Source organism: Trichosurus vulpecula, chromosome 6, assembly GCF_011100635.1.
Source record: "Trichosurus vulpecula isolate mTriVul1 chromosome 6, mTriVul1.pri, whole genome shotgun sequence".
In the NCBI taxonomy this organism is placed as follows: domain Eukaryota; kingdom Metazoa; phylum Chordata; class Mammalia; order Diprotodontia; family Phalangeridae; genus Trichosurus; species Trichosurus vulpecula.
The window spans coordinates 64,211,188-64,272,518 of NC_050578.1; the positions used below are offsets into that span (position 1 = coordinate 64,211,188).

The window sequence follows — 61,331 nt, forward strand, 5'->3', positions numbered from 1 at the left end:
ACCCAAATTAACTACAAAGGCCATATGAAGGAAGATGCTATCTGCATTCAGAGAAAGAACTGATGAATAGAAGCATGTGTAGAATAATTTTACATATTTGTGTCTAATTGTAGCCATCTCTAGAGTGGGATGGGGGAAGGAAAGGAAAAAAGGAAAAAAAGAAATTTACATGATAATTTTATTATATATTGAAAAGGAATAGCAAGCTGTACATAATAGATTTGTAATTTCATGTGCAATCTTTTTTATTATACTATGTTATAAAATGCTTGTTTTATTCCATAAATTAAATTTTAAAAATAATAGCTTATCATAGATGAAAAATAATTTTAAGTAGCTCAAAATTGGTTAAACTCTAAAATCCCATGTTGGGTCTCTGCTCATCTCTATTCTAAGATAATATCTTTTTGTGTCTTTTTTTCCCTACAAAAATTCTTTCTTAAAAAATTCCGGTTTTTTTTCTCTACCTAAAATATGTAATCAGGGTTTAAATAGCTTTATATAGCAATAATAAGACAGAAGAGAAAGAAAACAGCTAGTGTTGGACCTGAAATACCTAGGGTCAAGTTCTATCTTTGATACTTACTAGCTATGTGATTGTGGGCATGTCACTCAGCCTTGGTTTCTTCATCTGGAAAATGGAGATGATATTAGTACCTCCCTTGTTGACCTAGGGCTTAACTAATGAGCTTTGGTAGATTCATTTGAATAACAGAAGTTAAATCCCCAAAGATAAATGGGACTAGGGATTAGACTCATACAGGTCTATGGGGTTTCTTTAGAAGATTTCCCTTAAAAGGAGTCTAAGGGCACAAGATCCTTAGTAGATGATTAAGCAGGAAACCAAGTAAACATTCTAGTCTTAAACTAAAAAAAGATTTCTGTCTGAGATACAGGCCTGGATGACCAGGAAACACAGTTACAAAAATAGAATTAAGCCCGAATGTACCAAAGAAATAATGCCTGGGACAAAGAATTTAGCTCCACTGCTAAAAGAAAGAGAGAGGGAGGGAGGGAGGGAGGAAAGAAGGAAGGAAGGAAGGAAGGAAGGAAGGAAGGAAGGAAGGAAGGAAGGAAGGAAGGAAGGAAGGAAGGAAGGAAGAGAAATGATGTTTCATGACTTCCTCAGCAGGAATAATCAATAGCACCACACACTCAGGCTGTTAGAGTCCATAAGCCTAGGTTTCTGAAGTCAGGAAATTATTTTAATGCAAACTTGGTATAATCCAGTTTAGAAGTCAAGGCTTGCCCAGTGCAGGAAGTCTTACTTAAAGCTTTTCTTCCTTCTGGATCCCTTTGTGATCTCACCTAAGTTTAGTCCAGCCTAGTCCAGGTACTCTCTGCTTGGCTCTCTATCTCCACTTTTCTGCTTCTACCTTGCTCCTACTTGTACTCCCCAATACAATCCTTTCTCATTCCCTCTACTACTGAGCACTTCTTGATTTTATTCTCTTATTTTCGTCCTAATTCAAGCAGAATAATCTCTAGACCCTTGTTTCCCCAAATGTCTGATCCTGGTTCCTTGTCCTGCTAAGTTACCACTTCGCTTCTCCATTATGCTCTTACCACATTCTCTCATTCCCCTCTAACTCTATTCTGCTTTCATTATTTATCATTCCCCCTAAATCCTGGGACTAAAATTTGTTTTTTATTAATCTCAATGGCAAACCTCTTGAAGTCAGGGATTGTGTCTCATACCTCTTTGCATTCCCAGTGTTCAATCAGAATTCCTAGCATTCTTTCTTTCTTATCCTTCCTTCTTTCTTCCCTCCTTTCTTTCCTTCTCTTTCTTTTTTTCTTCCTTCCTTCCTTTTTCTTCCTTCCTTCCTTTCTTTCTTTTTTCTTTCTTTCTTCTCTCTTCTTTTCTCTTTTCTTCCTTTCTTTCTTTCTTCCTTCTTTCCTTCCTTCCTTCCTTTCTTTCATTCTCTTTCTTTCTTTCTTTCTTCCTTCCTTCCTTCCTTCCTTCCTTCCTTCCTTCCTTCCTTCCTTTCTTTCTCTCTTTCTTTCTTCCTCCCCTCTCCCTGGCACAGTGCCCTATACACAGTATGAACTCACAAGATCTATTTGAGTCCTTTCGTAAGGTTATATTTCCTCTCTGGGTCTCGGTTTCCCCATCTCTAAGAGGAGAGAGTTGGATTAGATGACCCCCAAGGTCTATCTGCTTCAGTTTTAACATTCTATGACCCTATGAAATATTGCTGCTAATAATGGTGGCAGATCTTCTGGGTAGAGAGTATAAATGGGGAGGGGGGTGAGGATGCTATTTGTCACTCCTCAATCAACAATCTCTCCACTTGTCTTCCATGAACTCACTAAGGATAATGGAGTGACTGCCATCTGTTCAAGAGTATGGATATATTGTGCTCACCCATCAGGTCCTTCCCAGGCCATTTCTGGGGATTATCTTTAGGGAAGAGCCAGTAGGCCAAGAAGACCACTGAACACCATTCTGTTTATCTATCGCATTCTGTGTCTCAAGTGGCATTGGCTTCTAAGAATGTCAAGTAAAGAGGTTCTAAGTGTCCTCCCAAAGAATGTTAGCTTGTTGCTAAGGTATCCTTTCAACTACAGAGCCAAACGGGCTCTATGGAGTGAGAGCCGTGAGGGTAAATTGGAAGGAACAGTTCATTTAGAGTGACCTATATTTCTTTGGAAGCAGCAGCCTCTGGGCTATCTCTGCCATTTAAAGGGCCTTGGCTCTGAAAAGCACAAAGATTTAAGAATCTCAGTCTATTTTCACAGAGTGACCAGAAGAACAGCTCAAGCTGGGATTCCCACCTGCTTTCAGGATTATCCTCAGGTATTTTTTGAAACTTCTTTGCCATTAAAACTGTTTTGGAAATTGTTTAGATGCAATTCAGTGGCTGACCCAGAGGGACGGATTTTATTTCAGCAGCAGAGGGGGAAAAATGAAATAATTTCATCATAAGAGGGTGAAAGGTGGCATCCATAAAAATCCACCTTTAGAAAGAACGTACTTTACTGGAAAGTGATTACATTTGGGGGAAAGAGAATTCATTCTGTGGGAAGAATATTTCATACCCATTTCCTGTACAAGCAGGACTTTTTTTTTACATTCCTAAGGATTCCCAACATCATCCACTTATCTTTTTAAACTATATAGAATTACATTATACATAAGTGGGAAAAAATAATGCAGGAAGTCCCCACTGCACATACTTTTGGTTGTGGTCCAAAAGGCCATTTGAGAGTGAGTTGTTTGGAATATAGAATGCATTTTCCTATAAAAAGAATCTTATAAATAATGATTAGGCTCCCAAGTCAAGTCACAAAATATTTTTGCCCATAAGAAATTTGAAACAGAGAACTATTTAAAGTACAATTAACCACCATTTCTGACATTTCTATGGGGAGATGAATTTGAAGTTCCATCACAACCTTCTCTCTCCACACCCATATACACACACTTGTCCCATTTACAATGGTAGCAGGTATGCTTTTGGCCTGGCAGAGATGAAATATACTTTGATCAGGGGAGAGGAAAAGGTAGTATGGGTACTTTTGGGCACCAATAACCTATTAAACTCTCCATGTTTGCATAAGAGAATATTCTTCTAGGTCAATCACTCCCTAAGCATTATGAATTGAGAATCAATATGCAGCTGCAGGTGGAGACAAGAACTAGGGAAAGTGATGAGAAATTGAAGGTTGCCTTTCCTGTCCCATCTTCATATATACGGGCTTTCATAAGGTGGGGACTACAGCTACTACCTTCCAATACCTTCCATTTAATGGCTAGTCTTCATAAAATATCAAGTTAAAAGAGAGATATTAGACATTACAGATGTATCACCACACCCCTTTGGGCTCACTTCCCCCAATCCACATTTGTATTGATAAGTTGGACGCCCATATTTGTGACTGTTACTTCAGGTTCTCAGGATGACTTCTTTTTTTTTTAATTTTTAATTTAAATTTATTTATTTAACATATTTGGTTTTCAGCATTGATTTTCACAACAGTTTGAATTACAAATTTTCTCCCCATTTCTACCCTCCCCCCCACTCCAAGATGGCTTATATTCTGGTTGCCCTGTTCCCCAGTCAGCCCTCCCCTATATCACCCCCCTCCCCTCTCCTCCCCTTTTCCCTTTCTTTCTTGTAGGGCAAGATAAATTTCTATGCCCCATTACCTGTGTATCTTATTTTTTAGTTGCATGCAAAAACTTTTTTTGTTTTTGAACATCTGATTTTAAAACTTTGAGTTCCAAATTCTCTCCCCTCTTCCCTTCCCACCCACCCTCCCTAAGAAGTCAAGCAATTCAACCTAGGCCACAGATGTATCATTATGTATAACCCTTCCACAATACTCATGTTGTGAAAGGCTAACTACATTTTGCTCCTTCCCAACCCATCCTGCTTTATTGAATTTTCTCCCTTGACCCTGTCCCCTTTCCAAAGTGTTTGCTTTGATTACCTCCACCCCCATCTGCCCTCCCCTCCATCATCCCCCCCCTTTTATTTTTTTTTATCTTCCTCCCTCTTCTTTCCTGTGTGGTAAGATACCCAACTGAGTATGTATGGTATTCCCCCTCACGCCAAATCTGATGAGAGCAAGGTTCACTCATTCCCCCCTCACCTGCCCTCTCCCCTCCTCCCACAGAACTGCTTCCTCTTGCCACCTTTATGTGAGATAATCCACCCCATTCTATCTCTCCCTATCTCCCTCTCTCAGTATGTTCCTCTCTCATCCCTTAATTTCATTTTATTTCTTTTAGATATCTTCCCTTCATCTTCAACTCACCCTGTGTCTGCCCTCTCTCTTTTACATATACACACATACATACATATACACATAGATATATACATACATACACATTCACTTGTATATATACATAAACATATACATATATATATGCATATTCCCTTCAACTACCCTAATACTGAGGTCTCATGAATCATACACATCATCTTTCCATGTAGGAATGTAAACAAAACAGTTCAACTTTAGTAAGTCCCTTGCAATTTCCATTTCTTGATTACCTTTTCATGCTTCTCTTGATTCTTGTGTTTGAAAGTCAAATTTTCTATTCAGTTCTGGTCTTTTCACTGAGAAAGCTTGAAAGTCCTCTATTTTATTGAAAGTCCATATTTTGCCTTGGAACATGATACTCAGTTTTGCTGGGTAGGTGATTCTAGGTTTTAATCCTAGCTCCATTGACCTCCGGAATATAGCATTCCAAGCCTCTTCGATCTCTTAATGTAGAAGCTGCCAGATCTTGGATTATTCTGATTAGGGTTTCCACAATACTCAAATTGTTTCTTTCTGGCTGCTTGCAGTATTTTCTCCTTGATCTGGGAGCTCTGGAATTTGGCGACAATATTCCTAGGAGATTTATTTTTGGGATCTATTTGAGGAGGCGATCGATGGATTCTTTCAATTTCTATTTTGCCCTGTGGCTCTAGAATATCAGGGCAGTTCTCCTTGATAATTTCTTGAAAGATGGTATCTAGGCTCTTTTTTTGATCATGGCTTTCAGGTAGTCCAATCATTTTTAAATTATCTCTCCTGGATCTATTTTCCAGGTCAGTGGTTTTTCCAAGGAGATATTTCACATTGTCTTCCATTTTTTCATTCCTTTGGTTCTATTTTATAATATCCTGATTTCTCTTAAAGTCACTAGCTTCCACTTGCTCCAATCTAATTTTTAAAGTAGTATTTTCTTCAGTGGTCTTTTGGCCCTCCTTTTCCATTTGGCTAATTCTGCCTTTCAAGGCATTCTTCTCCTCATTGGCTTTTTGGAGCTCTTTTGCCATTTGATTTAGTCTGTTTTTTAAGGTGTTGTTTTCTTCAGTGTATTTTTCAGTATTTTTTTGGGTCTCCTTTAGCAAGTCATTGACTTGTTTTTCATGGTTTTCTCACATCCTTCTCATTTCTCTTCCCAATTTTTCCTCTACTTCTCTAACTTGCTTTTCCAAATCCTTTTTGAGTTCTTCTATGGCCTGGGGCCAGTCCATGTTTTTCTTGGAGGCTTTGGTTGTAGGCTCTATGACTTTGTTGTCTTCTTTAGGCTGTATGTTTTGGTCTTCTTTGTCACCAAAGAAAGAATCCAAAGTCTGAGACTGAATCTGGGCACGTTTTCGCTGCCTGGCCATATTCCCAACCAACTAACTTGACCCTTGAGTTTTTCAGTGGGGTATGACTGCTTGTAGACTAACGAGTTCTATGTTCCACGTTTGGGGGGGAGGTGCCAGCTCTGTCAGACCCGCACTCCTCCTTCCCCAAGAACCCCCAGTCCAGACTGGGCTTAGATCTTCAGCAGGCTGTTGCACTCCTGCTCTGCTTAATTCCTCCCACCAGGTGGGCCTGGAGCAGGAAGTAACAACAGCTGTAGCTGCCCCACCTCCGCTGCCCCCGGGGCTGGAAGCCGAACCGCGAACTCCTTCCACTCCTGCAGCTTTTCCCACTAACCTTCTCCGCAGTCTTTGGTGTTTGTGGGTCGAGGGGTCTGGTAACTGCCGCAGCTCACATATTCAGGGCGCTAGGGCCCCCTTCACCCGGCTTCTGGTCTGGATGGTCCACGCCGCTCAGGCTGGGCTCTGCTCCACTCCGTTCCCAGCTCCCAGCTCCCAGCTCCGAGCTCCGTGTGGGATAGACCTCACCCAGAGACCATCCAGGCTGTCCTGGGCTGGAGCCCTGCTTCCCTCTGCTGTTCTGTGGGTTCTGCCGTTCTAGAATTGGTTCAGAGCCATTTTTTATAGGTTTTTGGAGGGACTCGGGTATGGAGCTCACCCTAGTCCCTGCTTACCAGCTGCCATCTTGGCTCCACCCCCTATTATTCCTCAGGATGACTTCTAATGCTATGGCTCATAAGCTCCTGCCAATGGGTGTCCCATTAACTCTCCTGCAAAAACACAAGAGTTGGTGGAAGTCAGGGAGTTCCTCTCAGATATTCCATTTAAGGAGGTGGCCATCTCTTCATTTCCTACTCAGTTAAACACTTCTGCACTTAATCATGCTCGCTGGAGCTTCGTTATCTTGCAAGACAAAGTCAACTCATGCCTCCCGGGTACCCCCTATTCCCAGTCCACCTGCCTCCCTCTTATTGGAGAAGGTAGACAGTTATGAACTCCTCCCAGATCCTCCATTGAAGAAGAGGACCCAAGATAACCAGCTCTTCATTCCTAACTGGCATCATTCCTCTAAGCTTCATCACACCCCCAGAGGGTGCCTATTCCCAGCCATCACCCTTACTTTTCAGTTTCTTATTACATGCTGCCTTCCCCCATAACACTGTGAGCTTTTCAAGGGCAGGGACTATCTTTTGCAGTTGTATGTCCAGCACTTAGTGCCTAGCACATAGTAGGCTCTTAATAAATATTCATCGACTGACTGAGGGGAGAGTGGACCCAAATAAAGTACAGTTGTAGGGAGGTGCATGTGGCCAAAGCAACTTATAACTCTGGAAATTCAGGATCTCTTCTTTCCCCAGGAGAAGATCTGGCTACGTGAGTAACCCCCTGTTTCTTCCGATGCATTATGTATTGGGTCGTTGGTCAAATGGTTCCGGTGCTTCTACCAAGCCCTCCTGAGTTTGTGAATAGGTGATTATTAACAGCCTATTGCACCAATTCTGAGCTTGTAGATGGCCCAGGCTGGCTGTCATAGTCTCCCACAGGAGGGAATAGTGTCTATTCCTTAGGAGGCACTACAATGAGATTATCAGATAGAAAGTGTTGCCTCTGGGTTTGGTCCTCTCTCATCATCTGCAGAGAAGCTCCCCTGTGACTGGGATACACTTGAGTTTCCTGATCCTTTGCTGGGTACCAATATCCAGCCCTCCCTCACTTAAATCCAATTCACTTGCCTGTCACAGCATCACCTCCCTGATGTCATTGTCCTCTTTGAGAACAAAGGACAAACAGTAACCAATATCCAACTCTATTCTTATTACAAATAGTATCTCCTGGATTATTTTTATTCCTGCCTAGGCAGCTAAGTGACACTGGACCTTGAGTCAGGAAGATCTGAACTCAAATCCTGACTCAGATACTTACTAGCTGTGTGACCTGGGAAAGTCACTTAACCTTGTTTGCCTCAGTTTCCTTGGCTGTAAAATTGGGATAATACTAGCACCCACTGTTCAGTATTGTTGTGAGGACTAAATGAAATATTTGTAAAGTACTTAGTACAGTACCTTGCACATAGTAGGACCTTAATAAATGCTTGTTTCCTTTCTACCTACCTCTGTCAGTCCCTCTGCAACAGATAAGAAGGTTCGTTTTCTCAGTCTTATTACCTGATTCTCTAACTTTGCCTTTCACTTTCTCATCAAGAAGCTAACTCCCCAAGTCAATAGATGGTTCCAGTGTGTTATATTTTTGTAGGGAGGGTCATAATCATTTTCTGAGTCTACTTGGTAAATGAAAAGTTGCTCAGTCTCTGTCTCTCTCTGTCTCTCTCTGTCTCCGTGTCTCTGTGTGTGTCTCTGTCTCTCTCTGTCTCTGTCTCTCTGTTTCTCTGTCTCTTTCTCTCTGTCTCTCAGTCTCTGTCTCTTTCTCTCTGTCTCTGTCTGTCTCTCTGTCTCTCTCTCTGCAATTGGGGTTAAGTGACTTGCCCAGGGTCACACAGTCAATAAGTGTCTGAGGTCAAATTTGAACTTAGGTCCTCCTGACTCTTACTCTATCCGCTGTGCCACCTAGCTGCCCCAAAGTTGCCCAGTTTCACAACAATTTTTTGGCTTTTTATTGGTCTGCTCTCAGTGTCTACTGAACCCTGACATTTCTTGGCAGAATTTTATCACTCGTATACCTGTACATGTCTTTGATGATTGACTTGGGTATTGTATAATCACATTTTTCTATTAGAGCTTTTAGAAGCTAAACAATAAGCCTACTTCAGCCTAGTTTTAACTGAGACATATACTAGCTTTGAGTCTCTGTCGTCTCCACTTTCTTCAACTTCAAAACACAAGGCAATAGGCAAATGTGGCTGTCTCCTAAATATCAGTGTGGTATAGATTTCTTGCATTGGGAAGAGAGTTTAAAAACAACAAAAAACCAAGCTACTAATTGATATGACGAGAAAAGAGCAAGACAATACAAAGACTGGAATACTGAGATTTCAGAAAAGATAATTTTTGTTCAATTTTTCATTCAAGGCTATAACAATACCATTATCAAAAAGACCATAAGATTGGGGCATCTTCATTAGAATGTAAAACATCCAACCAATCAGAGAAGTTTCTGGAACTTGCTCAGGATGCAGTTATGGGGGAGGGACCCCTCCCCCACCCTGAGGGACCCCTCATATCCACCCTGGATATGAGACTGGGACTGGGCAATGGGAGACAGAGCCACCAGATGGCCCTGGGAATGATCACCTGCCCTGGTGCTTCCTCCTTGTCATCTCAATTCCTTTTCTGCCCCTCTGTGCCAGAATGTCTCCCATCCCTACTCCACTCTCATTAGCTCTCCTAATAAGAATTTAGTCTTGTGCATTTTCTAGGTTGTTGTAGAGGGTGTGGGTGAACTAGGCAAATTGCCATCATGACTCCACTCCAGTCTCATAGCGCTTGGAAAAGTTTTAAAAGAAAAGCCATGACTTCACATTGAAATCATGGGGAAAGGACTGAAGACAGCAGAATCTTTCGAATTACAAATCTGTCAGGTTCATTTGGATCTCAAAGGTCTATGCTGATAGACCATCCATAGTTTATGGGTAAAGATGTTTTTTGTTAATAAAATTTCAATACTACAAATAGCAAGTTTAGGGAGCAGCTTAAAGGAAATTATTGCACCCTTCAATCAGAGGTAGTTTTAAAAACCTACTTGTTTAACTTTCTTACAATCTCAATATATTATATTCACACCTTCATTCCTCTCCTGGTTCCACTCTTGACTCTCTGGATTTCTTCTTTATGTCCCAGCAGCCTTCTCACCCAGGAAGATCCCTCATCCCTGCAGTACCATCTTCTGATTGGCGAGTTTCCCCTTGAAACTCCATTTTGAGGAAATGTTGAATGCTATGCTCCTTCCTTCCCCTCCTGGTTTCACTCCTGACTCTTCAGACTTCTCTATACCTTCTCTATGTAGGTACCTTATCTTCCTCATTGAAAGCATTTGACAACATGGCTGAAAACATCATGCGAAAAAGCATGGGAGAAAGCACTCAGCCTTGTTTCACTTCATCGGTGACTGGAAAGGCACGAGATCATTGTCCATTATCTAAAACCTGGGCAAGCGCACTGTCATGAAATTGATGTACAATGCTAATGAACTTCTCCAGGCAACCAAATTTTGACATAATTTTCCATAAGCCCTCATGACTAACAGTATCAAAGGCCTTAGTCAGATCTACAAAAGTTGTATACAGACCTTCATCAAACTCTGCTTCAGAGAGTGCAACTCTGATGGGCTAGCCATATTGTTTGAATGCAAAACATATGCTTGCCAAAAAGCCTATTTTGTGGAGAATTCACACAGGGCAAGTGTTCCCATGGTCAGAAGAAGTGATACAAGGACACTCTCAAGATCTTTCTCAAGAACTTTGGAGTTGATTGTATGACATGGGAGACACTGGCACAGGACCACCCAGCATGGCATTCCCACATCAGAGAAGGTGCTGTGCTCTGTGAGCAAAACAGAATTGAAACAGCTCAAAGGAAACACAGGATGCACAAGTTTGGAGTATCCACCCCAAATGTTCACATGGACTATTTGTGCCCGACCTGTGGTAGAGCATTCCGAGCTCATATTGATCTGATCTGCCACAGTTGGACACATTGAATCTTGACTTAAGCATAGTGATGTCATTTTGGTCCTCTTCAAGAATGGACAACAGTCAACCAACCAACCTTATCTCCCACCTCCTCACCCCTGCCATTTTTCAGTTTCCTCTTTATATATTGTTTTTTCTCATTAGAATGTAAACTTCTTGAGGTCAGGAACTATCTTTGAAGAGTCAAAGAATCTCAGTCTTCATAGAATCAGGGGTCACCCAGGGGACATTGAAATGGATACACCAATAGGATGCTCTTTGGATAGGATGAGAGACTGGTGAATCAATTTCTGTAAATTTATCCAAACTTAGAGGACTAGGATTAGAGCCAGGGGTAGGGAACCAGCAGCCTCAAGGCCACATGTGGCCTTCTAGGTCCTCAAGTGAGGCCCTTTGACTGAATCCAAACTTCACAGAACAAATCCATCATTAGTCATTAGACAAAGAGCAAGTCAGGGGAAGAATTTAGACCTCCCGATTTGCCATCAGCTGTTTCCAGCATCTTTGAGCTTAGAAATGAGGAATCTATCACCCTTTTTGCTCTCAGACCCCATGGGGAGTAAGAACAAGCTTGAAGGTTTTAGGGTTAGGAGGAAGTTGGAACCAGCTTTCTACTGGCCCTGTAGACTTCAGCTCCACGAAGGAACTGAAAGACAGTGCTTCATTACTGCAAGGTAAAAGTTTTAATTTATTGGAATTAAGAATATTGGGGAGCTAGGTGATGCAGGAAATAGGAGGACCTGAATTCAAAACTGGCCTCAGACACGTTCTTAGCTGTGTTGAGCCTGGGTAAGTCACTTCACTCTGTTTGCCTCAGTTTCCTCATCTATAAAATGAGCTGGAGAAGGAAATGACAAACTATTCCAGTATTTTTCAAGAAAGCCCAAATAGCATCATAGAAAGTCAGAGTCAACTGATTCAACACAATTCAACAACCACAAGATTTTTAATTTATTGGGATTAAGAATATTATAGTACTGAGACAAATGAAAAGCCGGAGAGACAGAATTTCTGGGTGATTAATAATCAATTTATTAATTAGGCTAGCTGATAATCAATAAATTGATGGTCAGTGGTTTCCCTCAGTAACCAAAAACAAGGACATGGAGAAATACTTAAATACCTTTGGAAAAGGAGGTGCCCCCCCACAGGTGAAAATCAACCCTGATTGGTAAATAATTAATGAGGAGGTGGGCTAAAGGTTTTCAGCTCCGACTGCTGAGAATGTGACTTGGTCATGCCATTCAGTTACCTCCAGCAATCTGGATGGGGCACTCCATTCCTATCCAGATCACTGTGGCTGGTTTTCTCCTTCATAAACTGGGTTACCCTAAACTCCAATGGCGGACTGCAAAGGCACAGACTTACTTCCTAAAGGCAAAAATTCACCTAGATTAGATTCTGTGTGTAAGGTCTTCTAGTTGGGTGGGAATCCCCGTCCCCCCCCTCCCCTGGCCCTAAGATCACAAAACACGTACCCAGAGGATTTGGGCAATCTCATCTATCGACAATGTCCTTTAGAGACAGACTGACTGACCTACAGAAGCTCGTCCCTGAATGAGGAAATAAAGGGGAAAAAAACCTTAATCCTAATTTACTAATTGGTCATTAATATAATAGAGAAACAATCACCTCTCAATATTCTTTAGCTGCCTTAGTACATTATGTGTTTGGCTGTATTAGTATTTTTTTAGTTATGTCCATATGTTTTATAACTGATGTTGATAGCAAGGTGGCATCTGTGGATAGCGCTCTGGATGTGGCATCAGAAATACCTGAGTTTGAATCCCTGCCTCAGACACTTACAAGCTGTATGACCCTGGGCAAAGTCACTTAACCTCATTTTGCAAAACTTAAAATGGCTCAGTAAGTGAATGCTCTTAGCTATGTAAATTATAATCAAATTCTTACTAATCTGATGCCTTTGTTTTGGGGGGTTCTGGGAGTTTGGTTTTTTTTGTTTTGTTTTGTTTTGTTTTGCAAAGATCAAAACCAGCGTGAGGAGAGACATGAACATCTGAAAAGTCACGGACAGTTCATTATGAGGGAACTTCATTTCTAAGCTTTGGTATGCTATAGATTTGTATTTCTTTGCCATCAGACACATCTGTCACCCAATGAGCTGATGAGGCTTGACCTCTAATATAGAGAGGGATTTCTACACTGTGTGTAAGTCTAAGAAAAGTATAGGATATATGAATATTGTCAAATAAAATCTGCATTCCGAGGTGCTCTTAGGACAGCTTTCTCCTGTGATATAGAAGTAGCACCATGAAGACAATTATTAACTTTTCCTGTGGGAAATGAGGAGGGCCATGAGGAGCCAGGGGCTACTAACCCTGGCCGTTTTTCTTAAAACCTTTTTCTGTTTTTCTATCTTTGAGGGTCTTCCTCTCCCAGTTTGATTTTTTTTTGAGGTTTTGATTAAAGGGGCCATTCCTTGATTAACTTCTTAAAGAGGCCTATTCACCGAATGGGCATTACCTCACTCAAAGTGAACACCTGAAAAGACCTTAGCCTAAAAGGGCCAGGGTCTCCCGAAGCATCGTGGGCCACCTCCAGTCATCCTGGTGAATATCTAGCCACTGGATCCAGTTGGGTCTGGAGGAGAAAGTGAGGCTGGTGACCTTGCACAGCCCTCCCTCAAATCAAAGTCAAGTGCAAGTCATGTCATCATCTCCCTGATGTCATGGTATTCTTCGAGAACAAAGGACAAACACAACAAGAATCATCCCCAAAGATCTTGGTCACTATACATTATAAGCAACTATAAACAGAACTCCTTCTCCCCACTCCTCTCACCCTCAATCATCTCACCTATTGAAATAATCACTTCATTTTGTTGTATTGTGCTATTTCTTTTGCTCGTGCTTTGCTTACTTCCCATAAATTGACCAACTCTAGAAATGGGAACTCCCACAAGAGAAGCAACTCCACTTCCAACACAAACATTACAAAGGCCACTTAGGCAAATTTGTAATTATCTAAATAAGCCATATTTGTAAGCACAATATACCCAAATTGATCATTTTATTAGGAAATAAGAGATGGGGTACTTTCTGGAAAGAACATTGGGTGTGTAGTTGGAAAGCCTGGGCTTGAGTTCTGGTTCTGCTATTTACTAGTTGGGTAACCTAAGATAAGTTACTTCTCTAGACCTCCATTTACTCATCTGTTAAATGGGGAGATGAGGCTTTATGACCTTTCAAGTCAGAATAGTCATGTGAATTCATAGGATCATAGGTAGAGAGAGATGAAAGAGACCTCAGAAACCATCTATTTTCCAGATAAGGATACTGAAGTTCAGAAAGAAGTTAAGTAGTATGTCCAAAGTCACAGATAATATCCCTCAGAGGTAGGATTTAAACATAGGTCCTTTTTCTTTAGAGTCAGTGTTCTTCCCACTGGATCATTTCCCTTCTGATTCTGTAACACTAAAATATAATCGTCGCTCCCAAATCTGCAAGGCATGCTTTGAAGACAAGCATTGCATATATTTCCGTTTTCCTTCCAAATTGCCAAATTTCATGGAAAAGTTTTCCTATTGTTCTGAACTGCCCAGAAATTTTACTTCTCAGATGAGGACTGTCAATGAAATTGCTAGAGAGATAAGTGACACTGTAACTTTCCTGTGCCATGTAATGTGGGGAGTCAGTCACCAAGCAGAAAGAGAAGATAATAGTGATAGAAATGTGGAAAAGGAATGAGGACGTACTGTGCATCTTCTAGTTATGATGACTGGTGTCATTCTGTGATTTCAGTATCTGACCCATCCAACGTGGAAATCCTGTCCCAGTGGGGCTGATCTAGGGTGTGTGGTCCCAGAAGTTTGGTGGTGACTTGGAACAAGCAAAAGAGGCATCATGAACATTAACTTCAAATCCCAGCCCAACCCATTAATTGGCCATGATACTTCTTGCATGACCAGAAATGCAAATTGTTTTCTAGTGAGACACACCCCCCATCCCCGGAGAGTCTGTCACATTAAAGGTAAGGTGACTTAGTGCCATGGAATCTGTCTGCAAATTGCTCATTTCAGCTGCTTAAGAATTCTGAGAGCAAAACCATGTCTTTTACTGTTATCGATGTTTGCCCTTCATTTTCAAGGAGGACCATGACATCAGGAAAGGTGATATCTTGGCTTCCAAGTGAATTGGATTTAAGTGAAGCAGGGCTGTGCAAAGTCACTGGCCTCACTCTCCTCTAGAATCATCTGGGTCCAGTGGCAAGATATAGATTAAGATGACTGGAGATGGCCCAGGGTACACTGGGAAACCTTGGTCTTTTTAAGCTAAGGTCTTTCCCAGGTCTCAGTTTGACTGAGGCAACACCCATTCAGTGATTAAGAATTGTTAAAAAATGAGGCAAAAAATAGCCTCTTTTACATAGTCAAAAAAATCAATCAATCTGGGAGGAGAAGACCCTTGGGGTTTCTGGCCAAAACAGCTATTTCATACTTACTCTGAGAGATCAAAACCCAAAGAATAATCAAGTGAGGCTTGGGCTGGGACCTATTGTTGGCCAATCCATAAGAGCCACAGTGATTTGGGTTTAAGGCATAGTCAGGTAGCTCCATTTGAATCCCAATGGGCTTTATCAAAGCCTGGTTTCCCAATGCTGCATATCAAGAAATCATAAATGAAACTACATGGGGAAAAAGAGTTAATTGTCCTCTTTTTTTATGATAGAATAAATAAGTAGGGAAGAGAAAAAAAGAAATCTAGCCTGTAAAGCCCAAGATACCTTGTGAGGTTTTGGCAATCAAGATTTATATTCTTTTGGGTAGAGCCCCCACAGGTAAGGGTATGATTCCCTATGTAGATGGAGGGAATGGAAGGAGAGGAGGGAGGGAAAGAAGGAAGGAGAAAGCAGCATTGTTCAACTAGAACTGGTCACTTGGGTCCCCAGTGGGGCAGCTACTACTACTCACAGATTGTTATTTGTCCTTCATTCCCAAAGAAGACCAAGGACATCAGGAAGGTGAGGTCTTGACTTGCAAGTGAATTGGATTTAAGTGAGGCAGGGCTGTGCAAAGTCACCAGCCTCACTCTGTCCTCTATTTGTTTTGGTTTTGATGGCTCAGAGTGAGTGTAAATAGTAATTGTTTCTGTTTTGGCCAGAAACCCTGAGGGTCTTCCCCTCCTAGATTAATGTCTTATAAGAACTCATTGCGAAGTTAAAATGTTAATTGGTCCTGAAAATAAGCATAAATAGTATGAGTTTCAAAAGGGACAGATGATTCTGATTTGCCTTAAAAGACAAAAAAAAAAATTAAATGCTAAACACACTAAGAAGAAATGTGAACTTGCAACATGTACTCAGGAATACAGACTTGAGTTAGAGATGCAGCTTCCTTTTCAAGGTGTCCACTAGGCCTAAAGGGCCTAGTTTTCATTTACGATGCTTTGGCAGGTTAGTCTTAACAAGATAATGCTGCTTGAGGGAAGGCTATTTATCTTTGTGTCTCTAGCATCTAGCAGAATTCCTGGCAAATAGTAATTGCTTAATAAATCCTTGTTGATTGGTTGATAGATTAGTTGATTGGTTGGTTGTACAAATCCTCTAGACCTCCTTATCCAGAATTAGTTAGTCTATGCAGCTAATTATTTTTGTACAGACCTGATGACAGAATGTATTTCTTTCATCTGAAGTGGCCCTTGGATAAATTGAGAGAGAATCATCCCAAAGTTTGCTATCAAGTGATGAAATATTTCAGCCACACCACCTCATTAAGAGCAACAACTAAGGTACAGAGTGGATGTGATCTGTGTTGATGGAAGAAAGAGCCACACAGGTACAATTTTCAGGCTTTAAGTGACCCAGTGGATGGAGCTCTTGACATGGAGTCAGGAAGGCCTGAGATTAAATCCTACTCAGACACTCATTGTGTGACTCTGAGCAAGTCACTTAACCTCTGTGTACCTTAGTTTTTCTCATCTGTAAAATGGGAATAATAATAGCATCTATTTCTCAGGGTTGTTGTGAAGATAAAATAAGATTTGTAGAGCACTTCGGAAACTATCATAATAATAATTATTAATACACTTATTGTTGTTTTTGAAATAGTTTTTGAAATAAGGAGCTTATTCATTTACTTAAGCCTACATTCTTTTCATTTGTTTGTTTATTTTGGTTGGAATATTGATATATGTCATTGTCCCCCTAGAGGAAGCCTGAAAATCTGCATCTTAAAAACTTAAGAGATTTGTTTTTTTCTTTCCATTGATCCAGGTTTAAACAACATACCTATCTGTGCTGTGAATGACGAGAGCTTCTTTAAAGCACTGTACGATGTTAGCCGCTTGACCGCCCCAGATAAGGACACACCACCACTCAGCAAAATCATCTATGCCAACAACACCAGCTCTTTCCGTAACCCAGGGTCAAATAAAATGAAAATGCCCCCTCGGCCTAATTCTGGTAAGTCACAAAAGGCTTGATGACAAGATAGATCATGGAACTCAAGAGAAAAAAAAGAAAATTTTAAAAAATATATTTTGCCAGGTTAGAAATACAATAGACTCTTTAGGGGTTTATGGGTATGATCCCTTTCCTGTTAGGTAGGTCTAAGATTCAGTATATTCTGCATTGACTAAGCCCCCATCCCACAGGAAATGCTCATCAGCTGCTATTAATAGAATATACTTCCTGAATTAGACATAAATTTTCAGATTACTTTAGGCCATTTTCAGCTAATTTCCAGATTTGTTTTGCTTAAAGATATGTACTTGCTACAAAGGTGAGCTTTTACCTGAGGAAAGGAGATATTAAGGGGTGCATGGGAGGAGAGGGAAAGTGATACACTCCAAATAGATGAAAATAAAGAGAAGACTGGTAATGAAATATTTTAAAAATATACAGAAGGGAGCAGAAAGAAGTGCAGAAGGGAACACAGACATGTAGGGCAATGTTAGAATGACAACTTATAATTTTAATATTTAATATATAAATATATAATATATATATAAATGAATATATGGGTTTTTTTAAAAAAAAACAATCTATATGAAACAGAACCATATAAAATATTTTCCTATTCTGATTTGTACAAGAAAATCTTCATGTTTGTTGATGGTTGTGAACTTCATAATAACAGAAAATTTTTAAATAATAATTACTCCAAAAAGTTTCCTAACATGTTTACTGTTTGTGTGGTGTTGGCTAGGTCACTAAATCTCCCCAAGCTTTGGTTTTCTCAGCTGTAAAATGAGGGAATTGGACTAGAATAGATGGTCTCTGAAGTTCTTTCTATCCTACTCTTAGGATCCTATGGTTTTGTAATCAATAATAAAAGAGTTAAATTGAACTAAGAATAGTCAGTTTCATTGTTTCCTCATGAGCTCACTGGCCTCTCAACAAGGAAGGAAGATAAAAGTGTCACTGATGTATCAATGTATTGTAAACCTGAAAGTTTGGTTAAAAGAGGCAAACAAGCTAGGTGATATACATTTATATTGTTTATTCCCTTCAAGCTAGCAGATACATGTATATACATAGAGACAGAAGTTAAATTCTTACTGTCTGATAAAAAAGAACGAGAAGCCTTAAATACATTTGAACAATTGCAACTCAGGATGTCTGTGTCACTCAAGCTTATGATCTCCATATATGTTTAACCATAGCACGAGAAAGGAAGTTTCCTGGTTGAATAAATTGTAAAAACAATAAGACAAGACAATTGACAAAGTGTCCATTGAAATTACAATCCCAGCATATCCGTGTTTCCCCTGTATAGCATATATCCACAGGATACCAAGATAAGAAAAGTCCCACTATTCAATACAGTGTCTGGTCCCAGGCATCCTGTCCTTTAGTGGTTACAAACAAGAGCAACGCTCCTGGTCAGCCTCATCTGGTGCTACAGTTGCTGACATAGGAAAGGGCATTTTTAGTTCACTCAAAAAACATGTCTGGTTGATAAGTTCAGGCTTTGGCCCTTATTGGGGTTCAAATTATTTTAAATGATTATCAGTATCAATCAGAGGCAGCAGGTGTTGGGGTGCATACTTGGCCTGAATCCATTCACTAGCCCCTTAGGCTGGGCTGATGGTTCTGGTTCAGCAGTCCCTACCTTGCTGTAGTATCTCAAAGGTGAGTTCCTCCGGGAGCCTCCATTTTGTGTGAGGATCCAGGCTGGCCCACCATCATTCTCCTCTCTGCCCTGTCTCTGATTTTTTAAACTTCAAAACCATGCCCCCTACATTGAGTACACTCTCCCCAACCCCCAACCCCCACAAAGACTTTTCAATTTCCATTGAACGTAAGCCCTTTGAGGGCAGAGACAATTCCAAGGTTCCACATCAGGATGACTACCGGGATAGTGGTGTCTTTATCAAAAGAAGGGAAGTTCAGAGGAAGAGTGGATTTAGGAGGAAAGATAATGAGCTCTGGGTTTGGAGCACATTGAGTTTAAAATGTTTATGGGGCAACAAGAGGGAGATGTCCAACAAGCAATTAGAGATGTGGCATTAGATTTCAGGAGATATGAGGGAAGGAGGATATGAAGATTTGGGAGTCATCTGTTTAGGGTGTTAGTCAATCACAAGGGGCTGACAAATTCACTAAAAGAGTGTGGAGACAAAAGAAAAGAGGACACAGATCAGACCCCGGGGTCTCCTGATACAATAAGAATAGGAAATTACTAATGGAGCAGTAGAGTCAGGCTTTGAGTCAGAGGCCCTGAGTTCAAAACCCACCTCTAACAATACTTGCCTAAGACTGGACAAATCACTTAACCTCACTGGGACTTGGTTTCCCCATCTGTAAAATGAAAAGATTGGACTAGATCACCTCTGAGGTCCCCTCCAGCTCAGCATCTATGAACTTATGTAAAGAATACTGAAGTGGAACCATCAGACTCTAGGGAACAGTATCATGGAAACCCAGGAGGGAAAGAATATCTAGGAAGAGAGGTTAACCAACAGTGCCAAAATCAAGGTCAGGAATGCTAAGGACTCAGAAAAGACCACTGGATTTAGCAATTAAGGTATTATTCCTGTCCTCAGAGAGAACAGTTTTAGTCACATTGTGTATTTGGAAGCCAGATTGTGTCCTCTAGCTGAATACTTAAGGTAAACACATTGATGGGTGCTCATGAGCTATGGATTTCAAGGGAGTAAACCCAAGAAGAACCTTGAACTTGGGGGTAGTTGTCTATTAGGGGGACCTATCTTGAGCATCGGGTAGAAGCCCAAGGTACTACTTACAGAATCCATTATAACTATAGCAACTAGGTACTTGATTCTGTAGTTCATCTGCCAAGATGAGGAAATGGAAACCATGCCAATTAGAGCAAAATTCCCTCACAGTTTGACATAAAACTGTTTTCCCTCAATTCAATTTCAGAGCCCTGTAAACAAACAAAAGACTTCTTTGGTGATTGCTGTGATGGTATTTTAAAGATTAAAAAGGTAAGAAAATATTACCATCTATCTATGTCCAGTTATCCCTCTATGGATTATTAGCCTTTCATTTCTTCTCACATACCTTTCTCAAAACTTAACAAAGGAATGGATGATATAGTAATGGTGATAATAAGAGTAACAAAATTAACTTACATTTACATGCTTAATCCTTTTATAAATGCACTCACCCAAGTCCCCATAACTAGTTAGCTCAAGAGCAGGTTCTAGGATCCCATATTTCTTAACTTATAGCCCACTACTCAATACCAAACTACCACAGGGATGAAGGCATAGAGGGGATACCCGATGTAGGAATGCCGTCATTGTCTACAAAAAATAATATACTTTTCTAATTATATTTTGTAGGACAACATCCATTGCTATATATAAATTATCAGCTAGGCATAGGTAAACCCCCAAAGGGTCATATATTTTAAAACTTCATTCATCCAGGCCCTCATCAACATTATTAAATAGGGAACAAACATTAGCTCCAAAGACTCTCCTCCAAACAAACAGCCATTATGCTTCTCTATCCTGGTAGGACACTCTTGTGATTTGCCTGAGTGCATTCTAGTAACTGAGCCTTGGAAGTTGGGAAAGGCAGATAAGATTCCCTACTTTCCTACAGAATACTGCTAGGACTATTGCATTAGTGGAGAACTAGGGGCATCTGGGAAGGAGTAAGATAGAATTTGGGCTTTGGGGACTGGAAAATAAAGGCATCGACAAGAAAGAGAGAAGGAGCATGGTATATTTAGAAACAACTCTAGGACCAGAGCCAGAAGACTGCATGGTCTGTCTCATTATCTACGTAGCCTACATAGTCCCCACCCCACCCTCCCAATGATTACTTTCTTTCTTTGTTTGAAGAAGTCTTCCTTCTAATACATACTGGCTATGTGACTCTGATCAAGTCACTGAATCTCTCAGGGTTTATACAACTCTCTAAGACTAAAAGTTGAAGAGAAGGAGCAGAACCATATTGGTAGAAGGAGTTTTCTCATCTGGGAATTCCCCATATAGGTGCAAACACAGATATAGCCCTATTCCCTCCTTTTCTCAATAGCACAGTCTATTTCCATGTGTCATGAACCCAATCTGCTGATTACTGTACTGTAGCTGCTTTCTGAAGATTAATTTGGCTCTTCTCTAGCAAAAATAGTTATTGGTTTAGTAGATTCTTGTGCTTAAAAAATAGGAAACTTTAGTAATAATCACCACCACAACAATAATAGCTAGCATTTGTATAGCGCTTTAAGGTTTGCAAAGCACTTTACAAATACTAACTCATTTTATCCTCATGATAACCTTGGCAGGTAGGTGCTATTATTAATCCCGTTTTACATATGAGGAAACCAAGGTAGACTTGCCAAGAGTCATGCAGCTAAATTCAAACTTGGGTCCAAATAATGCAGCATCCTATCCATCTCATGACTTAGCTGCATGTATGTGTATTCACACATGTGTATATTGTTTATTACTTATATGTTTAGTTTTAGCATGAATTCTAACTGGAGGCAAAACATAACAATTGCATTTTGCCTTTGATTTAGGAAGAGCTTCAGGGCAGAAGTCACATTTCTCACCCAAAGGCAAACCAAGGTCCTACGGTCTCTGAACACACTAATCCCAAGAGTGAAGTGAGAGGGAAGACAATTTGCATACCAAACTACCTGGATCAGGAAATCAAAGTAAGAGCCATGTTTAGCATTGTTATTGTAATCAAAGAATGTATTAAAAAATCGACTATTCTATCAGCAGGCTTTCATTAGGTGCCTGCTATTTGCCAGACACTGTACCAGGTCCTGAGGATACAGGGACATAAATAACACTCCATGACTTCAAGAAGCTTCCATTCTAATGGAGGAGATATTTTAGGTATCTATTCAGGAATCTATAAACTAGATACAAATACATACAAAGTAATTTGGGGGGAGCAGTTGCATTTGGGGGAATCAAGAAATGATTCAAGTAGAAGGTGGCGCTTGACTTTCTTGAAGGAAGTTAGAGATTCTAAGGGGCAGAGATGAGGAGGAATTCTAGGGATGCAGCATAACCAATGCAAAGACACAGAGACAGGAGATGAAATGTCACCTATAAAAAGCAGTAAGAAGTGAAAAGGCATAGAAAAAAGGAGAAACAATAATAGAGTGTTGCTTATAATATTTTTCACTATGTGCATTGAATGCTTGTGAGGAGGAAGATTCAGGGAGCTGCTGTGTATATGAGTATGTTAGAGTGTTGGTTTAATGTGACTGACAGACTCAAGTGATACGCTTCTTGCTAACACTTACTAGCAGGATTGGGAGCAAATCAGCCAGGAAGGGACAGAAAAAATGTGATGCTTTAAGAACATAATCTTATCAATGAATATATAACTATTAAATCAATGAGCAAGGAGATGTCAGGTATAAGAACTGATTTATCCTGGTTGCTTAGGTTAGGAAGTTGAAACAAGAAGTAGCCAGAAATTCAGAATAGTAAAAATAAAAGCTTTACATTTATATTTGCATCCAATTATAATATCTCAGAAATGTTTGAATATTGTTACAAGATTCATTATAAAAACCTTTACAATTCACCTGTCATTGCTATAGAAACTTGGTATAAAGAGAGACATAATTGTGACAACATCAAGACTATTCCCTTAGGCCTAATCCTAAAGGCATAGACTGACCTATCATAGACTTAACAGGATAAAACTTCCTTAATTCGTTTGATTCATGGTAGGAGTCACAATGAACTTTTCAGAACAGCCAATCGAGTAGCAAAGTTCTGTATTATTCACAGGGTATCATATCCACACTCATTATTATCCAAGTGGGAAACCTTTCTTTTTGGAAAGGAAATAGCACAACGGAGAGACTGAACTAAGATTTTATCATTACCTCTGTAAGGCCTTCTTAACCTTCTTAGATTTTGACATCTACTTGTAGCAGCTCTCAGATCTCATTCCCTCTGACCAACTTACACCATTTCCCTTGAATAATGGATTTCTAGCTTACCAATACTTTAAACAGTTACACCTGAATTCAAAACCCAGAACAAATCAAATTACAGTCTCAAGAGATTTTACCTCACACAGCAAATTTCACTGATCATATCTTAGGGCAGTATATAGTTATTTTTCTTGTTGTTACAATAATATTCAGTTAAAATAAACCACAATTAATTTTTTAAAATGAAACATTTATTCTTAACACTCATTAAATACATAAAAGGTCTTCTTATAAAGAAAAATAAACTAATTTGCAAGTGCGCGTGTGTATATATGTATATGTTGTTTATATATATTGCATTCACATATTCTGATATAATAATTCGCAAAGATTAAGAAAATAATCACATTCTGGGGTTTCATACAAAACATGAATAAATGATGATTTAATCAAAATTCAGAAAGACAGTAGTTTCTAGTAGCCTAGATAGCTTAAGGTATTATATATTAACTTCTAATGCAAAAAGAAAAATATTTTAAACTGAACTTCAGTACATACTATTTTAGTTAGGTGGCACAATGGATAGAATGCTGGGCCCTGAGCTAAGAAGACCTAAGTTCGAATCTGGCCTCAGACACTCACTAGTTGTGTGACCCTGGGCATTTAACTTCTGTTTGCTTCAGTTTCCTCATCTGGAAATAGTGATAATAATAGCACCTACTTTGTAGTATTGTGACAAATGAGATAATTGTAAAGCGCTTAACACAGTGCCTGGAACACAGTTAAGTGCTATATGAATGTCAACTATCATCATCATTATGATCTAGTTCAATTTTCATAAATGATCAATTAGTAATCCAATTTACTATCTTAGAATATACAAGGCTCTCTGCCTCTCACTAGTCATATACATTTTTTTTAGTTCCTTCTCCCACCAAGCTAGTGAGACTTTCTGACCTTGTCCAAGTAGAAAATCTCAAGGAATCTGGGAAAGTCCTCAAAGAATTTACACTGTCTTTTGGATTTTTTGCCAAACACGAAGTAATTATCATTATTATTAATTAAAAGCAAAATATACCCAAATAACTCAAGATAGTTTGTAACCATAACGACAAAAGTCTTCAATAAGTGATAGCTCAAACTGATAGTTTAACAGCATTCACATCATAAGAGAAATTAATCTAATAATACAAATACAGTATACTCTAGGTATCATTTTCAAATTAACAATTTTTACACAATAAATTACAATAAAAAATCACTAGGAGCACAATAACAATGTGTAACAATACTATTAACTCAAAATATGAAGCACAAAACTATTTACTGTTAGTCAAATGACTGATTCTGTTGGGTGAATTTCTGAATTACCTTGCATAAAAATAATTCCATCTTTTTATCAATTTTGATTCTTTTCTAGTGGCATTCAGAGACCAGTATAGAGTAATTAAAATCAAGTTGTTATAGTTTCAAAAATGACGTGAAGAGTCACTATTCAGAACTCAGATTAATCATGCTGTAAATAGTGATTTTCTCTGGTTAATTTATTAAAATTTATACAAATTTTATTAAAATTTATACAAATCTAATTCTTAAATTTTCCAGTATTACATTTTGTTATATGATTCCAACTACTTTTCTGCAGGAATCAATGTCAGTATTAAAATTGCTTTAAAAAAAGGCTCAGAGAGCATGAGGAATCTCAGAATTAACTCTACTATATGAGGACAAAACAAGTACTTCTACAATATGGAATAATAATTTGATGGGTATGACAATGTTCTTATTCTCCTCTTATCTAAATGAGTTATACTTCAATATTTTTATAATATTTTACTAAATTGTAGGCTTTTCTTTTGACTTATGCTGGACCTTTTGATAGCTGGCAAAGATGTATTATGCCAATGTGGGTAAAGAAAATCACTAGTTTTACATTCCTGATCTTCAAGAAATCCAAATTCTTATTACTCCTTACTTTCTAATTAAGCTTCACATCCAGTCGCCATTCATCTTTGAACTTTCTTTCATTTTCTCCTTATGGGTTTTAGATTAACAGCCTCCAAAACTACACCTCTCATTCTACTTCAACTATTCACTTTCCTTCACTACTTTCTCAATCCCTCATGTCTTTATTTTCCAAACATATCCCAACCCATCTACAAAACTATTTTTCTTTTTCTCCGCTGAAACCTCTCATTTGTGAATTATCAAAATCTTTACTTTTCTGTGGTCAGAACTGAAACTTCAAATTTTATAGATAATGTCTCATTCTAGATAAAACTTCTAGACCATAACATTCTAATCATTCACCAAAGAACACAGAGGTAAAATAAAAACATTCTCCTAAAATAAAATGTTGCTTTCTAATTTAAACAAATTTCTTTCTTTACAAAATGGAGAGAAGAGTTGATAATTGCACCAATAATAGTGGTTCTTAAGCACCAGATAAGTTTAGGCTGCAGACTGCAAAACTGACAGACGTAAGAGATGTGTCCTTGTTAGCATAGCTAGTTTGACTAAATCAAAGAGAATTACCAACTGGATAAGGGAGAGGAACACTCCAGAAACTCTGAGAGCCTCCTTTTTACCAGTTATATCAAGTAAAGGAACAAAGAAGACACTGAAGGAGACAAGCAGCTGCAGCTGGTTTTGCAGTTCTTTCAGAGGTCATACACAGCAAAATGGCATATGTAGAGCAAAATGAAGTCAGTTATGTTCTCCTAGACATTTGCTATCAACAAGAAAAGTCTTCCTTTGCCAGAAGATGCTTTCCATTTTCTCAAACAAATACACATACTCTCTCTTGTTCCGTTAGGCCTACTCCAAGGACCTTCTCCCCACCCCCCCAACTCCTCACTGGCATTTAAGCATCTGTGAGATTAGGCATAGAAATCAAGATTAAAAGGAAAGCAGAAAGCTGGGAAACAATTTTTACAGCAAGTGTCTCTGATAAAGGCCTCTTCTCTCAAACATATTGAGAACAGAGTCATATTTATAAGAATACAAATCATTCCCCAATTAATAAGTGGTCAAAGGATATGAACAGGCAGTTTTCAGATGAAGAAATCAAAACTATCTATAGTTGTAGGAAAAAAATTCTCTAAATCACTATTGATCGGAAAAATGCAAATTCAAACAACTCTGAGGTACCACCTCACACCTATCAGATTGGCTAATGTGGCAGAAAAAGAAAATGATAAATGTTGGAGATGTGAGAAAATTGGGACACTAAGGCATTGTTGGTGGAGTTGTGAACTGACCCAACCATTATAGAGAACAATTTGAAACTAGGCCCAAAGGGCAATCAAACTTTGCATACCCTTTGATCCAGCAATAAACTACTATGTTTGTATCCCAAAGAGATCATAAAAAAGGGTGTTGGGGGGAAAGGATCTACACATACAAAAATATTTATAGCAGCTCTTTTTGTGGTGGCAAAGAATTAGAAATTGGGAAGATGTCTATCAATTGGGGAATGGCTGAACAAGTTGTGGTATACGAATTTAATGGAATACAACTGTGCTATAAAAATGATGAGCAGGCAGATTTCAGAAAAACCTGGAAAGACTAACATGAACTGATGCAAAGTGAAGGGAACACAACCAAGAGAATATTGTACACAGTAACAGCAACACTGAGATCATCCACTATGATTGACTTAGCTCTTCTCTCCCAGCAATACTATGAGCTAAGTCACAGCACTTCTTAAACAGTAGATCACAGCCCCATATGGGGTCATGAAAAATTTGGCATCAGTAAAAGGTTTATGAACGTGCAACGACCAAAAATTAATTGAAAATTAATGCATATGAATGCATTCAAATGCATATGAATCTGAGGTGTTTCTGGCATCACTTGCCTATGTTGCACCATGCAACTTCACTGAAGCCTTGGTTCTAAACACGCAGCACAAACACTTTGCACTGTGCATGCCATCGTACCATGAAATGCCATTGAACACTGCCAAAATTCGAAATGTAGTTGTGAGTGGAAAAAGTTTAAGAAGCCTTGAATTCTAAGACAACTCCAAAAGACTCATGAGTCCAAAAGTCTCTATCCACATCCAGAGAAAGAACTGATGGAGTCTGTATGCTGATCAAAGCACACTATTTTCACTTCATTTTTTTCACGTTTTTTTCTTTTGTTCTGTTTCTTCTTTCACAACATGATTAATATGGAATATCAAATTGCTTACCATTTTAGGGAGGGAGAAAATGTGGAACTCAAAATTGTATAAAAATGAAAATTTAAAAATTGCCTTTACTTGTAATTGGAAAAAATTAAATACTATTAAAATAAATCAGCAAGAAGTTATTAATAACCTACTATGTGGTAGGCCAGGAGCACTTGGCCTTTTTTTGTATCCTGGATCCCTTTGTTAGTATAGTGAAGCCAACAGAGTCTTTCTCACAATAATGTTCTTAAATGCATACGATAAAATACATAGGACTATAAATGAAACTAACTATATTGAAATGAAGCTATCAAAATATTAAAAGAGCAAGTTTTCAGACTCCAGGTTAAGAGCAAACATGTAAGGCACTAGTTACACAAAGATAAAAAAGAAAGAACCTCCTACAAAAAGTTATATTCTGTCAGGTATGTGATATTCAAAGCCTTTTCTTACTGGTAGAACAGCCAAGGATTAATTTCTGTGAGGACAGGCTGGATATTCCTCCCCACATCCCAAATGTGCTTTTTTCAGATTCTGTCCAAGCTGTGTGAAATTCTACAAACAGACTCCCTGGCAGAACTCCTCACGTGGCTACTCCATGCAAGTGTGAAAGGTAAGAGGCAGGAACATTATAATGCCTCAGGGAAGCTATTCAGAAACCATGGGCTGCTTTCTGTCCAGGGTGGGGCATAAAAGCTAGAGAAAACTTGTCTCCTATACCATGGGTTTATAAAGGCTGGATGCTGGTAGGGGTTCCAAGGGCAACCTGTATCAATTAACTTCCTTCTCAGTGGAGTATCAGGAATAATTCCAGGATAGTATGTACATCTGGTTAAATGTTTTCTCCTGTTGCTAGATTCTACTCAGTATGTCTCATGCCAAAATAAGCATCCTTTCCCCAAATCAAATTTCCCTCTCACTGTCACCGTCTTTCTCACTACTCTCCCAATCACTTGTGTTTGATTTGCCCCTCTTCTTCATCCCCCTACATGAAGTCATCATTACCTATTGATTCTTCCTTCTAAAAAGTTTGAATTCCACTCTTCCTTTCCATTCCCAAAGATGTCATTCTAATCCAGGAGATCACTTCCTCGGACTTTAATTACTACAACAGCCTTATGGCTGGCCTCTTGGATACCGATATTCCTTTTTATATTCAATAAATAAAGCAGCAAGCATTTATTAAGTACCTATTAGGTATTTAAACACTGTTTACTATTAGGAATTATAGTATGACTACCACTCCCTTTGTTATATTTCATATTTATTTCCCACTCCTAAGGTCGGGTTGACTACCATATAGACATTATTCAATTTCTTGTCACCTTATTGGATGCTACAGATTTTCCAAACAAATATTCTTGACTCTGATCTAATTCTACCAAAGTAACTTTCAATCCCCCAAAATAATGATGGTCACTCCACTGTTTATGCCTCATCTTTTGGAGTCACAGATGAGTCAAGGAACAAGGCAGGTAGGTCCTGAAACGGTTTGATATACACTTTACAATATGCTGCACATGGGATTGTAGGCCATTTGTGCTTACAAACCTGGGCACACCTGGATTATGCTTTATGCCTAAATTAATCATTCAGCGAACAACATAGCAAGTCATATGTTCATACCTCATATCTATTAGGTGCTTTGGGAGAATATAAAAGTCCTTTAAGATAATATTCTCACTCTGAGACATACATACACACAAAGAAAGGCAACATGTTCTAGTATGACAATCACTGGATCTGAAGCCATTAGCAAGTCTCTGAAGCTCTATGGACTTCAGGTTCCTCAGATGTAAAAATCAGGAGATCAGACTCTATAATCTCAAAGGTCTCTTGTAGCTGTATCATTCAATGATTCTAGGAAACAGAGATGAATGGAAATGTCGATAATACAACTGAATTGGGTGGTTGAGACCATCTGTCAGGAATTGCCCGGTTCTTCATTCCTTCAGTCAGGTGTAACTATTTGCCTTGCCCTATAAACTTACTCCCACTCATGTGCTAAATTTATTTCCAGCCCTAATCAGGGAATATATGAAAAGGAAAAGTTGGTTCGGTATCAGAGTTAGTTTTTCTGGTGGTTTCTCTATACCTCAGGAAGGTATTAGACAAATTTTAGATTCATCTTTTAGACTCAACTTTCTGGATTTCTGATGTCAACTGCAGAGTCCATTTGGATTCTTGCTCAATGACCTACAGGCCCTGGGCTTCTCATTACCTCTTGCTCAGTCCTTCTATGGGAATTTCAAACAAAATGGCAGACTTAAGGGGAGATATTTGGGGACAGGAGGCATCATTAGCTGCGCCTCATGTAACAGCAGGTAGGCCATTGTCATTAGTGTACTATGTGAGATGGCGTGAATAGTGAGTAATGTATCTAGAAGACCTGGATTCAAATCCCACCTCAGACATTTATTGGCTGTGGGGTCCTGAGCAAACCAATTAACATTTCTAAGCTTCAGTTTCCTCATTTGTGAAATGAAGGGGTTGTACTCAGTGAACACCAAGATCCCTTCCATTTTAAATCTATAATCCTCTTCTATGGTTCAACAGTAACAAATAATTTTGGAGCGTGAACTCCTCTGTACACTACTACAATACAGAATCACAAAACTAAAGTTTGGTATGGTGGTCTAGAAAACAGTTTGCACTAGGAACTAGGTAGAAATACTGTATGGGGTCTACAGCTGAATTATAACTGCAGATTTATTTCCCCTTTCAAATCAGAAAAAGAATGGGTATCAGCTTTGATCCATTCAGAGCTCTCTGAGATCAACTTGTTTAAAAACCGGGAGCACATTCCCCAAAAGAGACCTGGAAAAGAGAAAGAAAAATCTTCTTCCACTGCCAAAGCCCTAGCCAAGGAAGAGGTGTCTAAAGTCAACAGGTAATTAATACTCCATCATGAAGAGCCTTGGTTACCAGCTGATGGACATCCAGAGAAAGCCTGGAGTAGTGAGAAAGGCTCTTGAAGTCAGAGTCCAAAGTCATGGACCACTTACTTATGGATCACAAAGTTATGGACCTCAAAGTTATGGGCCACTCTGAAACTCAGTTGCTGTGAAAAAAAAGAATAGAAATATTTATGCTATTTCACAGCATGAACTTCTGTAATGAAAAAGGGGCTATTGATTCCCTTTAACTGCTCCACAAATTATTTTAGGCTTTAATTTTTTTCAATGAAAAAAATCTGTTTTCCCTTCTTCCCATATCCCAACCAAAAAAAAAATAAAAAGAAAGATAAAATCATGTAACAAATATGCAGTCAATCAAAACAAATACCCAACATTGGTCATGTGCAAATATATATATATGTGTGTGTGTGTGTGTGTGTGTGTGTGTTTGTGTGTATGTGTGTGAGTGTATTTGGCTTTATCTTTCAAGAAGGATAAATGTCAGGTGTTTAAAAGACTCTCCTTTATTTAATAGATGGTTTTTTAAAAAAAAAACAGGGCTTTTATATTAGAAATTCTTGAATTCCCTCTCCCCAATATTTGGGGGACAATCTTTTTACCAAATTATCTAATCCAGCAGCTTTTCTTTTTCTATCATCCCTATCCTAAGTTGAAAGGCAAAAGAAGATCTGAATAGGGGACAAAAAATGCATGTTATTCTAAAAATGAAGAGAAAGGGAATATAAAAACGACTTAGTAGAAGGCCTAGATATGGGTGCTACATTTTGCCAAAAAGCAAAGTAAGTAAGGATAGGGAATAGAGATTAGATCTGTGATTTCACTGACAGGAGTTCCCAGTTGAAGAAATTCTCTCTACAAATGTAGGTTGGCAATTTCTCTGCAACTTAGAGTCTTAGAGTTGTTTAAAACACTGAGTGGTTAAGTGACTTGCCAAGGATGTTGGATACATTATTAATTAGAAAGAATACCCCTTTGGCCTAAGAAAACATTCCACATTCCACATGAGTAAAGTGGTATAGTAGGAAAACCACATCTATCTAAAATCCAGCTACAAGTGTTACTTATGGAAAATAGGACAAAAATTTACCTTTAAAAAATTAGGTTTTAGAAGGCCTTATGGGAAAGAAGCCAATGGAAAAATAAGATCGTGTGTCACTCAGAAAGGCATATTGAAAAAGGCAAAGGAAAATGAAGTTATGGTATGTGAGAATTCCTTTTTGTATTGTTGTTTGCCCCATGACAATGTGCTTTTGTGGGGGGGTATTATTTATTGACGCAGTTTTTTTTCTTTTTATAAAACAATACTGTTAGCTTCCAGTTACACTTTGTCCTAATTTTTTTACCCTGAATCCTCCCAAGTAAAAAATCAGTATTATCATCAGTTGAGATTTCTATGGACATCAGAGGCTTTGGAAACATATTAAAACACTCTGACTTTCATCCTATATAACTATATATTTGCTATAAAACTATTAGATTCTCTGACTAGAAAGACTGAGTGTATCTAGGATAAAGGCCCTAAAGATGGTATTACTATGTTTTGTAAACACTTTTGGTGATAATGTAATCTATAGAGAGGACGCTTGTGTAGGCATGTAAGATGTGTGCGAAATTCACTGTCCTTTTCCTTTATCTGATTTAGAGTTCCAAGCCAAAAACTGGAAAAAAATAAAGAACCAAGACAAGGTTAAGTATAATTCGTGCATATTAATGATAAGATATTATAATAAAGACACATGAGTCCTACCAATGGGAAGCACAACCATTTTTAATACTTAGTTTTGAAGAGATGGACATTGAAACAAAAGATCTGTTTCAAGGAAGTGAAGAGATGCAGATATAACCATCTATCAAATTTGCCTTAAATAAAAATGTTGCATTGGCTGTTTTGAAAGGTAAACCCTAAGATGGATCTTGGGGAGACAGCAAAAGCGACAGGTTTAGTCTTAGGATCACAGGCCTAGAACTGGAAGGAACTTCAGAGTTCTATCAGGTATAATCTCTTCATTTTATAGATAAGCAGAGGCCCAAGCAGGTTAATACCAATGTGCCCAAAGTCACATAGGTAGTAAATGTCAGAAGAATTAAAGGTATCTGGAGTGCTGGACATGGAGTCAGGAAGACCTGAGTTCAAATCCAGTCTCAGGCACTTACTAGCTGTGTGACCCTAAGCAAGTCACTTAACTGCTGTCTGCTTCAGTTTCATCAACTGTATAATGAGGATATTACTAAATGGGCCTTATTAATTAATTAAATATTAATAAATTAATAAAAGAAAATAGTGATGGGCCTCAGAGTTCAACTTTTTTCAATGAACAAAAATGTATTTTCACTCTTTCCCACCCTACTTCCCATTTAAAAAACAAATAAAAAGAATAAATAAAAAATTAAATTAAAAGTAAATAAAAAAGAAGACAAAATGCACAGTTAAGCAAAACAAATACCCACTTTGGTCATGTCCAAAAATATGTATTTGATTTTCTCTTTCAAGAGGGGTGATGGATGGCAGAGATTTAAAAGATTCTCCTTTACTCAATAAATGGACCTCTAAAGGTGCCTTCTGGGCCTAATGTTCTGTGATTCCCATGACCATAATCCAGAAAGCTCCAGAAGTATCATGAAGGAGAGAACAAAGAACAGAATAAAGTGAGAAAAGCAGACACTTGTAACTCACCTGGTTCCCATCCAGAAACCAGCTCAATTTTAAGTCCCACTCAAGGGTACATTCTGAACCAAGGTATAGGGAAGAATAAAGAGATGGAGCAGAGTGGTCAAAGAAATCCAGCTCTGATTTCTCACAGAGGTGTAGTGGGTTCTAACTCTGAACAAACTTGTATGACGATAAAGTAACAAGATGACCCCGTATACCAGAAGATTGTTTTGTTTCACAGTCCACACCTGAGAGAATGGACTCCACTCTTCACAAGGTCCTTTATACCAATACCAGAGGTGTCATAGGGCCCAAATATATCTTCCTGGGTCTGCTTCAACCCAGATTTCCTTGGACCATTCCAGGTTGGGATGTTCCATATATTGTATTCCAAATGTTGCTGGAATACACTGATCAACCCCTGAGATCCATCCCCAATCAGCTACTTTCACAACTGGAAGTAGCCTCACAAGGTATAACCCAATCAATGAGTCTATCAACCTTAGAGACAATATTGGAGGCAGAAGACCTAGGTTTAAATCTTAGAGCTGACATTACCTGTGTGACCTAGGGTAAGTCACTTAACTGGTCTGGGACTCACTTTCTTCACATCTCTAAAATCAAGGTTGACCTTGATGGCTTTTAAGCTCCCATACTGAAATCTGTGATTCTATACTCTGTTCTCTCAATTTAAACTCAGCTGAAATAAAAGCAAAGTCCTGGTCTTATTAGGTGAGTTATTCACATAACACAGGAGAGAAATATTTTCGGTGTAATTGGAAATCAAAGTTGCCACTGGATTTTTTCTGGAGTGCTTGATAACACTGACAAAATCTGAGTAAAATCAGGCATGTGGACTGGATATTTTCATAATAAAAACTAGCAGCATGATTTGCTAAATTATAAAAACAATTGTTTTATGTAAATGTTACTTTGGGAAGAGACAGTTGGCAAAAAAAAAAAAAAAAAGATGAAAGCAGGGCTGTGTTGGAGCCTGCTCTTATTGGCCCCCAAGAGCTGACTGTTAAAATTTTGAGTATGAGCATTTACACCTTGGAAATCAGCAAAGGCTACAAATCAGGGCTTGATTTATTGATTTTCTAGACTTAAGAAAGTGATGGAGAAAATGTTAACAATGCAGATTAAATTTAAAAATGTGTCATGCAAACATGCATTTTGGTGGGGGGCGGGGAAGAGTCAGTTGTTATATATTTTTTAGCACTAATTCTCCAGGGAATTCCCATTTAGCTCAGTTTCATGGAATTCCACATTATGTAGTTCCTTAATGGAGGCTCAAAACTAAATTTACAAAGTCCCAATTCCCATGTCATCTTATTTGGGCTGTTCTATTTCAGAGGCTGAGGGTAAGTCTGGATTGATTAAAGAAAGAAGCAAACTTGAAGAGGCCATTGAAGAATATTTCAGCAAAACAAAGCCTCCTGCGAAGAATCTGAAGATTTGGGAGAGAAATTACTGCCCTCACTTAGCAGCAAAAGCAACAGTGGCAAGAAATCAACAAGGGAACAGCCAATATTCCCAAAGACCCACTAATTACAATCTTTTAAAGTTTTAAGTCAAAGAAACTCTATAGAATTAAGTATCAAGGAGAGAAGGCCTGTTCTGGCTTTCCTTCTTAGAAACTGCAGGCTCATTCACTCTTACACTCACTCAAAAAATGTTTTCAAGGTGGCCTATGAGAACCAAACATGGATTAGTTCCTGGAGTAACAAATTTCAGTTCTCAAACACTGGTAAGTTATAGATAAATATGAATGTTAAATATATTTAAATTATTTTTAGTCTGTTAATTTTGAATACGTATGAAATAAAGCCTATATATGCCCACATGCTCTCTTTTCATGGTTTGCAGACTCACTGCATAGAAAGAGGCCCTTGATGGATGCAGCAAGTTACAGGGCCATCAGAACGTGGTCTGAGTCAGTTCCACAGACCCTACCCATGCTCAGTGTCTTCATAAAAATGAAATGAGTAGGAATCTCATTGGGTTGGCTAGTCACAAAGGGCTTCTTTCCCTCCCCTCCCCTCCCCCTTTTAACTGCGTATCATTGGAGGAGTTGTGTAGTTTTGAAGTCCTATTCTCCAAAGTAATCCAACAATTGATTAGGAGCAGAATCTGAGCACACTAAGGGTACAACCCACCCTCCTCAAGCTGAGCACTATTTTTCAGTTTTTCTCAGGTTAAGTGGATAATGAAGCATAATAAGAGACCTAGTTTAATAACACCATGTCTGGAATACTCCATCACTTCTTGGAATTCCTAGTTCCCTTCATGGCTGAACTCATGACACCTCCTTATAAGGGAACTTTTTGACTCCTGGTTGTTAGTGCCCACAAATTACTTCGTATTTTATTGTGTCCTCTTTGTTCAGTCTCTCATCCCAGTGGAATGTAACTTCTTGAGCGCAGTCAGGGACCATTTTATTTTTGTCTCTGTATTCCCAGCCCCAAGCACAGAACCTGGCACCCAGTAGGCTCTTAACAAAAGCCTAGTGAACTGAGTTGTTTTCATCAAAATTTTTTTTCCTACTGGTTAAAACGGAGAAGTGATCAGTGTAACAAATTAGATAAACAAGACCCAGAAGCAATCCAGGACTGAGTTCAGTATTTGATGAAGCTAGAAACCAAACAACTATAAGAATTTCTTATTCTGTTGGTAAGCAAAATGGGCTCTTAGCGCTTAGTTCAACAAGTGCCCTTGAAGTTTGGTTTGTTTCCTTTGAGTAATTCAGTGTATTTCATCGAGCCTTACTAGGTGCTAAGCCCCAGGCCCAAACCCCTATTAGGTGTAAAACCTATGTGGCTGTGGATTGGTAACTAAGGTGGGACCCAACGTGGGGCTAACTCAGGGGAGGGCCTAGTTTACAAATGAGTTTGAGTGATAGGTTTGGGACATCAGAAGCTCTTAGACCACGTGGGTTTAAGTCACCTCTTTGTGCCGATTTTAGGTCACGTGGGTGAGTCGCATGTGTGACTCACCCCTGACGCTGAAAAAGATATAAAACCAGGGATTGGCCTTCTCTTCTTTGGAGCTCTTTCGCACAGCAATGGTGGCACACGTGACTCTGGGTCAGCCCTTGTTCTGAGCTCCCGGGCTGAACCTAGATGTTGGTAACCATGAATTGTATTGGGTCTGTTTGTAATTTGTTTAAGGGCTCTCACTGGAGACGGTGTTGATGCAGAGAACCCGGGCAGCTGTAGCTAAGGGCCCTCCAGGTTGTAACCTGGATGCTGAGACTTTGTTGAACTCTGGTAACTATGTACTGGGATTTGAATCAGACAAGGTGTCTGTTGATGTTTGGCATTTGTTTGTCTTTGCTCTGAAGTTCAGGGTGCTGGCTTTTTCCCCTGAACTAAGTGAATGTTATTTGTATGCTGAATTAAAGTAAGCTTGTCAACCCCTTAACCTTGCTTTCCTTAGTTAAGCAGATCAAAAGAACCTGTGCTTTTGCAGCGGGCTGGTAGCGTTCTTGTTGTTGGGTTTTCACCCCCACAACAGCTGCTAGCCAGATTGTTGAAACACTTATCTACAAGAACCATTGGGAAAACTGAGAGAAAAGCAGTTTAACAGCAAATAGGATAAGAGCAACATCTTATACCATATAACACAAGAAGCTGAAAATGGCTAAGTGGCCCAAACATAAGATAACACATCATAAGAGAAAAAGAAAGAAAAGAAAGTGATACCTTTCAGATCTATGGCTGGGAGTAACTCATAACAAAACAAGGGATATAGGGGATCACAAAAAGCCATCTTGGTTATATAAAATTTTAAAAATGTGATTAAAATAAGACAATAAACTTTTGAGTGGGGGAAATATTTTCATCAATTATCTTTTATAAAAATGTGATATCCAAGATTGAGAAAATCAAAAACATTTCCCAAATAAAGTGGTAAAAGTTTTCAAGAGTGAATAGTTTTCAAAAGAATTGAAAATTATCAAATCATATGAAAATAATATTCTAAGTTACTAATGAAGAGGAATGCAAATTAAAGCAACTCTGAGATTTTACACTATACTCATCAAATTGGCAAAGATGATAAAAGTTGGGAGTAGTTAAAGGTTTTGTGAAAAGATATGCATATTTATAGAGCTGTCAAATGGTCCAAAGATTCTGGAAGACAATTTGGAATTAGCAGAGGAAACATGTTTGACTTGATTCCACCACGAGGCAAACCTAAGAGGTCAAAAGCAGAAATCCATTGAATGGGGAGTGTCTGAACAAATGCTGATGTGTAAACATAGGGAAGGAGGCAGAATGCAAAGAGCACTGGCTTTGGAGTTAACAGATCTGAGTTCCAATCCTACCTTGGATATTTACTATTTGTGTGACATTGGCCAAGTTATTTAACTTCTCTGGGCCCATTTTCTTCTCTGTAAAATGAGGCAGCTAAACCAAATGGCCTGAGGTCTCTATCAGTTCTGAATCTGTATTTCTATGATCCTAAGCAAGAAGGGACAAACTCAGAGAAGCATAGAAAGACTTCTACTGAACTGATACTGGGTGAATCAGGTAGAACCAGGACCATATAAACAATGACTATAATGATGTAAATGAAAGAAAATCACTAATAGGCAGTTGAATTGAGATTAATTTCAGTGACCCAGCTTTATCCTTGAGAACAGATGGTGAAACATATATAAGAACTGATGCACGCTCCCAAATGTACAATTAAACCAAAAAATCTGAACATGGTATTTCAAGAAATCACAGATGAAAATTTCCCAGAAGTATCAGAACCAAAATGCAAAGTACATATAGAGAATCCACAGGTTAGAAGCAGAGTTAGCACCTAAGAGAACTATTAGAGCTATTTCAACATGACTTGGTGGTGGGGAAAAATTCATTTTTCATACATGTTTGTGTGTGTTTGTGTGAACACACCCTGAATCTGTGACTGCCAAGCTCCTCAGAATTCCCAAGTCAAAGAAGAAATATTACAACTACAAAATGAAATAGGGCATACTACAAAGAACTCTAATTATGATGTCAAACTTTATCAACAATAAAAGAAAAGGATTAAAAAATATCAACCAGAAACCTGAGGAAAAAGACCTATACCCAATAATTAGTAGTTATCCTACAAAGTTGGGTATTCAGAAATTGACAACTTGCAAGCATTCTCCCTGAGAAAGCCAAGGCTATCCAGGGCCTTTTAAAGGCAAACCCAGCAAAGGAAACTCAAATGGACCTCAAAAGGGCAAGATCATAAGGCAGAAAAAAAAAGACTTAGGACCCTTGAGACTCCCAATATCTCTTGGGGTCAAATGAGGGGGAAAAAACATCAAGCTGGGTTGCAGGTTGAAAAAGCATTAAAAAAAATTCCTCAAGGAAGGAGAGGCAAGGAAGAAGACAGAATAAAGCTATTCAGACACTGAAGTGAGGGGTGGAGAGAGCAGGGATCTCATGAGCCTCCCTCTTATACCTGGGCCCAATTTTTTTTTCCCTTTGAAGGAGGGATAAGGGAAGAGAAGAACAATTATATCAGGATTTAATGGAGAGAGAACCAAACATAAAAATTCACTCCTATTTTTTAAAAAAAGTAATCAGATGGCATGTAAGATCAAAGATTAACCCACCCACCCATCCCAAACCCATCCACCAAGCAGAGCATTAAGGTGGGCTTCCTCAGCGTTCACACACTACCCTGCCACCATGGAAAAACTTAAGAGTGGTTCAGATGGCTACTGACAACAGATAAAGCAATCACGTGAAATGATACAACGGCAAATACTGGAAGACTGAAGGAATAACGGTAATAGTAACAGCTGACGTTTATATACTGCTTTAAGGTTTACAAAGCACTTTACAAATTTATTATCTTGTTCCATGCTCACAGTAACCCTGTGAGCTGGGGCCTCTGCTGCAGCCATTACAGATGAGAAGCTTGAAGCAGCTGGAGGTCAGAGGACCTCTGACAGGGTCACACAGTCAGTCAGTGCCTGAGGCAGGATGCAAACTCAAGGTCTTCCTTTCTCCAGGCCCAGCACTCGATCTATTCCTGTACACTCCGTTTGTACAATGATCAATCATTAAGTGTTAATTCCTTAGGCACTCATTTTCTAAACTGCTGAGGATAAATTTAAAAAATTATCATCTTTCAGTTAATCTTCAAAGGGCTCACCCATGTAGAATAACTGATGTAACTAAATCAAGAGTGTAACAGAAACGCAGGTCTCCCTTCCAATGCCAGACATTAGGGGCACCTCAGATTCTCCCTCTCTGCCAACTGCCACAGCCGAGCGCTACGTGTTCTGCGCCTCTCCTTCTTGTATTGAGGCCTGCGCGTTATCGGTGCTTTCCTCTGCACTCGAGTCGCTCTCCTCCTCATCCTTGGCACTGGAGCATTTGCGTGAAGAGCTTTCACAGGCTTTGTCTGCGGGGACAGCACCTTTCCGCTGAGGAAGGATGCTGAAAAATGCCTCCTGCCAGTCTCTGGTCTCGAGATACTCCAATACAATCTCAAAAACTATAAAGGAAAAAAAAACCCACCAATTTCTTAACAGAGCAATCCCCTTTCTTCTCTATTACTGAATTCAAGCAGTTTTTCCAAAAGCCAGTCCTCTTCCCCCATCAATTAACAAGTATAAAAATGGTTTCCTTTTCTTTCTTTCCCTTCCTCCTTCTGTTCCCATCATACTTCTTGACATGCCATAACTTAGATTTATTGTGGAACAAATACTGTCAGGAAGTAGTAGTCTAAGTTTCTTCCAATGTGGCACTAAAAAAAGGAAACAGTTATCACCTCTACAGCCCAGTCTTGTAAACGGTCACTCACCCCATGCACATACCTTTATACCCTGGACAGCCCTCTCTTGAAAAGAGACTGGGTGATAAACTGTGTCTGGGAGCTAAGGAATGTACTTCAAGGATATCCGAATACAGTCTGAAAGAGGCTTAGTCCTGATGCTCTTTTTCCATAGGTTTGTCAATACTCGAACGTCTTCTGCCTAACCATTTCAGAACTTACCATGATTAACAGCTAAAACTTTTCGACTATTCATTTTCACAAAATCCCCAAGAGGAAGCTGTGCATGATGAATTCCATGCTCTGAGGCTTGTTTATATGTGATACCCTGGAAAAAGGACACTGTAATTGGCACTGGAATATGCTACTTCAAATCAAGGTCTGTGATACTGAGGAGTGGGGGGGGTTAGGCGAGGACCCTAAGCAAACAAGGCCTTAATGCAAACTAAAAAGAATGCTTTCTGGGAAAACTTGTCATTATTTTCTTTCACTGTGGTTGGGATATTCTTCCTTCTTATAACCGTCATTTTTAGAAGGTAATGTGCCTCCCAAGCTCTGATAAGACCTGTGTCTATAAGAGAACATTTCAGATCTCTTCTTTCTTCTTTACCTTCCTAGTTATTAATTGGTATTAAAGATTAAAACTTCACCAAGACTTTTAGGTCACTATATAGTATAACATACTGAATTTCCATAGAAGCATCATTAACTTTCTCTAGAAGAGGACAGGAAGATAATACAAAATGAATACAAAATAAACTTTAATCTTTTTTACAGCAACAAGATGTAGAATACAACATAAGATGCAAACAGCTATATTTCAATTACACAGGGTGTCCCAAAAAAGTTTTAGTGAGGTTTTAAGCTATTAAAGTTTTAGTAGAAATTAAAATAAATAGTATAGCTATTAAAGCTTAAAACAAGACTAAGACTCTTGGGACACCCTGTATATAGCGAGAAAAAAGCATGAAAAAATGAAATATACAGATCACTTTGGATCAAAAAAATAGATTTTTGTCTTATAGTTTTTTTCTTCCCCAAAATTTTATCAAAACTACTAGCCAAACTCACTGATATGAATTCCAACTCTTCTCTGCTCCCTGTAAACCCTTGAGGCAGGAGTCTGAAAAGTATTAAAATAGTCAAAAAAGACAAAGAGCAGAAGGAAAAATCGAAGCCAAGTCCTTGAATTATCCACATACTGGATAACCAGAATATAAACTATTGCAAATTAACTTTGTAGTCTGTTATAATATACACTATAAATACATGAATTAAAGTATTTCTTAATTGAAAAAGATATAACAAATAAATATGGCCACAGAAGAAGAATTAAAAGAATTATTTTAATTTATGCTTAAGGAGATAGCATGGGAAGGCTTGAGAGTTTGAAGAAGCTCACTGTACACACTTGCTGAGAAGTTACAGAGAAATAACTGCTTCCTATTTTTTTGGACATAGTGTCTTGATAGGTTACTTTCACTTTCTGTACGAATTTTCCTCATTTAATACTTTTTTTTAGTTAAATGGATTTTAGTATATTGGGAAAGGACTGTAGGACTCCCTCTGGAAAAAGCAGCTCTACAATTAAGTAGTCATTCTGACAGACGGCAAAGTTAGACCAGGACAAAGCAAGGAGACAGGAAAATGCGCTGGATCATGTCAACAAAGCCAAGGACTCCAAGATGAGATGGACAGTGCCAGAGCAAGTGGCCCAGACCCATTTTGTCTCTTTCATCACCAAATGCTAGAAGCATATTTGGCGGGTACTTGATCTGTGATCTCACAAGCGGGGGAAGCTTCTGCTGAAGAGAAGTGTTGACAACTCTGCAGCCTCTCTGCCTCAGAGCTGCCTGGGGCCCTGGGGGGAAGGGCTGCCCTAGCCACCCAGCCACATAGGCATAATCACCTTGTGATGATTGTGATCCACCAGGCCTCCAATCACATAGGCCTTGGATTCGTCCAGTTCCTTCAGTATATTAGGTGAATCTGACGTAAGATACACCAAGTCCTCTTTCTTCATAAGTTCACTATAGTGCTCTGGTTTGATATGGATATCCTTGAAGACACAAAGTTGGTGAAGTTATTAACCAAAGAGTCATCTAGCTAAAGCAAACTCAGGAGTGAGGATGGTCTTCTCTTTCTTGCCCCAAACTCTAAAATGTGTTTTATGATTAAAACAGTTCTTCTCACACTGAGATGAAAGTCCTTATAAAATGTAGATCATATTCCATCCAATCACCTAAATGACCACAGCAGACTTCTAACTTGTCTTCCTTTACCTAGCTGTTTCCTGCTCTAAACTATCCTGGATTCTGATGCCCCAATAACCTTGGATCTAATTCTTTCACTGTTTCACTCTCCCGGTCAAAAGCTTCCAATGGCTCCCCACTATCTGCAGGGTGAAGTCCAAGCCTTTTAACTCAACATTCACTTTTCACTCTCACCTTCCACTCCTTTCCTACACAAGCCCTCAAGATCTGGTAAATCTCTCCAAATATGAACCTGTGCCAGTGGGCAGAATACTTGAAGTTTCGACATGTTCAAAATGTGTCCTAAATGCCAAGAGGCCAAAAGAATCACCTTTTAAAAATTGTCTGAGCTGCGTTTGGTACAGATAAAATGAGGCATGATACTTCTTCCTACTCTGAGGCTTTCCAGCTGTGTGATGCTTATGAGTGGGGGCATTCCCTCTATCAGATACCAATCACGCCATAATTTAGAAGACAGTCTTTAGGACTAGTTCAACAATGAGCTTCTCCAAACACAGCAAGGCCAGTCCTTGTTAAACGGACATCACAGAGTCCATTCATGAAGCCTCTCCTTGAAGGTTTTCAGGCTGTGCAGAGCTTGCTGGAGCTGATGCTCTGCTGGGACAGCCTTCATAAATTCAGCACTAAGCCATAAAGGGGCACTGATGGAGGACTTTAGTAGATGCTAGTATTGTATTCCTTCCATACTGCAACTTTCCCCACTGAGGTTTCGATATATCGCAGGTCGGCATAAGAAATTAAATCGGAATTTCGGGGGAGTTTTGTAGAAGCCAGACAACACACAAAGACCAGCAGACAACATAGAAGAAGTTTAAACTCAGAAATGCATAAAATAACATGTATAGTATTATATGATATCAACATATTTTATCTTCTCATACCATAATAATAATACCTTCTCTGGTACAAAGGGAAGGCCAAAAAATTTTAAGTAGATTTTTCAGATCATGGGAGTGCTGCACCCCACACTCCCGTGATGTGTAAGAGATAACAGCAATACATTTCTGAATTCATTTACCTCTGAAAAAGTGCTAAGCTATCAGGAAAAAACCTGAATGATCCAACAAGATTTGGACAAATTTATGCATGCCGAAAGCCATAAGTGGCTAAAAAGAGGGGACAGACTTTAAGTCTGAGACACCAGGGAAGATAACTGGGGCCTCTCATTACATTTGTAGTGGCCTCTGCAGGCAATAGAATCACGGACTGGAAAGAACCAGCCTTTCTTGTTCCCCAGAATTAATGTATAAGCTTTTACTCATTATTAAATTTAACCCAAATTCTGCAGCTGCCCTCCATGTCTGCAGTCATGTCCTATAGTTAGTGTGGTTTGCTCCCTCAATCCTAGAGAAATTGCAAAAAAAAATTTCTTTAATCCCATAAGAATATTTTTCCAGTTTTGTAATTATAATTACATCTGTAATTACAGATAAGGGGAATGAGGTCCAAAAAGGTCTCACCTTTGGCTTCTCTCTCTCCATAAATGTGTGTGTTCGTATATAGCCAACTCCTAAAAATCGGTCATTTTTTCCTATGTAACATTTCATGACTCCACCTCTCCCTCTTAATTCTAACAACCTAAGCCTTAGTCCACTGATGTCACCTCTTGTTGTCACCTTATAGATGTGACCTCTTCCACATGCAACTTATTAACCAAAAAAAGGGATGCTGTTGAAAAGAATGTCATATGTATAGAATACCTGATTTCCACAAAATGTTTTACAAAGTCGCACAGGTAGTTCTTGTGCACAAGGTGGAGAGATGCTGGCCAAGAGAAAACACAATGGATTTGGCCAGTCCAGTAGTAGCTCCAAAGAATAATCAATCATTAATAGACAATGTCAACAAGTTTGTAGGGAGAGCTCTAATATGACTCCCCATTTTCTGCTGCCCCAAAGGGCAAAACTCCACATTAGGAGTAGAATTTTGGCTCAATGTATGGAAGAGAGCTGCCTCAAACTGGAACGAGCTGCCTGGGGAGGTGGTGGGATGCCCCTCACTAGAGGTCTTCACGTAGACATTGGAAGACCACTCATCTGGGATTCTGCAGAGGAGATGACATTTTAGGAAGTGCTTTCCATTAATGTGAATATGCTATATGCCCTCTGTAAAGGCCTGACAGGGTTTCCTGTTAATTTAACAAGATCTTCTGCCTCTGCCAGAGGCTTTTCATCACACACCCCAGCTGTTCTCGCTCATTTCCTTGTCACTGCCCATCATTATCATCAAAAGCTTTTAGTCACCCAAATAATTGAATTTGTCACTGCACTAAGCACAGCCATTTTGTTCTTTCCTGGCAAATTTATTCAATTCCCCCTTAATCTGATAAAATTAAAACTTCTTGGGAACCTCTCTCAGGTCTGTCCTAGAACAATATTCAACTCCTAGCTTCCCAAACTCCCTCCCTTTAGCTACTCAGATAGCTCCGCCTAACAGTTCCCATGATTAACTCATAAATCATGACCTTCTTTCACTCTGATCCATTAAATTCACTTGTCCCACTATCTGCAAACAATGTAAATAATATGGAAGCCATAAACTTGGGGGAACTGTGTCACAGGTCAAAGTGTTCTAAGAATGAGTCTTCTGATGAATAAACTCCCTTGAATATGGCCCAAGAGAAACATTACATAAAGTTCTAATTTATTTGGTTACGGACTTACTTTTTGTATTTGCTTTTATTCTGCACATGTATTTGTTCCTTCATGAGATAATGATCTGCACATGACTGCCATTTTAAACTTTAATAAGAAGAGACCACATTTATTAAATCTGCTTTGTATGTTACCCAGAATGAAGCCATGCGTACATGGGGGTATAATTGATGCTTTTAAAAGATGAAGGGAAAAGCAAGCAAGAATTAAAACTGTAAACTAGGGACAGAATCAAAGTAGATTACTGATTTTTTTTTGAGGGGAAAAGGCAGGGCAATTGGGGTTAAGTGACTTGGCCAAGGTCACACAGCTAGTAACTGTTTCAAGTGTCTGAGACCACATTTGAACTCAGGTCCTCCTGACTCCAGGGCTGGTACTCTCCTCACTGTGCCACCTAGCTGCCCCCACTTATTGATTCTTTTGACAAACATGGTGGAATTTTGGTGAAAGGGGTTTTCTGATTGGGAATCAGAAGAGTTGGGATCAAATTCTGGCTTTGCCACTTACTATCCATATAACGTTGGGCACATCACTTCAGCTTTATGTTACTCAGCTCTGAAATGCATTCTTTTTCAAAATTAAGATTTGCAAAATATATTTTAGGTTTAGAGTTTATCTTGTATTAAAATAATATAGCACCCTTACATTTATTACCTAACAAATTTGACACACCTTTTAAAGTACGATAATTTATAAATGAAAAAAACAAAACAGAAAAGTTAAGTGGCTGACTCAGTTACATAGCAAGTTGGTGGCAGAGGTAGGTTTAAAAGCAAGGTCTTCTAGGTTCCAAGGAAGGCCTCCATCCAAAAGGTCTGGGATAGCACCATCCAGCAGCGCCCCACAGTTATATTTTCTCTGTATTACACGTATCATCTTGCTTTGATCTCTCCCCCTAGTGAAATGTAATCTCTTTGATTAAATCGGGTCCTTGTCGAGCCCTGTTTCATCTTTGTCTTTGTATCTGCAGCAACTAGCAACACTTAATAAATATCTGTTGCTTTAAATTCTATTCTTACTCACTTTGTTCTAGAAAGGCAAAATGATGGAGAAGAAAAAATACTGGATTTGAAGTCAAAAGACCTGGAGTCAAATCCTTTCCCTGCCATTACAAACCTACATGTCTCTGGGCAAATCATTTAACTTCTCTAAGTCTCAACTTCCTCATCTCTACATGAGCGGGCCAGACTAAATTTAACTTTCCTTCCAGCTCTAGATCTTTGATTCTGTGATCCTTGGCCACTAAGTGTGTCGTTGCCAAAGACAAAGTTCATCCCCTTATAAGGCTAAGCGCTAGCACGACGTATACAACAATTTAGGCAATAAAATGTAGAAATTTAAACACACTCATATATGAAGCAAGGCATTTACCAGGATTGAATTACCTTCCAGTTGACCCATCCTTTGTCATTTTCGTCCATGATCTTTTTCAGCTGACCTCCATGGCTGGTCAAATAATACTAGATGGAGATTGTGGAACGAGAGACAAGAGGTTGGAAAAAAAAGAGGAAGCAGAAAAAGAACAGTGAATATTTAGTTCTCTAATACTTATTTCTACATCAATGGCACGCAGAAAAAAATTCCTATTTGTCTATGGGGAACAAAATCTGAATTCTGCTTCTTCGCATTCAATTTTTTTTGATGCTCCCGATAGATGTCCACTACTGTCCATGCATACACCAACCCTAGAAAATTGTGGGAATTGAGTGAACTACACTGACTCCATCTTGTGATTCAATTCTGGAGCTAGCTAAGTTCCCTTTCTATTCAATTATGAGTCTAGTCCAATTTCTGTCTTGTGAAGGAACTTTATTCAATTACGAGAAAACATTATTGTATTGTTTGAACCTAACCCTGCATGGCTGGGAGGCTAGGTCACCTCTACCTGCTGCTTAGAGACCCTTAACTAAGGACTTTGGTTATGAATACTAGAAACTCAGTCAGATCCAAAGATTGATGCAAGGAGTTTTCTTATAATTATACATCTCAAGTTGATGTCTTATCTGAAAACTGTCCCTATGCTGAACAATCAGTTACTATTTCTTTGTTCCTTTGATTGAATACAAACACTGACAGAAGTGGACCCAGGATCAAGGCCTTCTAAATTTCCAGGACAGCACTGTTTCTTTCTTTTAAAAAAAAATATTTATTTCTAAAATTCATCAAAAAAAATTTTTGAGAATCAAATTCTCTCCTGATTCTGCACACTTCACTTTGCATCAGCTCATATAGGTCTTCTCAAGTTTTTTCTGAAACCATCTGCCTCATCATTTTTTATTGCACCATAGTACTCCATCACAATCATATGCCACAATGGGTTCAGCCATTCCACAACCGAAGGGTATCTTCTCAATTTCCAATTCTTTGCCACCACAAAAAGAACTGCTGCATTCAATTTTATGGCTCTTTGGGCATAGTTCCAAATTGTTTTCCAGAATGATTGGACCAGTTCACAACTCCAATAGTGCCTTAGTGTACCTACTTTTCCTCATCCCCTAAAGCATTTGTCATTTCTGACAGGTATGAGATGGTACCTCAGATTTGTTTTAATTTGTATTTCTCTACTCAATAGTGATTTAGAGCATTTTTTAATATGATTATGGATAGCTTTGATTTCTTCTCCCGAAAATTGCCTGTTCAAATCCTTTGACCATTTATCAACCAGGGAATAGCTCTTATTTTTATAAATCTGGCTCAGTTCCTTATATATTCGAGAGACGAGGCCTTTATCAGAGAGACCTGCTGTAAATGTCTTTCTCCCAATTTCCTGTTTTCCTTCTAATTCTGGCTATACTGACTTTGTTTGTGCAAGACTTTTTCAATTTCATGCAATCAAAATTATCTATTTTACTTCCCATGATCCTCTCTATCTCATTTGCTCACCAACTCTTCCCTTATCCATAGATCTGGCAGGTAAAATTTTACATGCTCTTCTAATTTGCTTATATCACCCTTTAGGACTATATCATTTACCCACTCTGACCTTATCTTGGCACACAGTGTGACATGTTGGTCTATGCACAATTGTTGCTAAACTGCTTTCCAGTCTTCCTAGCACTTTTTGTCAAATGGTAAATTCTTGCCCCCAAAGCTTGGATCTTTGAGTTTATCAAAAACTAGATTATCATGGTCATTTACTATTGTGTAGTATGTACTTAATCTATTCTACTGACCTACTGTTTAATGTAGTTTGAAATCTGGTACTGCTAGGTTACCTTCTTTCACATTTTCATTTTGCTGATTCACTTAATATTCTTGACCATTTTTTCTTCCAGATGTATTTTAAAATAATTCTTTGGTAGTTTGATTGACATGGCACTGAATAAGTAAATTAATTTAGGGAGAATTGTCATTTTTATTATGATGGCTCAGCCTGACCATGAACAATTACTATTTCTGCAATTCTTTGGATCTGTCTTTATTTGATGGGAAAGTGTTTTATAATTATGTTCATACAGTCCCTGGGTTTGTCTTGGCAGGTAGACTCCCAAATATTTTATAATGACTGCAGTGATTTGAAATGGAATTTCTCTTCCTGTCTCTTCCTGCTGACATTTTATGTGGGTTTATTTTATATCCTGCGATTCTGCTAAAGTTGTTAATTGTTTTGACTAGTCTTTTAGTTGATTCTCTAGAGTTCTCTGAGTATACTATCTATCATGTGCATAGAGTGATAGCTTTGTTTTCTCCCTGCCTATGTTTATTCCCTCAACTTGTCTTATTGCTATAGCTGGCGTTTCTAATATAAAAATGAATAGTGGTGATAAAGAACATCCTTGCCTCTGATCTTACTAGGAGAGCTTATCCCCATATACAGATAATGCCTGTCATTGATTTTAGATAGATACTACTTATGATTTTAAGAAAGGCTCCAGTTATTCCTCTGTTTTCTAGTGTTTTTAATAGGAATGGATGTATTTTGTTAAAAAGTGTTTTCTGAATCGAGATAATCATATTTGTTTTTGTTGCTTTTGTAACTGACACGGTCAGTTATGCTTATAGTTTTCTTAATACTGAACCAGCCCTGAGTTCCTGGTATAAATTCCACCTGGTCACAGGGTATGATTTTGGGGATATGTTATTGTAACCGCCTTACTAATATTTTATTAAAAATTTTTATATCAATATTCATTAGGGAAATTAGCCTACAATTTTCTTTCTCTGTTCCTGCTTTCCCTGGTTTAGGTATCAAAATCATATTTCTAACATAAAAGGAATGTTGTAGGACCTCTTCTTTATCTGTCTTTTTTTTTCCCCAAATAGTCCTCCTTTCAACCTCCTAAGACACAGGGTTCGGGAACCTATATCCACAAGGCCACATGTGGCCCCCTAGGCCCTCAAGTCCAGCCTTTTAACTGAATCCAAACTTCACAGAACAAATCCCCTTAATAAAAGGATCTGTTCTGTAAAACTTGGACTCAGTCAAAAAGCAGTACTCAAAGACCTTCTAGGCCACATGTGGCCTCGAGGCTGCAGGTTCCCCAACCCTGTCCTAAGTTGTCTTGGGCTAGAAAAATGTCTCACTTCAACCTTGTGCTGTCTCTGCCGCTCTAGAATTAGATTTCTGTTGCATTCTTTGGACTATATTACATTTCCTTCCATCTAAATCCCACTTACTGGCTCTTGAACCAAAGGAGTCAGTAATACTCAACCTTTCGAATTTCAAATACATATAGCAAAGTAAAAAGACCCTGAGCCTAAATAGGAGGATTAGTTTTAGAAGCTCAGTCTTGAGCAGTCTTGAAAGAAAAAAAAAACTGACCCAATACTGGATCTGTCAACCCCCAACAAATAAAACCAAATGAGAACAAAACATAGTCAAAAAGAACTCAAATCAGTCAGGGGTAAGACATCCTAAGCAGAAAGGAGCTGAATGTGGGAAAGCAAGTAGGTAGACCGTAAGTGCAAAAGGAAAGCAACAGCAGGACACAAGAGACAATGAAGGGCAGAGAACAGTCCATCAGATTGTGTGAGAGATTGTAAGACATTCTAACTTAGCTTTCCCTTAGAACTAATGCAGACGTGAAAAAAGATGAGATTTTAAATTTTGAAGGGCTATGCCCAAACACATATTATATCAAGAGTGACTAGAAACAGAACAAGAATGTCATCATACCCTTGTGACATTAAAGCAACAACGGCACAACAAAAAGATGAAAGCTTATTTTAATTTCCTGGACCTCACCTGCACAGGATGTGATGCTCGACGGTTTTCTGCATAACACCTCTGAATCTGTTTATGGAGCTTCTTAATATCCTATGAACAAAATGTTTCATTTTCAGAACAAAGTTCCCAAATTCAACTGTCCATTTTGGTCATTCCCTTGTTTTAGAGCAATAGAAAAGTCTAGCATCAAAACAAGAGTTGGAGGAGCATGTAAATTCATCCAGATGATTGTCATACAAATGCCCTGCGGTATTAACTACCCAATCACTAGAATAGTTTTACTATTCTGTAAAGTCTTATCACTTTATGTTTTTGTCCCTGTTTAAGACAAAATTAACCACTGGCTTTTCCCCAAATTTTCTGCTCTTCTCTTAAGTATCACTGAGGGAACGTTCTCCTTTATTTTTGTATTTCCAATACTCTCTCAAACATCCTAACCTCCCCAGTCCTCCACTTGTTTATTTTCCTTAACTTCCTCCTCCATCATCCCACAGCTACACACAGAGATGTTCATACTCTTGATCTTGCCCCACCTACAAATGTTCCATGTCATTAACACTGAAATTTCTTTAGCCCACCATAACCTGCTGTCATTCCAGCTCTCCAACTGCCTTGCAACTTCAAACCCACTTCTTTGTCCACACTGTGATCTCCAATCCCTTGACCCCTCAGTTCTTTACAGGCCATGACCCCTGCATTAGCTACGCTCCCATCCCTTCTCTATCTTGACACCTTAGTAGGTCGTTGGAGGAACCACACAGTCCTCTTTTCTTGAATCCCTTATTTTATCACCAATCTCGCCCTGCCACACCTATACCCTGGATCACTTCCTCTGCCTTCACTCCTACTCACATATTGCTCAAGAAAGCTAGGGAAAATCACAAAACTGTGCTGACTAGATCCATAGATTCATTACACAATCTCAATCTCAGCAAGGTTACTTTTACACCTCACTAACTCAGCATTCAACTCACCACATCAACTTTTCCAAACCTACCCATCCCTCCTCAAACCTCCCATGGCTTCCCTATGCCCCTCCTCCTCCCCTAAGAACCCTGTCTCATATTTCACTGAAAAAACTGAGGCCAATCTCTGAGAGCTTCTTCTCCTCTCCTCCTCAACTCGTATCCCACAGACATTCTCTGCCACTATAGTCACCCTCACCCTTGTTTCACATAACGAGATGGTCTTTCTCCTCGCCAAGGCAAATGCCTCTACACGGACCCTTCATCTCCTCACCTCCCATCAACTCTAGCAGGCTGTCCCTTTATTATCCCCCACTTATCTTCAAGCTCTGCCTGATGATTGGCTGTTTCTCTACTGCCTCTAAATACACCCATGTCTCTCTCATCTTCAGAAAACCCTCACTGTCCGTCCCCTCTAGCTAGCGTCTCATGCCTCTCCTCCCTTTTGTGGCAACATTCCTTGAGAAAGCTGACTAGAATAGGCACCTCCACTTCCTCTCTTCTCACTATCTTCTTAACTCCACAGTCTGATCCCATTCTACTCCAACTGCTCTCTCCAAAATTACTAATGAATGATTTCTGAATTGCCAGATCCAATGGCCTTTTCTCAATGCTCATCCATCTTGATCCTCTGCAGCCTTTGACACTCACTGTCAATCACCCTCTTCTCCTTAGGCTTCTAGGACACCACTTTCTCCTGCTTCTCCTCCTACCTATCTGACCTAATCTCTCTAAGGACCTCTAGTCTCAGATCTCCAACTGCCTTTCAGACATCTCAAACTAGATGTCCCATAGATATGTTAAACTCAACAAGCCCAAAACAGATCTCACTATCTCTCTCTCTAAACCCTCCCCTCCTCCTTATGGTCTCTAGTATTATAGAGGGCAACACCACCCTCCCAGTCCCTCAGGCTCAAAACCTAGGAGTCCTTCTGGATTCCTCACTCTCTCTCACCCCCCATATTCAAGCTGTTGCCAAGGCCTGTCAATTTCATCTTCACAACACCTCTCAAATATACCTCCTTCTCTCCTCTGACACTGCTACCACCCTGGTCCAGGACCTCATCCCCTCAGCTGCTGCTGGGTCTGCCTGCCTCAAGCCTCTCTCCTCCAGCCCATCCCCCATCCTCCATCCAGCCACTAAGGTGACTTTTCTAAAGCACAGGTCTGTCCAAGTCACCACTCCTCAATGAATTCCAGGGGCTTCCTATCACCTTTAGGATCAAATATAAAATCTTCTGTTTGTCACCAAAAGCCCTTCATAACCTGATTTCTTTCCCCTTTCCGTTCTTAAAACTTTTACTCCCCTATGTAGTCTGCAATAAAGAGACCCTGGCCTCCTGGCTATTCCTCAAAGAAGACTTTTCATCTCCTATCTCCCAATATTTTCTCTGGCTTCTTGGAATGCTCTTCCTCCTCATCTCCACCTCCTGGTTTTCCTGGTTTCCTTCAAGTCCCAATTAAAATCTCACCTTCTACAGAAAGCCTTTCCCAACCTTCCTTAATTCTACCACCACCTCTCCATTGATTACTTCCAATTTATCCAATTTTTAACTTATTTGTCCATAGACTTGTTTGCAGATCATCTCTCCCATTAGATCATGAGCTCCTCAAGAGCAGACTTTTATTTTTTCTGTATCCCTAGCACCTAGCCCAGAGGTGCGGAACTGGCAGCCTGGAGGCCACATGTGACCTTATAGGTACTTGAGTGACTGAGTCCAAATTTTACAGAACAAATCCTTTTATTAAGGGGATTTGTTCTGTGAAGTTTGGGTTCAGTCAAAGGGCTACACTTGAGGACCTAGAAAGCCCCATGAGGTCTCGAGGCTGCAGGTTCCTCACCTGACTTAGCCCATTGCTTGACACACAGCAAACACTTAATAAATGTTTATTGACTCTGCTCAGTAATTAAAATATGATCTCTATTAATGTGGTTTAATTAATTAGGCTTATCAGGCTATCTCTTCAAGATACAATGAGAAGGAAAACTCATATTTTTCATCATTTTCCACTTATAAATTAGGGACCACTTACAGAAAAAATCTCTATGAAGAATAGCTTTTATTAGTTGTTATACAAATTATTTAGACTCATTTTATAGGTACAGAAATGCAATGCAATTATTTTGACTTAGTAAAAATTATCTGGGAGATATAGAAGGCGGAAAGGCCTTAGAGTCAAGAAAGCCTCGGATCAAGTCCAGTTCTGACATACAGTACCAGCTATGGGACCATGGACAAATCCATTAACCTCTGGGTGTCTCCCCAGGCTATTCTCAAAGAGTGTACGCTTCAGACAAGCTGCTAATGTGCATCAGCTGAGAGAGGTTCCATAACAGGAGTTCCCTTCCTCAAAAAAAGGAAGCATCTTTTCAAAATGTTATGAAAGTATTAAGGCAGGAATGATTCAGCATAATTCACCAGGCAAGGCCTCATTCTAAAAGTAACTCAATTTCAAAGATCCATCTATGCAAAATCGGACATTTGATCACAATACCTTTGAGACCATCAGGTCATCAAAACTGCAGTCAACAATAAGGCGGAGTGGACTGGGAATGACCTCACTTCGAAAACGTTTCTTGTCATGGCCATCCGAATTTGACTCCAGGTGAGACTGTCGTTCCAATTTTCTTCTCTGGCGTCTTTCCTTACGTTTTTGCCTAGATTTGGTTAATGGAAAGTAATTTGTCATATAAGTAAATAAATAAGACAAGGACATGAAAAAGTAAGCTAACATTTGAAAAGCTCCTATTAAGAGCTTTTGTTGACAAGGATATGAATTGATGAAAGAAGTCTAAATATTTCTACCCAAATAACATCTGTGTCCAAAATTTTGTTTATTCTTAACACTATTAGCTCAGCAGCTATGCTGCATTAAACGTTCTTCCTTATCCCCTTATAGACATCTCAGGCTGTGGTTTTCCACAGCAGAGTCAGAACAGTGATGTTCTCTACAATGTGTACAGGGGTTATAGGAGAAATTTCTTAGGGTAATACTTTCCATCTAAGATATCAAAGATAAAATCAACTATATTTCAGTTCAAAAATAACTACATGTGACTACATTAGGGGTATATAAAATAAGCTCTACTTCTTTTATTCCACTGCCCAAAATCCATAGCTCTCTATTGCTTCAAGGATATTCCGTACTCCCAGATTACTTAGTTTTCTAATGCTACATTTCAAATGTTTTATGGCCAAATTAGCTTGATAAACACTGATTTGGAAATGAAAGAACAACTGTTTTTTTCTTAACTACATCCGAGCTATCTGACTGGTTCCTAACCTCCAACAATTGGACCAGATATTATGGCGTTGTGTACTACCAGCTCTAGCTAAACTTACAAAGGTTCTAAACCAGGTCTGTTATCAAAAGCGTGATCTGTATGTGAGGCAATTAAGATGTTTTTTACTTTATGCAAACAGAATATGGCCCAATTCCACCAGTCATTTCATAAAAGGGTGCTATTACTACTACTAGCTAGTATTTACATAGTGCATATAAAGTATTTTACATATATTTACATTAGTCACATTTTTAACAAGCATTATTTATTATAATGATTTACATTATTTAATCCTCACAACAACTCTAGGAGGTAGAAACTATCATTACCCTTATTTTACAGATAAGGAAACTGAGGCTGGGTGAGATTAAGTTTCTTGCCCAGGGTTACATCACTAATAAGCTTCTAAGGCAGGGTTTGAACCCAGTCTTCCTAAGTCCAGACCCAGCATTCTATCTACTATGACACCTAGCTGCCTATTTAGAGGTAGATGACTGTATGTAAGGAGGATCTTCTTATCCTTTTAGAGATCAGTTTCTCAGGATCCATGGCCATAGCGAGGTCTAGTTTCCAGGTTTTAGATAATAACTCAGAATAGCCCCAACGATCCTAGATAGTAATTCCTAGAATCATAGTGACAGGCAGTCCTACTGAGGCTGTGCCATGAGATATGGAGTGATATAATCGATATTTACTAGGCTTGCACAGAACAAGGATATTGCTAAAGTTAAACTGTGCGCTTACGGCTGGCAAGCTGCCTTCTTTGTCTGTTGCCTATAAAGCAAGTGGACACTGGTCAGTGAGTGGGGAACTTGCCAGTAATGTATAGAGGAATGCATGTACCTGCCTCAACTGGCCCCCACTGGGGAGTGTTTTAGGGCAGTGCAGCTGTGCCTGTCTCCACTGACCCCGTCAAGATGTAAGGGTAGTTGCCCCCCCTTCTCACTAGCCCCTGTATAAAGGTGATTAGGGAATGATGTAGGAGCTGGTACTGCCATTATCAGCCACCCTTTGAGAAGACTAGACTAGAATAAAGCTGATTATTAACTCCTCCGAAGGTATCTGCCTGTCTGATCAGATCAAGGGCGAACCTTTTAGAGGCTGGAGTCTGAAAACTCCACTGCCTCCTATGTGTTATCTGTGACAGAAAATGGATGGCTGTGCAAAACTGTGCTAGAAGAGTAACACATAACACAGCCCCTCCTCAGAGTAGATGGGTGCAAGCCAGCGCAATAAACTGCAACGTGCATGGCTACAGCATTCAACCTCCTATTAGTCTTCATTGTCCCAGGGGTTTGCATCAGCACGTCTCATAGGCTGAAACAGTGCGCGCTCCCAAGTAAAATAATAGACGGATTTTGAAAACCATACTTGCGGAGTTCTCGCTGTTCTTCCCACTGTTTCTGCCTCAGGAGCTTCTTCATCCGTCGCTTGGACATGTGCTCGGGGGCTTCTCCTTTGTCCAAACTTGGCTTCAGATGCTCTGCTGGGTCCTCACTCGTGTCAGGCTTTGTTTTCACACAATCCGACTCGGGAGGTGTTGGGAGCAGGTCAGTCGACATATTTATTAGTCGGCGTCTTTGTACAATTGAGACGTATTCTTTTGTCAACGCTAAGGAGATACAAAGAAGCGAGTCACAAATGCCGCCCCCCCTTTTTTTTTTCAAGAATGAAACTCGCCAAACATTTCTATGCTAAGAGAGATGCAAAGTTTAGACAAGACCTAAGCTTCTCATGGTGCTTCCAGTCTAGTATATGGATTCAGGGTAAATACAAGATAGTTTGCGATGTTTACGGGATATTCAGTTGGAGATGTGATTATGAAGTTCAGGAAGGAGATGCTAATTGAATTCACTTAATTAATTAGTGAAATCGCCAAAGGAAGGTAAATCTGGGGAGAAGAGTCTTTCCCTCTGCTACCCTCAATAAGTTAGCTAAGGTGATCTGAATGAAGACCCAGCAAAGGAGCCCCAGGATAGGTCGGACGGCCTCACAACCTTGCTGATCTTGGCCCAGTCTCTCAACCTCCCACGTGTGGAAGGGGAGCGCCAGAGAAAAGCTGAGCGAAGGACAGAGAGCACGTGATACAGGAGTGGGCGGGGTGAGGAAATGACACGCCCTCTAGAAAAAGCCACTAGTCATTGCCAGCCCCACCTGCCCAACGTGGACACGTTAGGTGCAAAGGGCAAAGCGAGACAAGAAAGCCGCCTCTCATTGGTGGACTCGGACTATTACGCAAGGTATGGGGGCGGGAAGAGAGAACCCGAGGAGCTCGTCACGTAAAGGGGATGAGGCGAAAGAGAGCAAGCAAAACTCGCCCTAAATAGAAGGTGGAACCGCGGAGTAAGTTAGGCTCTGGGGGCGGGGCGACGTTAAGTGCACGCCCTTCAAAAAAACCATCGCTGGTCCCGCCCACCCGTCCTACGCAGGGGGTGGAGCCGCGGAGTACGTTTCGCTCTGAGGCGAGGCGAGAGGAACCACGCGCCCCCCCAAGCCACACCTCTCACTGCCGGCCCCACCCCCCGCATTGCCCCGCCCGCACGCCTCCCGGAAGCCTTAGGCCTGTAGTAAGCGCCAGCTGTAGTACAGTAGAGCCTTGTGGAAAGCACTCATCGCTTCTCCCAGCCTGGCTGCGATCCACCTTACCCGAGCGAGGCGGCAGCCGCCTCTGACCCGCAGATCTATTCGCGATGAATCTCGCTTCTCTTCCCCTTCGCTCTCTGAAGGGACTTCAACTCCCAGAGGCAGAAGCTTTGGACGCCACGGCGGTGGCTTGACGTAGAACGGCTGCGGCGGGCACTCTGGGTGCATGTATGTGACGTTGTCACAGTGCGCCAGTTCTAGTCCCTCCGCCGTGTGGCTCACCGGAAGCTTTTTGTGCACATGCTCCCGGGACGGGGCGGGGATTGTAGAACGTGATTGGGCGTGTCTCCGGCTTAGTTTTAAGCTGACTGCCCGGAGTAGGCGGGTACCCTTGGGCAGTTGTACTCACTCCCGTCTCACCCCAGATTGCATAGACGGAATTTGAACCCAAATCCTCTGACTCCAATACTTGTCCACCGTGCTTTTTTAAGGGGCAAAAATAAATGTTAACCACACCTTAGATTTCCTTGGCAATTTCAGTTTTAGTGCGTTATTGAGCCCGTTTCAGAAATGAAACACATTGAGATATGATGTCACTGGATGTTTTTTAACCCAAAAAAAAAAAATTGTGCTGCGTAAGCTCTTCATAAAACCACATCAGCATCAGCACATATCATTTTATTAGCTAGTATTTTATTAAAATAAAATAAATTTTATACCATAAGTGATTTAAGAAAAAATTTTTTTTAATATAAGGGATAATCTTGGTACAAAGAATTCCCAGATGAGAAAACTCAGAGGAAAAGCACTAATTAAACTAAAGTAAAGGGACTGAAGGTGGGACGTGTCCAGGGTCACAACCAATACGTGTCAGAGTTGGGAGTGGAACCTAGGTCTTGGCTTTAAACCCAGAAAACTATCCCCAATAGAGCATACAGAGATATTTATTAAACTCACATGCTTCAAATTCAACTGTAACAGCTTGAGACGAGTCAAGTGTGCTATGAGCCTATGTTATGTCCACTGGCATTGCACTCATTTTCAGATTCAATTCAGTAGTGCTGGCTCAAATATGCCTATGTTATATTAAATAATCACAAAATCCCATGCATTGTAAGTTGGAGTGTCTACTCATCAAAGCATGTCCCATGCTCTGTGGATTACTAAAACTGAGTTACTAAGTGGTAAAGCCAGGATTCAAAGTCAGCTCTCCTGACTTGAGGTCTTACCACCATTCTTGTATGCTGTAGTAGAAGGTACACTGGGTTTGAAGTCAGGATCATATTTAGAGCTGGAAGGATCCTTTAGAGATCATTGGGTCAAACTTTCTCATTTTACAGACTAGGAAGTTGAGGCCCAAAGAGGTAAAAATTACATGGAAGGTCACGCCCATGGAAAGCAGAGCCAGGATTTGCACCCGGTCTTAGTACAAATGCAGAGTTCCTTCACCTGGAAGACCCGGGTTCAAATCTCAGTAGTGCTGCTATCAGTTCTAAACTCTATTATCCTAGGTGATGGCTGCATTCATTCACAAGTATGGGCATCTGTATATGTGTATATCAGTCAACCATATTTACTGAAGCCCTACTCATTCAACAAGCTTTCATTAGGCTCCTACTACATCCCAGGTACTGTAAGAGATGCTAGGAATACGATGACAAAAACTGCAAGTGTTCCTGCCCTCCAAAAGGTTATCCTCTATTGGAGCAAAACAACATGTACAATGAAAATTAAATAGAAAATATATACAATGTAGATACAAAGTAATTTCTGTAGAGAAGGTACTAGCAACTGGTGAGGAGGATAGGCTTTCTAGTAGTAGGGGTAACATTTGAGTGTTGTCTTAAAGGAAACTCGGGATTTTATTAGCAGAAATGAAACAGGGGGACAACCTGTTCAAAAGTGCTACCTAATGGGTCACACAACTAATAAATGTCTGAGTCTTCTCTCTCTCTCTCTCTCCCTCCCTCCCTCCCTCCCTCTCTCTCTCTCTCTCCTCTTCCTTCTCCTCTTCTCCTCTCTTTACACACACACACATACACACACACACGCACAAATATATGCATACACGCATACAAATATATTTAGTTTTTAAGAACAGGATGTTCCAAAAGTCTTATTGCAGTTTTAGGAAAACTTAAAGAAAAAACTTATAAATTTTAAGTTATTAAAGCTTCACTACGACTCTTGCGACATGATGTTCTGAAGAGATTATCATTTCTAAGCAAGTTATAGGTTTGTACTGCTTCCTCTTAGAGTTAATATTGCTTATCCATTTATTGGTGGAATTTGTTTTCCCTGGGAGATTGTGCAAGATTTCAGGAATGACTGATTATATTAATGTCTTTAATTCTGACTAAAACTTCATAACTGTACCACAGGCAAGAAATAGCACGGTCTTCTGAATTTAGATTTTGTGTTTTAATTTGGAGTAAATTTTATTCGACACCCTGCTGAATTAGGAAAGGAAGAAAGAAAGAGGTGATGTAGTTTTGCATGTAGTCAGCTAGCTGGTAGGTGGCAACACAGGCCTGGATTTAGTCCTGGTCACTTAGTAGGCTGCTTTCTTCAACTGCCTCCTTGATCAGCATAGGGAATGCTGAACGAGGATTAGTAATCAGATACGCAGCCCTTCACATTTAGGTCACTGAATTCAGGCTGGAATTGTAGTGCCCTAGAGCTGTTTCCCTTTGACAGCTGCTCAGTTGCATGAGGAAAACTGATAGGTTCTAGTGCCCATGTGGGATCTAGTTTACAGAGAACTGTGTATTCCTTTCCAAAATCAGACACCCTTTTTATCTCTCTGTTTTGCTTTTGTCTTTATGTCTCCAGACCTAGCATAGTGTCTAGCAAATGAGAGGCGCTTAAATACTCATTGATGGATTCACTCATTTCTTGCTCTTGTCAAGATTTTAAGTTTTTTCTTCTTCCTTTTTTCATCACTTGCCTTATAGACATTAAATAAATTAGATCCTCACAATGGCCCTGGGAGGTGGACAGCATCATAGATCTAGAATGGGAAGAGATCTCAGAGGCCTTCCAGGTTAACCCTCTTATTTTACAGGTGAGGAGACTGAGGCCTGGGAAGGTTAAGTGACTTTCCCAAGGCCACGCAGGTAATAAGAATTCAGATCAGGACTTGAACCCAATTACTATGACTTCACACCTCATTCAGCAATATTGTTCTCAGGAGCAACATCATCCTAAATTTATGGATACAAGTGACATCCTTTCTAGGAAGCATGCTTGTATCTAGGACTCTTCTGGGCCCACATCTGCTGTCCTTGGCGTCCTTTCTGGTTATATAAACCTTTGCTCTGGCCCTTTCTGTTGAATCCTTTGATAAGACAGAGGCAACCAGAGGCTTCTATTTGGTCCCCGTATGCCACCTCCATCTGCTCCCTGTGGCAGAGGGCTGTGTCAAAGAGGGCTGGCCATTGAGCAACAAAAGCTACTCAATCGATATACCTTAAAGGGAGAAACAACATTCATTCTCACACTCTTATTCCTCACTTCTAGATATGTGATTTGGAACTCAGCTTTTCCTCCTCCACCTCTACATCCCCCCACCCTGGTCACTCAGTCTTGGCAGCCAGAGTATATGCTTGTCTAAATGGGCTTTCGACTGGTTCTTAAGGCCCTGGCTGCCTCTTTTACTTTGAGTGTGTTTCCCTTAGTGCAGGTGCCTGAAGAACAATCCTGAGATGGACATTTCCAACCTTGGCCAATATCTCATAGACTCAAGAGGTCTGGAGTCGGGAGATTCAGGCGATGCTCCCAGCAGCAACTACATTTCCTTGTGGAGAAAAGGATGAGCATCATCAGAAGGAGGATAATCCCAAGTCATGCCCTGGCTTAGCAGGAGATACAGATGTTCAGGGAGTTGCTTCAGAAGTAGAGAGTCAAGGTGAGGTGAGATGGCTGACCAGCAGTCCCCCCAAATAATTAATATTTTGGCATTGTAAGTATTAACCTCCTAGGAGAGTACAATAGGAGTTAAGCTTATGGGTATTTTGTGTTTTAGATATTTCTTTTGTGGTGGAAGAAATAAATAGCAGCCCTCTACCTTGTTTTATATACTGAGTACCTTTCTAGAACATACTTTGTTGACCCCTTTTGGGGATACACTAAACATGACATTTATGTCTGTACAACATTATATCATCCTATTTTCCTTCTCTGTGTCTTTACAGGCTGTCCTTTGGAGCCTGCTTTCCTAATTAGTGAGTTCCTGATGTGGATTTACATTTCTGAAAGGCCCTAGGCATGCTGCTCACTTCACTTCTGGCTCAACTCATTCTCTGGACTTGGAATCACCTCCCTATCAACTGCCACATACTCCGCTGCTCTCCTGCACCCACTCCCCATAAGCTCAAAGAGATCAAGGACTATCTTATTTTCTTATATTTGTAACTCTGATACTTAGCACAGTATCTGACACATAGTGGTTTTTAAAAAAAAAGTTCTATCTATCTTTAGGTCTGTCTATCTATCTGTCATCTACCTATTCATAAGCTTCACCATTTTGTGTCTGCAAGAGTTAGAAAATGTTTAGTTTTGTTTTACTGTTCTCTGTTCTTACATTGTTATAGTCATTGTTTTATTGCTTTCTTAGTTCTGCTTACTTTTGCATCAGTTTAGGCCTTATCCTGTTTCTCTGAATCCTTCACATTCATCATTTTTTTCATGTAGTCCAATAATTACATTCATCTATCACAATTTGTTTAGCTATCACCCAACTGATCAATAAACATTAATTAAGCACTTACTATGTGCCAGGTAGGGGGAACCCTGCTAAATATTGATC

At 39.6% G+C, this 61,331-nt stretch overlaps 2 protein-coding genes across 2 annotated transcripts; one reads left to right on the plus strand and one right to left on the minus strand.

The window, feature by feature from the left end:
• The first annotated feature begins 14,603 nt into the window (after nt 1-14,603).
• C6H4orf17 (chromosome 6 C4orf17 homolog) lies at nt 14,604-34,401 on the plus strand. The gene is made up of 8 exons (XM_036764953.1): nt 14,604-14,730; nt 16,972-17,160; nt 20,086-20,150; nt 21,701-21,838; nt 27,792-27,873; nt 29,991-30,150; nt 31,821-31,864; nt 34,184-34,401. The coding sequence occupies exons 1-8, from the start codon at nt 14,604-14,606 to the stop codon at nt 34,399-34,401; spliced, it is 1,023 nt and encodes a 340-aa protein (XP_036620848.1).
• A 4,221-nt stretch (nt 34,402-38,622) lies between these two features.
• On the minus strand, nt 38,623-56,762 carry TRMT10A (tRNA methyltransferase 10A). The gene is made up of 8 exons (XM_036762315.1): nt 56,588-56,762; nt 55,313-55,553; nt 53,152-53,314; nt 49,709-49,780; nt 45,909-45,983; nt 41,506-41,655; nt 39,819-39,924; nt 38,623-39,317 (listed from the first exon to the last, which is right to left on the minus strand). The coding sequence occupies exons 2-8, from the start codon at nt 55,501-55,503 to the stop codon at nt 39,094-39,096; spliced, it is 981 nt and encodes a 326-aa protein (XP_036618210.1). The 5' UTR covers nt 55,504-55,553; nt 56,588-56,762; the 3' UTR covers nt 38,623-39,093.
• Between the last annotated feature and the right edge of the window lie 4,569 nt (nt 56,763-61,331).

Coding starts and splice junctions, on each gene's coding strand:
- C6H4orf17 (XM_036764953.1), top strand. CDS start 14,604: ATGAACATTAACTTCAAATCCCAGCCCAACCCATTAATTGGCCATGAT. Junction 14,731..16,971: donor GAGAGTCTGTCACATTAAAG/GTAAGGTGACTT, acceptor CCATTGATCCAG/GTTTAAACAACATACCTATC. Junction 17,161..20,085: donor GCCCCCTCGGCCTAATTCTG/GTAAGTCACAAA, acceptor ATTCAATTTCAG/AGCCCTGTAAACAAACAAAA.
- TRMT10A (XM_036762315.1), bottom strand. CDS start 55,503: ATGTCGACTGACCTGCTCCCAACACCTCCCGAGTCGGATTGTGTGAAA. Junction 49,781..53,151: donor ATGACCTGATGGTCTCAAAG/GTATTGTGATCA, acceptor TTTTGTTCATAG/GATATTAAGAAGCTCCATAA. Junction 41,656..45,908: donor AAGGATGGGTCAACTGGAAG/GTAATTCAATCC, acceptor TGTGTCTTCAAG/GATATCCATATCAAACCAGA.